Consider the following 72,089-nt stretch of genomic DNA (forward strand, 5'->3'; position numbering starts at 1 on the left):
TCCATATAATGATAAATTATGGACTTGGGAAATTGCTTACGAATTATTTCCAGTGGCTTATTAACAAAATATTGACACAATGTGGGACTATTAAGCATCCCCTGTGGGAGGACAGTCCATTGATATCTCCTAGTAGACTGAGAATTATTATAAGTAGGCACTGTGAAGGCAAATTTTTCTCTATCCTTTTTTTGCAAAGGTATAGTGAAAAAACAATCTTTCAAATCAATAACTATAAGACGCCATCCTCTTGGTAATAGAGAAGGCAAAGGAATTCCAGATTGTAGCGGACCCATAGGCTGAATTACCTTGTTGACAGCTCTTAAATCTGTCACCATTCTCCATTTACCAGATTTCTTTTTTACAACAAACACAGGAGAATTCCAAGGGCTGGTTGATTCTTCAATATGGTTAGCATCGAGTTGCTCTTGTACCAGCTGTTCCAAAGCCTGTAACTTATCTTCAGCTAGAGGCCACTGCTTGATCCATATTGGCTTCTCAGTTAGCCATTTTAAAGGTAGGGCTGTTGGTACCTCTAAAGGTTTGCTATTGGCTGTGTGTTCTTGTACAGCCTGAATGGCTGGTGACCTTTTTCCATATTACCTCATTATATCCTTCCCAGAATTGTGAGTTCCTGGAACTACAGGAATGTTAATCTGGGTATTCCATTGCTGTAGCAGGTCATGGCCCCATAAATTTATTGCAATATTTGCTATATATGGCCTTAATCTTCCTATTTGCCCTTCAGGCCCTATGCATTCCACCCATCTTGTGCTTTGTTTTACACGAGATAGGGTTCCAATTCCCAGGAACTGAACATCTACCTCTTGAAGAGGTCAATTCGGATGCCAAGATTCTGGAGTAATTATACTTACATCCGCACCTGTGTCTAATAAGCCTTCAATAAAAATGCCATTTATACAGACTCTTAGCTTTGGTCTTTGATTGTTAATATACGTTTGCCAAAATATACGATTACTCTGTCCTCCTGAATTTTTTGACTCATTCTCCACATGTAATTCATCATTTAGACCAGTATTACTTTTCACAGCAGACATTGGACTTTTAAATTTTCTTGGTGAGACACATTTTCGACTGTAACTGGGAATGACTGGGCCTCTTGCAGGCCCCTCAAGGAGTTTCCCGATGGTATCGGGTTGCCTTGTCTGTCTGTTGTTGACCTGCATTCATTGGATCAATGTCGGCCTTTACCACATCTCCTGCATATACCTGAAGGCTGAGGTCTCCTACTTTTGTCATTCCCAGAGGAGATATTATTCCTAGAATTTCTTTGCCTGCAATCCCTTTTCAGATGTCCTAATTTACCACAATTAAAACACCTGGTAGTTTGATGTCTCCTCATAGCTTTGGAAATCGCTTCTCCTACCCAGGATTCATCATTATAGCTAAACATCTCAACATTCATTGTATGCTGTATCCATTCTTCCATTGGTGCTGATCTAGATCTTAAAGGCCCAATTATCTTTTACATTCAGTATTTGCATTTTCAAAAGCTAGAGATTCAAGAAGTATTCATCTAGCTTCTGGGTCTGTCACCCCTATGTCCAGAGCCTTAATTAATCTTTGCACAAAGTCAGTAAAGGGTTCTCTCTGTCCCTGCTTAACCATGGTATATGATTCGACCCTTTTTGCTGGATCTTGTATTCTATTAAAAGCATTCAAGGCTGCTTTGTGACATAAGGACAGCACTTCTTCGTCATAAAGAACTTGGACCTGTGGATCAGCATATGCTCCTACACCAAGAATTTGATCTTGGGAAACCTCCACACCTTTTGCTCTTCCTTGCTGTTCCATATGTTTGGATTCTTCTCTGAAATAAATTCCAAACATCAAGGAAGGTCCATCATCTAAAACTGCAGACACTAGCTGAGAGAAATCATGGGGGGTAGCTCTGACATTAGAAGCCCAAGTTCTTATCATTTCCTTAACAAATGCAGAGTGCAAGCCAAAATTAACGACAGCTTGCTTAATTTCTTTTAAATCATTCATTGCTATTGGTGTCCATCTAGCTTCTTTAACTCCCTTTGAGCCTTTAGAAGTTGACCCTTTGTCAGAATAAATTACAGGATATGTTGTTAGAACCCTGGGTAAGCCAGTTCTAACAGCTGGTGGTGGCATTGTATCCTGTCCTTGTGCCTTCTTACTCTGTTCACCAGCTCCAATAATTTCTTCAATCATTTCTAATCTTTTTATCATTGTCTCCCTTAAATCCTAAATCTCCTGACCTACCCGTGTTTCTAGGAATTTCACTAAGGTATCAGTTTTTTGGTTCCCATTCTGGAGGTACATTCTATCTGTTACCTTATCAAAACTTTGTAGTAATGTCTGAATGTCAAATTCAACAGCCTGAACCCTTTCAGGTAACTTCCTAGTACCCTTGGACATGGAGTCAATTTTGTCTATTATAGTATCCACTTGTTCAGATAACCCCTGATTTTCAATAATTTTAATCCTTTCAACTAGTTGTTCAATATTAGTCCGTAAAAAATCGTATCTTTCTTAATGATAAAATATTGAAAAGAAAACTGAAACCTAGTAACAAGTAAATTAATATATCCCCATAGTCATATAAACCTTGCATGACATAATCCTTTGTATTAATAAAGAAAACAGTAAAATTGGCGTTGGAAACAAAAACTGCCATATTACCTCTTGTCTAGTTGGTGGCGCTTTTGCCAAGTTGCGACTAGAACCACTGCAAAGGTGGCAGAAACGGGTCCTGTTTCAGTGTCTGCCTTAGTATTTGTTAAAAACTACGAAATATAAGTTGCTCAAGAGAGAAAATTTAATTAAATCAATTCCATACATGGAACCAGAAACCCAGAATCCAGGGGTAGAAAAGAGCAACCCAGAAGCCGTGTATGCCTCCATGTGACCGAGTCGTTCTGATTCATGCCACTGAAGCACTGCACTTACAAGGGAAATTTAAAAACAACTCAGAAAAGAGCAAACCAGGCTTGTAGAGATTGTCCTGAGCCTGTGGAGCTTGGGAGGCGTGGGGTTTAATTGAACTGCTGGCTCCACACACAGGGCACAGGCCGCAGTTGAGGGAGGTCTCATGACTAGCCGAGCTGGCAGCAAGCAGTTGAGTGGGTGGGATGGGGGGGGGTTCTACAACCAAATGTTGGGCGCCAGATGAAGGCGTAAGTCATAGACAATCCCACACCAGTTTGGAATTATGATTAATAGAATGGTTATTTATTCAAAGGGGAAAAAACTTACAGATTACTGTCCCAGACAACAGCCCCTCCGCGCGAACAGGAAAGGAGTCTAGGAGCCGGAAGCCAAAGAGGGAGTGGAGGACAGCCGCTGCTTTTTTTAAAGAGAGAGAGACCACACCCCAATGGGCTGGTAACTCAGCGGCGATTGGCTGAAGGAGCGGAAGGAACTCCCACAGCAAGCTTGGTCTCTAAATGACAGAGATCCTCCTGCCTCTGCATCTCAAGTGCTGGGATCAAAAGTGTGTACTACTACTCACAACTCAGATGCTCATTTTCAAAAATCCACTAAGTCCACTGAGTGATGCCATTATGTGCATAAGTTTGAAACCATCTGTTGAAGTTCAGACAGCCTCTTAGGCTACATCCTCATAGAAAAGTAACTCTTCCTTCCAACCATAGCTATCAGTTGATTTGATGGCTGACTAAATCCTCAGCTAGGGGAAGGAGCACATTTATGAATACCTTCCCCATTGAGGCTGGGAATTTGCATTGCTTGAGGGTCATGTGCATGCACTCACAGCTGCTATGGGCTTAATGTGTGCAACATCTCTGTTATAGCTAGCTAGCTTCAGCTGTCAACTTGACACAAACCTAGACACCTTGGAAGAAAGGATCTCAATTAAGGAATTATATCTATCCAATGGGCTTCTGGACATGTCTATTGAGAATTTTCTTGATTTCTAGTTAATGTTGGAAATATTGGAGGAACCATATCAAGGCTTGGGCTGTACAAAAAAAAAAGTAGCCAGCTGCACAACCTGAGAGAATCAAGCAGAAAATCATATTTTTTTATGGTCTTTCTGCTTCAGTTCCTGGATCTGGGTTCCTGCATGAGTTTCAACCTTGGCTTCCCTCAATGATGAACTATAAACTGTAGACTAAAATAAATCATTTTTTTCTAAGTTGCTTTCAGTCATGATTTTTATCACAAATTAAATTAATTTTTAACCAAATTAAGACAGGCTCTATTATATCTGGAAAGAAAAATCTACCGCATGTCTCTGATGAGGGTTGAGAGACCCACTATTTTATTATAATAAATATAAGCATAATGCTGTGTTCATTTAGCAGAATATTGGTATGTGTTCTCCCTAGGGTCTACAACCTATCTATTCACAGAGTTTGACTATGTTAATGGTATCAAGTAGAAGTACTAAAACCCAATCAGAAAATTGTGAATTATTCCTATAGTATTCATACCACTGTGACACAGTAGATATAGCTTGTCAAGTCAGCAAGGAAAGATTTTTAAGTACTTTTCTCCCCTGGTATCATGCATAGAAACTTCCAGCACTCTGAAAGCTAGATAGTAGGGATGAGTCTTCCAAAGTCAATACAGATGATTTCTCCATGTCCTATGACTCAAATATGTGATATCTTCAGCAATGGAGTCTTACCATCTTATTATGGAAGCCAACTAATAGAATGATGATATCTTGTCATGTTTGGGTTTCTAAGGGACCATACTGACCAACAGATTGAAAGTATATAATATATACCTTACACTTGGCTTATTATTTGGTAACCTATGGCATCTGGTAGAATCCTTGGCAACCTGTTATAAGATACTGCATTTAAACTACATTTATATATGTATATTAATGTTTCTTTTTTTAGTTTTATGTACATGGTAAAGTGGAAGTATATTAGTAACATAAATGTGTGTGAATATCTATACACTATATGCATATGTACACTATATATATATATGTGTTTATGTATGTGTGTATGTATAATTTGCAGACAATTCCAGTTTAATCCTTACACCCAACCAGCTATAACTCCAGCTCCAGGGGATCCGGTGCCCTCTTTTGACCTCTGAGGGCATCACATGCATATGGTGCACTTAGAAGCATACAGAGACAAGCATACATATAAAAGATAAACTAATGAATAAATATATAATTTTGTAAATGTGAACTAAATGCAGAGCATAATAAAGTATATTCACAATCACAAAAATATAATAGAATACATTATGTTATTCTTAGTTGTAAATTGTCAAATTTGAAAGCAACATATCAAGGTTATAGCCCCTTAAAAGAAATATAAAGTGGATAAACTGGGTGGTGAAGGTCCAGGCCCTCCCTGCTACATCCAGGCCTAGGAAGCTGTGCATCCATATAGACTAGGGTCCCAAAAAGCCAGTACATGCCATAAAAACAAGTTCCAGTGCCTTTATCAATGGCTTCTCAGTCAGCCCCCATTGTCAGTCACAATCAGAGAGTCCTGTTTGATCACATGCTCATTCAGTCCCAGTCCAGCTGGATTTGGTGAGCTCCCATTAGAACAGGCACACTGCCTCAGTTGGTGGACCAACCCCCCTCAGGGTCCTCACTTTCTTGCTCATCTTCTCCCTCATTCTGCCCTTCAACTGGACCTTGGGAACTCAGTCCGTTGCTCTGATGAGGGTCTCTGTCTCTATATCTATCCATTGCCGGATGAAGATTCTATGGTGATATTCGAGATAATCATCAGTGTGATAGTGGGGCAAGGACAGTACAGGCACACTCTCCTCTGCTGACCAAGGACTTAGCTGGGGACATTCCTGTGGACACCTGGGATCCCCCCAAGAGCCAAGTCTCTTGCCAACCCTAAAATGGCTCTCTTAATGTAGATATCTTCTTCCCTGATCCTATATCTGCCCTTCCTCTATCTCCACCCTTCCACTCCTCCAAGCTCTCTCCAGTCTTTCCCTTCTCCCTTCCCTCCCCCCTCTCCCTCTTATCAGCTGTAGGAGCTTTTTGGTGGAGTTTTTGGGGTCACTGATGTCCACCATCATATCATCTGCAAATAACAAAAGTTTGAATTCTTCCTTTCTGATTCGAATCCCCTTGATCTCCTTATGCTGTCTTATTGCTATTGCTAGAACTTCAAGCACTATGTTGAAGAGATATGGTGAGAGTGGACAGCTTTATCTTGTTCCTGATTTTAGTGAAATGGCTTTGAGTTTCTCTCCATTTAATTTGATATTACCTGTTGGCTTGCTGTATATTGCTTTTATTATATTTATGTATGTTCCTTGTATCCCTAACCTCTCCAAGACCTTTGTCATAAAGGGGTGTTGAATTTTGTCAAATGCTTTTTCAGCATCTAATGAAATGATCATATGTTTTTTTTTCAGTTTATTTATATGATGGATTACATTGATAGATTTTTGTATGTTGAACCAGCCCTGCATCTCTGGGATGAAGCCTACTTGATTGTAATGGATAATTTTTTTGATGTGTTCTTGGATTAGGTTTGCCAGTATTTTATTGAGAAATTTTGCATCGATGTTCATGAATGAGATTAGTTTGCAATTCTCTTCCTTGGTTGAGTCTTTGTGTGGTTTTGGAATCAGGGTAACTGTAGCTTCATAAAAAGCGTTTGGCAATGACTCTTCTGTTTCTATTATGTGAAACATGTTAAGGAGTATAGGTATCAGCTCTTCTTGGAAATTCTGATAAAATTCTGCATTAAAACCATCTGGTCCTAGGCTGTTTTTGGTTGGGAGGTTTTTTTTTTATGACAGCTTCTATTTCCTCATGACTTATAGGTGTATTTAAATTGTTCACTTGGTCTTGATTTAATTTTGGGATATGGTATTTATCTAAAAACAAGTCAATTTCTTTTACATTTTCCAACTTTGTGGCATATAGGCTTTTGTAGTAAGACCTAATGAATTTCCTCAGTGTCTGTTGTTATGTCACCCTTTTCATTTCTGATCTTGTTTATTTGTGTGTTCTCTCTCTGCCTTTTGATTAGTTTGGATAAAGGGTTGTCAATCTTGTTGACTTTCTCAAAGAACCAGCTCTTTGTTTCATTGATTCTTTGGATTGTTTTCTGTGTTTCTATTTTGTTGATTTCACCCCTCAGTTTGATTATTTCCAGTCTTCTACTTCTCCTGGGTGAGTCTGCTTTTTTTTTTTCTAGAGCTTTCAGCTGTGCTGTTGAGTTTCTAAGGTGAACTTTCTCCATTTTTTTTAAATATGAGCACTTAGAGCTATAAACTTTCCTCTTTGCACTGCCTTCATAGTGTCCCATAGGTTTGGGTATGTTGTATCTTTATTTTTGTTGAATTCAAGGAAGACTTTAATTTCTTTCTTTATCTCTTCTCTGACTCAGCAAACATACAACAGGAAGACTTGAACACCCTATTCCAGAAGAAGTAGAAGAAACTGACTTTAGACATAACATTATGAAAATGTTAAAGACTATTAAACAGGATGTGAAAAACTCCTTTAAAGAAATGGAAGAGAAGACTAACAAAAAGTTAGTAGAAATGAATAAATCTCTCAAAGATACCCAAGAAAACCAAGAAAAAGCAATCAAACAGCTATGGGAAACAGTCCAAGACTTGAAAATTGAAATGGAGACAATAGAAAAAAACACAAACTGAGAGATGACAGGATATGGAAAATCTGTATAAACAAACAGAAACTACAGAAACAAGTATAACCAACAATGCAAGAGATAGAAGAATCTCAGATACTGAAGACTCTATAGAGGAAATAAATTCACTGATCAAAGGAAACAGCAAACCAACACATGTTTTTAATCCCAGGACTCAGTAGGAAGAAGCAGGTGAATCTCTATGAGTTCAAACTGGGTCTACAGAGCTAGTGACAGGACATCCAGGGTTACACAGAGAAACTTTGCCTTGAAAAAAATTATCTGGACAAAATCTAATGGCATGGTAATCATTAAAGGTGCATTTGTCATGTCATGTCTTCCAATTTATTACACAGAAAGAATAATATCATTCAAGACTACATAGCCTCAAATTGAAAATTAGATATTAAAGACTGAAAATGAATATGGAAAGGAAGATAAGACATGGAACAATAAAGTGATTTATGAATGAAACTTAACTGTGGACTCAAAAAGGACTCACAAGAATCAATTTGTCAACAGAATTAATTAGGTCATGCCCTCAGGGAGTACGATCTAATATTCAAGAAAGTAGTGACTTGACCACTTTTTTTTCATTTCTTGAGAATAAGACTTTCAAGATGAAGGGACGAGTACTTTCATTTTCTGGTAACCATGGAGACTATACAAACTTTTAACTACATATATGGCATAAACTAAGGAGAATCCTTGTGGGCTTTCACAGTGTCAAAACTCTCATTCATAAAGGGATTCCCCATTCACTAACTGGTAAACAAGTTCCAAAAATCTCATGTTCTCCAACCAGCAAATTAGAGGGATTTCCTTCAGCATCAGTATTTTTGAGGAAATATAATATAGTATATATTATTCAGTGTATCTGATTTGAAAGTTATCAGGCAGGGATCTACATTTTTGTTTAAGATTTACTGTTTTTGTTTTATATACATGGTGTTTTACCTGCATGTGCTCTGTGTCAGAGATCAGAAGAAAGAGCAGATTCCTTGAGATTATCCTTAAGCTGCTAGAAACTAAATTCAGGCCGTCTGCAAGAAAAGCAAGGGCTCTTGACCACTGAATCTTCTCTCTAGCCTCTAAAGACATATCTTTAATTATCCCCTCTGTCTTCCTTTTAGACTTGTAGCCAAAAATACTAATTGGTTCTGTCATTAGCATTTGCCATTGAGATCAGTAGGAATCACATATTTTTGCCCAGTGCATCCCTGGAAATTGACTTTGATAAAAACTCCTGTCATTGTATGAGTTTTGTATTGTCATGTCGTTGTATGAGCACTTATCTAGCATGTAAAAGGCCCAGAGTTCAATCCCTAACTCAGAAAAATAACTAAATTATTATAGAATAATTTGGGTTGCAAAATGTGGTGTAGGAGGGTCTTCTTTCTATGTGTTGCTTTCATTGGTTGAATAAAGAAAACTGCCTTGGCCTTTTGATAGAGCAAAACTTAGGTAGGAAAAACAGAGCTGGATGCTGGGAGGAAGAAAGAATCAGAGAACTGCCCACCATGAAACTGCCAGGTCAGACACGCTGAATTTTTCCCAGTAAGCCACGAGCTTGTGGTGACATACAGATTATTAGAATTAGGTTGAATCAAGATATGAGAGTTAGCCAATAAGAGGCTAGAACTAATGGGCCAGGCAGTGTTTAAATGAATACAATTTCCATGTGATTATTTTGGGGTTAAGCTAGCTGGGCAGTGGGAATGCAGCCCACCCTCTTTCACAACTGACATATTTGGGACATTCCTCCAGGTCTTCTAATATCCACAGGTGAAGTTGTGTGGGATGGGAGAATTGAAAAAATGTTTTCAGTAGTGTCATGTAGAGTTAACTCAATTTGGGAAATAACCAGGCTAGCCAAAAGATAAGATAATTGTATTTATATTTATTATAAGGGGAAAATTCACAAAACAGGAATGAGAAGTCCAAGCTCAGCTGTGAGGGAACTACAGAGAAAGAGCACCTGGGCCATGTGCCCATTTTTCTGCAGGTCCCAGTAAGCCACACCCTAACTTGGTCCTACCTCTTGAAGATAATTGGTTAACAAAGTTTCCCCATCACCACCCACTTTCATCTAAACAAGAGTGATCCAAATCCAAAAGCAAAACTATATACAATAGGAACAGATATCAAGTATATTAGAATCATCATAAACAATATTAAGCTAGGAACACAGCACAAATGTTTTGATAAACATTCTATTCCAAAAATCTAAGTCTTGATAAGCTTGACTAAATCATAAAGGGAAGGTAACTACGACTATCTAATCTTCAACACCATTGAAGGCCTGAGAAGGAAGATAATATTACTTGAGTCAATCAGGATATGATGGGGATAATTTGCTACCTGAGCAATCACCCAAAGTCTCATTTGCAATATTGAGCAACCATTTTTGGCTAAGGCCTAGTGTAACTGACAGACCATTTTCAGAGGCAGAGAATTTTTCAGAACCGTCTTATCCTGTCTTAGCAAGGTTTGGCAGTCCTTTTCCTTGTGTTCTGCTTATCCAGTCTAGATACCATGTACTTTGTCAGTGATTAAGGCATGGATATTTCCTTGCCCAAAGTCCAATTATGCCAAGAAAAAAAAAACTCCAAGTGGAGTGTCTTCAGTGCTTCCTGGAATACAGATTTTTTAAATAATATCCTAGTAATTTCCTGAATTCCCACTGTTGTCAGCTGTAAAAACTTCTTTTTCATTTTTAATTCTATTAATTTGAATTTTTCCCTCAATGTCCCTTGGTTAATTTGGGTAGGATGATGGACCAGCCTGACTGCATATTAAGATTAGCAGCCATCTTGTTATAAGATATCTTAGTTAAAGTTTCTATTGCTGTGAAAAGGCACCATAACCACAGCAACTCTTTAAGGGAAACATTTAATTGGAGTTGGCTTACATTTCAGAGGGTTGGTCCATTATCATCACGGCCAGAAGTATGACAGCCTGCAGGCAGACATGGTGCTGGAGAAGTAACGGAGAGCTCCACAAAATGAAGGCTCGCCTAATATAGTAGGTAACTATGATTTTGAAAAAAATGAACACGTATTTGTTCTTAAGGTATTGACTAAGAAATAAGTCTGCTACCTGCAAGGACTTAGTTCCTCCTGGAGTGACCCTCATTCTTTATCCTCCCACAAAAATCAGAATACTGACACTAAATAATAATAATATACTCCATAACATACTAAATAGAGTATGGCTACCTAACTATAAAAATACATTTATTAAATGGCCTGGTTCTAAACCATGATAGTATTGGAGATAGTTAAGGTTTTACTTATAAATACATATCTTCTTTTCTTCATTTTCCCCATTTTGTGTGTAGTGTTTCTTGCAGTCCTGATTTCAGGATATCTTTTCAAGTGGGAAAGGCTGTCTGCTGTTTTGATTGCATTCCATGCCCAGACAGTAAAATTTCCAGTGAAACAGGGAAGCGTATGTCTCAGGGATAAATTCCTCATGTTGATTCTCTACTCCAGTTCACAGTAGAATCTTCAAGGAGCAGTAAAATTTCTTCTTATCCTAATCATCTGACTCATGTGATCAGTAATTAGATCTCTTGATAGAGGTTACCTAAATTGTTAATCTCAGTTTTTTACCCATCTGACAATCAAAGTGTACAGTATTTTCTCACAGAGACCTAAACAGTACTGTATGTTTTCTTATTCTCAGGGAATTTTACACACAGCTACTGTCTTAGTTACTTTTCTGTCACTGTGTTAAGGCAACATGACCAAGACAACTTACAAAATAATTCATTTGATTTTGGGCTCACAGTTCCAGAGGGTTAGAGTCCATAACTCTTATGGTCTGGAGCATGGCAGTAGGCAAGCAGGCACTGTTCTAGAGCAGTAGCTGTTATCTTACATCTTTATCCACGAGCCTAAGGTAGAGAGAGCTAACCAGGAATGGCATGGACTTTTAAAACCTCAAAGCCCATTTCTGGTGGCACACCTCCTTCTCTAAAAAGGCGACATTTCGGTTTCTCAGGAAACTGGGAGTCAACCTACCTCAGGACCCAGCAATTCCACTCTTGGGACTATACCCAAGATATGCCCTATCATACTACAAAAGTATTTGTTCAACTATGTTCATAGCAGCACTATTTGTAATAGTCAGAACCTGGAAACAATCTAGGTGCCCCTCAATAGAAGAATGGTTAAAGAAAGTATGGAACATATATACATTGGAGTTTTACTCAGCGGTAAAAAACAATGACGTCTTGAATTTTGCATGCAAATGGATGGAAATAGAAAACGCTTTACTGAGTGAGGTAACCCAGACCCAAAAAGAGGAATATAGTATTGCTCACTCATAAGTGGATTCTAGCCATAATTAAAGGACATTGAGCCTATAATTAGTGATCCTAGAGAAGCTAAATAAGAAGGTGAACCTAAAGAAAATCATATAGTTATCCTCCTGGATATTGGAAGTAGACAAGATTACCAGGAAAAACTTGGGTTCACGGGGGTTTGGGGGGTGGATGTAAGGGGAGATGAGTAGAGAGAAGGGAGAAGGGGAGAATTCAGGAGAGCTTGGGGGAATGGGATGGGTGGGATGGAGGTAGGGTGGATATGGGAGCAGGGAAGTATATATCTTAATTAAGGGAGCCATTTTAGTGTTTGCAAGAGACTTGACTCTAGAGGGGTTCCCAGGTCCAAGGAGAGGTCCCCAGATTGTTCCTTGGGCAGTAGAGGAAAGGGTGCCTGAACTGGCCTTGTCCCATAGCCACACTGATAAATATTTTGCGTATCACCATAGAACCTTCATCTGGCAATGTATGGAGATAGAGACAGAGACCCACATTGGAGCACTGGACTTAGCTCCCAAGGTCCAAATGAGGAGCAGAAGAAGGTAGAACATGAGCAAGGAAGTCAGGACCACGAGGGGTGCGCCCACCCACTGAGACGGTGGGACTGATCTAATGGGAGCTCACCAAGGCCAGCTGGAATGGCAGTGATGGAGCATGTGATCAAACTGGACATTCTGAAAGTGGTTGGCAATGAAGGCTGACTGAGAAATCAAGGACAATGGCACTGGGTTTTGATTCTACTGCATGGACTGGCTTTGTGGAAGCTTGATTTGTTTGGATGCTCACCTTTATAGACCTGGATGGAGGGGGGAGGACCTTGGACTTCCCATGGGACAGGGAACCCTGACTGCTCTTAGGACTAGAGAGGGAGGGGGAGGTGGGGAGGGGGAAGGAAAAGGGAGGCAGGGAGGAGGTAGAAATTTTTAATAAATAAATAAATTTAAAAAAAGAAAAATATACTCTAAATGGTTTTACATTTTAAAGATTGGTGAATAAGTATTTTACACATCTAAACTAAATAGATCTAAAATTTTCCCATAAAAAAATTAAAAAAATAAAAAGGTCATACTTCCTAATCCTTCCCAAACAGTTTCACCAACTGGTAACCAAGCATCCAAATTCACAAACCTAGAGGGACCATTCTCCCTCAAACCATTCCATTCATTAGCTCTTTTCCCTGGTAAGTGGGAAAAGTACCTTGATTATGCTGTTTTCTCAAGAATTATTGACCATTGAGTTCAATAGCCTAAATCATGGCATTTGCACATGGAATTTAGTGAAATTGATATGTGGTGTATCTGCTTAAATTAACATGTTAACCCCTTCCGCTGAGACAAGCAATTCCTCCCTCCTTTTTAGCCTGCTGTCTCTCTTCCTGTCCCTCTTCTGAGAGGTGGGATGGCTGAGGACATGTGGGGACTCTGATCTCAGACCACTTTCCAGCATCCTGTGCCTGCTCCATCGCTACAAATGACCAAAGAAGCAATAAGTCTCATATTGTAAATTGGAGACAGAAGACAGATGGACACAGAACAGCATCCATCTGCAATTCACTTCATCAACTGCCAAGTGCTGACCACTGGGAAAAACTGCCTCTCATCTAAACTGAAGATCTCCAGACAGTGGAAAGAATCACTGGAATCAACAGCCTAGCTGCTCAGGTCAAGGTCTAAGAGACACTGAACAGTTCCATACCATAAACCCTGGACAGGAGCAAAGTGGCCAGCTACCCCAGGATGTGAACAGCACCCAGCTTTCTCAAGTCTGCCCCCCAGATGGCACTCACAAATAAGCAGGAAGCAGTCTTGAGAATCTGCCGTCTCAATTCCCTTAACCTACCATGCCTAACCCCCTGTCTTTTTATTGTAAGAGAAAGATGGAGATGTTATTATTTCACTGACCTTCCCTGTCACCTGGGTACCCTGTCCCTTTAAGAGACGAGCTTCACCCACTTCCAATCCCTCCCTTCTGCTGAGGCAAGTGGATCCCCCCCATTTCCAGACTGCTGTCTCTCTTTCCATCCCTCTTCAGAGAAATACCTACTACCCCTCTCCCTTCTCCCACCTTCTTCATTTTTTCACTCTCTCCCCTTTTCCTTTCCCCTCCATAACCCACTAAATAAACTCTATACCGAAAAAGAAAAAAAATTAACATGTTAAAACATAAGCCTCCAAGTGAGACTATTAAGATATAGGGCTTTTTAGTACTGATAGTGTGTTGATCTCTCCAAATCAGTCACAGGAAGGGCGTTTTTGTCACTTTATACCATATGAGGACATAGACATATGTACTGTCCATGAAGTAGGTAGAGAGAATTCAGAAGCTTAAGAATCATCTAAAGCTGTATGGTTCAACTGGACAGTTTACAGAACTCTGAGTAGTACTTAGACTTTTATTATTTAGTCAATGTTACTTTATTACAGCATCCTTTATATTCTAAGAGACAACATATATTTGCCTTCTTCCAAGATACTAAAATGTTCATCAATATGTAAGTGCATTGTTTCCTCCACAACAAGATGATCGGCTTTATAAATTGATAATAATTGTGTCAACCAATCCAATTTATAACAAAACAAAGTGATCTATAACAACAAAGTGAGATATTTTTCACTTTCGACAAAATATTTATTTGAAATGTACTGTGAATAAGAAAAATGCTAAAACAGTATTAGTGATAATTTTCCTCTCTGCATCAGATATGGATCAATGCACACAGTGTCCAGATAATCGGTATGCCAACTAGGAGCAAAAGAACTGTCTCCATAAAAGAGTGACATTTCTGGCTTATGGGGATGGCTCCAACTTGCAAGACCCTGTTCTCTGTACTAGTGGCTCCTGTTCTTGTGGTGTTAAGGAGCACTAAGACACCCCTACTGTGAAAGGACTCTCAGCTATGTTCTATTTGTCTCCCTATTGTTTTACTTTTTCTATTTCCTGATGTACATTGAGCATCCCAGCATGGTCACCTGTATCCTTAGGACACTGTTTCTGAAGTCCTGTTTACTGTGGTTCTTTTCACTGTGTTGACCAAAACTATTACTGTAGGTGTGACTTCCCATCTCTCACGCAGAAAGGAAGATGAAGGACATGCTTATATCAAGAGCTCTGAAGTGTATCGTTTCCTTCTGTGTACTGATCCAACTTAGCACCTATGGGATATGGTTAGGAACATCTCCTTCTTTTTTGACACAAATGTACATTCAACATGGCCACATCTTTATTCTGTGCAACAATGGCTTAGTTCACTGCCTCTACAGAGTTCTCAGATACTTGGGCTCTCTGGCCCTAGGAAGTTTCTTCACTGTGGCTTTCTTTGTCAGCCTGCCTAACAACACCTTCAGTGAAACCTAGTTCCTGACCTTCATCATGCTGGTGTTCTGCAGTGCCTGGGTGACCTTCCTCCCTGTCTACCACATCACCAAGGGGAAGGTCACAGTGACTGTGGAGGATTCTCCATAATGGTGTCTGGTGCAGGGCTGCTAGCGTGCATATTTTTCCCAAATGCCACATTCTTTTGCTAACATCAGGTAAAAATTCTCTTCAAAAGTTCAAAGATTCAAATACATTTATGAATTCTGATGGTTATTTTAAAAATTAATTCATATGTGACCTTGCTACTGAAGTTGAAAACATCACTGGACTATTATTTTTTAAAAGGTTATAATTTACTATTCATTTCTGTTGGGCAAAAATAATCTCAGGGCCTGTACCTTGAGGCCTGTAGGATGGAGAAAAGCCTGGCTTGAGTTTGAAGGACAGTCTCAAAGCTACTGAGTGGAGATGAGACAGCAAAATCTAGGTAGATGCCTCCCCAGCCAGAGGAAGGGCTTAGCTGTCTCTCATTGGAGGGACCCACGTCACACAATGTCATGTGGCTGCAGATCTGATTGTCCTGAGTTGTGGAGCTACTGAACAGGTGGATAACACATTCACCTTTCCCTGGGGAATAAGGCTAAGGAGGCCTGGCACATTTCCATGGAGAGATCACTCTCAGATTTTCTCTGACGGTATTTGTGTGGTTGTCTAAAGGCTATTATCAATCTGATTGTCTGTGTTCACTCCTATTCATCTGTTGTCTGTCAGTTTATTTAACATAAACCTGCCATAAAACGCTGAGCAGGCCAAATGGACTGAAAGTTATTATTTTCTCTCTTTAATATGCAAATAATATGCTATTCAAAATAAGTCAAACTCACTTCCATTGAGTGTGGAGAGAAAGTTTGAGATGCAGTCTGCGAGAAAGGATGCTCCCTTACATTATCTCCAAATTACTTTTAGAGCTAAAGTTATAACAATTTACCCCTTGGAAGAGAATTACAGTAGACTCATAAAGGATTAATATGTGCTAGTTAGATAATAGAAAGGAGCTGATAAACAGGTAGAATGGAAACTATTTCACGGTAGTGGGTAACTTAGCAAGGCCCTCAAGTTGGGAGCACTTTTGAAGGGACCATCCAGTTACCAGAGTCTATAAATCCTACTTAGAACAAGCACAGAGTACAAGAAAAAATGATCTCAGTTAAATTGTGAAGGTCATGGAGCAGCTATGAAATTCATGTAGAAATGGGGACATGGTTGGAAAACTGACAGCAGGAAGAAAATTATTGTTAAAATAATCTCATTTAATACATTTGCATTTTAGTATATTAGAGACCAAAACTTGGTGAAGACAAGTAACCAGCTCTACCACTACTTGGCTTATGCCCAAAGGACTCTATATCCTGGTCTACAGTTGCTCAACCTTGTTCATTGTTGCCCTATTCATAATAGGTAGGAAGTAGAAACAACCAAATGCCTTTCAATTGCTGAGTAGGTAACGAAAAGGTAATACATAAGCACAACCGAAATTCTACTCAGCCATAAAGAAAACAACATCGTGAAATCTGCAGTAAAATAATTGGAAGTAGAAAACAAACTGAGTGAGAACCCAGGGGTGAAAAGGCCACATCTTTTATTTTATGCCTATGGGTGTTTTATCTTCATGTACATCTGTACACCACATGTCTGCCTGGTGTCACAGAGGCCAGAAGAGGGTGTTAGAGCCCCTGGAACTGAAGTTTATACACTCTATGGGTCCTAGGAAATGGACCCGAGTCCTCTGGAAGATAGGTCAGTTTTGTAACCTTTAAGCCATCTCTCCGGTGTTTCTATTAAAAATCTCCATTTAAACCTCAGTCTTGCTTCATTTTGACTCAGCCTGAAATTTTTTTCTACAGCAAAGTGTGTATCTGTGTGTTTCTGGCTTCACCCGAATGGAGATCGGTGGTAAAGAGCTCCCGCTTCCCCCGAAAATCCACTGGTTCACTGAAGTAAAGGGTGGTCTCTGTAGGACACTAAGTCCGTGATTTCCTGTGCCCATTCATGACTTCATCTCCAGGAATCAACAAGCAGGACGGTCCACTGAGTACTGATTGACGCCGATCTTCCTTTTTCCTTGCGTCCTGAGAGTCGCAGGATTGCAGGTCGCTGCCCCTGAGATAACAGGGGCCGCTCCGTCTCTGGAGCAGTGGGATAGCCAACCTTGGCAGCTGAGGTGGCAGCCGGGGGCTGCCCCGCGAGCTGTCGAAGCAGGCGCAGCGGCGGGCGGGGCGGAAGTCCCTCACCCGCCATCTTCCTTTCTGGTGACGCCCTCGGCGCGTATCTGCCCTGACACTGAGGGAGTCAGGGTGGCTCGACCTCCGTAGCCATGTGACACCTCCCCGCAGGAACGGTTTTGAGGCCGAGGCACGCGCGGGTGCTGACTGGGTGTCCGATGTCCTGAGTGCCGGCGAGCCGGGCGGAAGTCCCTCTCCCGCGGTCGCGGGGCCGTCCCGTCAGCTGGGGGAGCCGGGGCGCCCGAGCCTCAGCGGCGGTGCCGGGCGAGCCGCTGTGTGGCCGCTGGAGGCCCGGGCGCAGGCATGGTGAGCGCCGAGTGGCGGGCGGGCAGGACTGCCAGGAGCTCCCGGGGTGACGGGACCCCGGCTGTGGGGGAGGGGACCTGCGGGTGCCCGGCGTCCTGAGAATCCCTGAGGGTCTTAGAAGCAGCGTCTGAAATCCACGACTTTGCCCCCGCCCCATCCATTTAGGCCTCAACGTCCCTAAATGTCTCGGTATTTACTGCTTGGCAGACTCGTTCAAAGGAGTTACCCGCATACACGTAGCTGGGACCGGAGTGGAAGAGGGAAATCGAGGTCCTCCTTGACGCGGTGAACGTTTTTGCCTCAGAACTGCTTGTGGACATTGATTTAAAGTAGGATGGAGGCGAGGTGGGACATGACTTTTATTTCAAGCGAGTATTGGCAATAGCGGGGAAGCCTCAGGTATAATATGTGCAAGCATCTCGGGGTTGGGCAGAAAAGGCATTTTGGTTTTTAGGGACGGACGACAATTTTTGAGACGACGTGACTGTAGCAGCTTCAGCTCTGAAATCGTTTCCTCTGAGGTCAGACTCTTCTTTGAATGATAAGTTAAAGGTCCCGGTTCTAGTTCATGATGAGGGTGAATAAGAAAGTGACAAGATTGGGGAAAACGAGAGAAACTTGGAAACATTACATTACAGAAGTATTTTGTAATTACTGATGAGGTTGTTTTAGACAAAAGTGGGTCTCTGGGTAGTTTGTATCCTGCTGAGTAATAGGTTAAAAAATGGATAGGTATTTTAAATGTCATCAGGAGAAATGGTCCTCAAGAAAGAGAAGGCACTGTGAGATGAACGGCCTGTAGTCGGTGCTGTTTCCCCGAAAAGGAATGGGAGGAAGGAAAATAACGTGTGTGGAGATCCCCAAATGTCTTGGCCACTCAGAGTTTCTCTACTCAGTATCTGGAGTGATGAGACCAACAGGATCCCAAGCATAAAATGAAAGCTCTAGAGGACCTGAGCTCTTGCGTGTTCAATGCCTGTGGACGGGTAGGGCACAGACATCTTTGAGGTACACGCGTACAGCAGGTAAAACTTGGACCATTCATGTCAGTTGGGATCAGATGTATCATGCATGAGCTGTGCCTGTGTGGTGAGATGGTCTCACACAGAGACAGGCTTAACCTGAGTCTGGGTTCCCCTGTGAACTGTAAGTGAAACAGTAAGCTCCCTTAGCGGGACTGTTGTATGTTTTGTTTTGTTGTTTTTTGTTTTGTTTTTAATGTGTCTCATAGGTTTTGTGTTTTCACTTTGATTTAGTTCCAGTAATTTTGATTTCTTTCTTGATTTCCTCTTTAGCCTATTCACACCCTTCAATAATGAGTTGTTTAGTCTCTGACTTTGGGTACACACTAAAGATTTGCTTACTCTTGATTTTAAGTTTTATTGCATCGTGGTCTGGTAGGATACATGAGGTTATTTCAGTCGTTCAGAATTTGTTGAGATTTGTTTTGTGCCCCAGGATATAATCTATTTTGGAGAAGTTTCCATGGGCTACTGAGTAGAATATATATTCTTTGATAGTTGGGCAGAATATTCTATAGATATCTGTTACATTCATTTGACATAAACTCTAACTCCTGATTCTGATGTTTCTATTTCTTGTCCAAATGACCTGTCTATTGGAGACCGTGGAACATTAAAGCCACCTAATAGTATTGGATTAGTGTTAATCTGTCTTTAATTTCAATAGTATGCTTTTTTGGATATATTTACTATATATGTATGAGTATCTTGCTAACATGTATGCACCACATGCATGTCTGATGCCTGTGGAGGTCAGAAGAGGGCATTCCTTGAAACTGTAGGTCCCCTGCAACTAGAGTTATGGGTGATTGTGAGCCACCATGTGGGTTCTGGAACCAGCCTCTGGTATGCTTTTTATAAAATTAGGAGCGGCAGAGTCTTTGCATATGCTTAGGATTGTAATGTCATTTTGATTCATTGTTCCCTGTCAATCAACTATGTGTGCTCTTTACAAGCCTGCATCTTTCTTCTCCAGACTGTAGTTTTCTGTTTTACCTAACCCATACAAAGAGGATCCTCTCCCTCCACAAGTCACAGTGCTTTGGGTTTCTGCTTCTCCTGCTTTGTTTTTCTCCATACTCTCTTAAGCCACCACGTTTGCTTTTTCTGGGCTATCACCTACAATCACTCGCTTTCATCTGTTGCCTTGTTTTCATCCTGTACAAAATCAAACTGGGGCTAACTATCCCTGCCCTCCTATCTCAAAGCCTAACCCAAAAGCCATAGGTTTAAATGTCTCCATCCATTTCTTACAGTCTTAAACTCAAAACTGGACTATGATCTCAAAATATTGTTTTTTCCTATTTCAATGAATAGCTTGATACCTGCTTATAAAAAGGGGAAATGCAATGCATGTTTCCAAAAGTCAGTTTTTCTTTTATTCTATATTAAAGAGATTGTGGTTTATGCCATTGTTGTTAAATGCCTGCTATGTGATAAACCAACTTTTTGTTTTCATTTGGGCCAGTTAAATACTGTTACTTTTTCCGTGATCCATTTCTCTCTCTCTGTGTGTGTATGTGTGTGTGTGTGTGTGTGTGTGTGTGTGTGTGTATACATGTGTACATCAGGTGCACTCTCGCACATACAGTTGTGTTTAGAAATCAGATGACAGTCTATGTTGTTCACTACTGCATATGCCAGGTTAACTGGCCCCCAGCTTCCAGGAATTCTCCTGTCTCTACTCCGGCTTGCCATAGGAGTTCTTAGAACTTTGACACTGAACTATAAGGTTCTTTGCTTTGATTTTAGTATAACTATGCCTTGATTCTTCCTGTTTCCAGTAAGAAAATATTTAACTTAGTTTTGATTTCACAGTATTCCACAGTGAAGTTACAAATATACCTTACCATATCTGGCTTTATCTGAGTTCTGGGAGTTCAAACTCAGGCTTACACAGCAAGTGCTTTATATATTGAGCCATCGCCTAGACTTTTCCACTAACATCCTTCTCCTCCTCCTCCTCTTCCTCCTCCTCCTCCTCCTCTTCCTCCTCCTCTTCTTCCTCCTCTTCCTCCTCCTCTTTCTCCTCCTCCTCCTCCTCCTGCTCCTTCTTCTTATTATTATTTTATATAATATATCCCTATCAGTTTTTCTTCCCTCCACTTCTAGCCTCCCCCCACATCTTCTCTTCCCCAGATCCATTTCCTCCTCCATTTCCCTTCAGACAAGAGCAGGCCTTCCAGAAATATCAGCCAACACAACATAGCAAGATGCAATAAAACTAGGAACAAACTTTCATATCAAGACTGGTTGAGGCAACCCAGTAGGAGAAAAGGAGTCCCAAGAGCAAGCAAAAAAGTCAGAGACATACATGCTCCCACTGTTAGGAGTCCCACAAAAACACCAAGCTAACAACCATAACATTTGTACAGAATACCTAGCGCAGACCCATGCAGGCTCATGTGATTGTCACTTAAGTCTCTGTGAGCCCCTATGAGATCTGCTTAGTTGATTCTGTGGGTCATGTTCTCCTGGTGTCTTCAACCCCTCTGGTTCCTGAAGTCTTTCCTTCCCCACCCAATTTCTGCCTAATGTTTGGCTGTAGGTCTCTGCCTCTGTTCCCATCAGCTGCCAGAGAAAGCCTGATGACAATTGGGCTAGGAACCAATGATCTATTCTTAATCAGTTTGTTAATGTTATCTTGAATAATGGGGTATGTTAGTTATCTTTGCATTAGTATACAGTGTACCTAAGAAAAGCAATTGAAGGTTTTTGTAATGATTAGTCTTCTTGTTGACATAATTTGGAATTACCTAGGAAACACGCCCTGGGTACATCCATGAAAGTGTTTGCAGAAAGGTAACTGAGCAGGGAACACCCACTCTAAATCTAGGTAGCATCTATCTTACTTTTTTTTTGAGTTGTTATGATAAATGACAAATGCAATTTAAGACAGGAAAGGTTTAATTCACAGTTCAAAACATAATTCATCCTGATAGGGAAGCCAAGGGAGCAGGAACTTGAAGCAGCTGGTCATATTACATCTGAAGTCAGAAGAAGAAAGTAATGAATGCATGCTAGTGTTCAGCTCACCTTCTCCATTTTATACAGTCAAGGATCTCATGGCCAGCGGATGACCTCACCCACAGTTAAAATAGATTATCTCACATGAGTTAGCATAATCAAGATAAATCTCTCAGGTGTACCCAGATGCCCATCTGCCTGGTTATTCATCACTAACCATTACACATAACCAAAGTCTGAGATGCTAGACAAATAAAAGAGGGAAAAGGAATAATTTAAGTAGAAACCAACATTCCCTGCTTTGTTTCCAGTTCTCTGATGTGGAGTCCGTGCTGCATGATCCTGTCCCCATGAATTCTGCTATGTCCGCCCCCAACCCCACGATAGATTCTACACTCTCAAGACATGATTCAAAATAAATCTTTCATGCATTACTATTTAGTCACATGATGAGAAAAGTAACTTATACTTTTTAAAAGGCTTGTTTTATGGCAAGGTTCAGATAATTCAATCTTGTCACTTAGCTGCATTGCTTTAGATCTACAATGAGGCAGAACATTTATGGCAACTAGTATTGGAGGAGGCCACTCACCCTCATAATCTATTCTTAAAATATGTGATTTTAAAGCAGCTGCTTGTTAACACATGTCTGCACTAGTAGTAGTGTTGGGGAATGATAAAGGCCTGCACACCAGTAGAAAGTGTCATCTCCAGCAACATACTTGGTATTTTGTTATTGTGCTTTACCAAGAATTCAAAGCTGATGTGAGAGAGTAGAGTTATGAATGTAAAAATAAAAATATGATGGGTCAGGATATGTATTGAACATTTAGAGAACACTCACAGATTTTCAATGCTGTGTGTCTTATCTTTTCTTCTGGAAATATCTTGGCTATTTTAGGGCTCTGTGACCTTTGAAGATGTGGCTGTAAACTTCACTGTGGAGGAGTGGGCTTTACTAGATCCTTCCCAAAAGAAGCTGCACAGAGATGTGATGGAGGAAACCTTCAGGAACCTGGCTGCCATAGGTATGAATGAGGTCATACTCATTCTTTTACTTAGTCAATCAGATTATAAGTCTTGCTCAAAAATGTTGCTCCATGATTTAGAATATGGAAAGGGCAAATTTAGTGGCTATTTCAGACATGGTCATGTTATATATAGAATCTAGTATTGTTTTTCTATTATAACTAAGTAAATCAGATTTCCCTGGGTCTGTATTCTAGGAAAAACACAAGAAGACCAGCACATAGACAATGACCACAGATATTCCAGAAGAAATCAAAGGTAATTTTGCCAACTCATGATAACGTGTCTCATAATCTGGAAATGGCCAGTAGTTTTTAAAATCAAGTCAGCTTTTTTGGCTAGTTTTCCTGATAGCTTCAAGGTGATGTAATCAAAAGCATTTATCTCCAAAAGTACATATAGGATTAGAAGTATTTACAGTATTGCCATGATGATGCAAGTAAGTGGTACTTTCTAATTGTTTTGTACATACAAACTTTTGTCCAAGCAACAAAGTTAATAAAAAAATAGTGTTTGTATCTTTCTTGAGACTTTGAATATGGAGTATATATAAAACATAAAGAAATTTTATATTTACTCTGGGAATGAACAATCTTAAAGGTATATATGAAAAAAATTAGATAAAGAATAGTTTTTGCTTAAGCATTTTGCATAAAGAATAATCAAGTACATTTACCTGTGATATAGAAGCAAATATGATCATTCATGCCCTCATTCCCAGCTATTAGGAGTCTGAAGGAGTGCCGAATTTGAAGGTAGCCCATGCATCGTAGCAAGAGATTAACCTTAAAACTAAATAAGACCTAGATATTCATTGTTTCCAAACTAATTAACCTATGAGAGGTATTAAGAAGTCCCATATGATTGGGCTAGGGAAATGACTCATCAGGTAAAGGTATTCACTACCAAGCCTGATGACCCAAGTTCAATCTCTGACACCTATATAATAGAAGAAGAGAATCAACTCTTACAAGCTGTCCTCTGACTTTCTTATGCACATCATAGCATGTGCACACACAAATAGTAAATAAATGTTAACACAAAAAGAAACCCTATATAAATACAGTGTCTTGATATTACCTGTCTCTACATGCTGTAGAATCTTCAGTCATATTCAGAAATTCTCAGGAATTCTGCTGGTAGGGAATTTATAACTTTATTGGTATATTTTCCTTTTTTTTTTTGTTTTTACAGAAATGAAGTTGTAGAAAGTCTGTTGGAACATAACAAAGATAGTGAATGTGAAGAAATCTTCAGACAGATTCCCAACACCATTGTGAACAAGAAAATTTCTCATAGAACAATGATTTGTGAAAGTCATGTGTATGAAGACAACATGCTCATTGGTCATTCAGCTCTTAATGTGTCTATGCCTCTTCAGACTACACACAAACCTTATCAATACGAGCTATGTGGAGAGAGTCTCTTTAAGTTTGGGGAATGTAAGAAAGCCTTCATTTATCCAGAATGCTTTCTGAAGCATGAAGACACTGACACTAGACAGAGCTCCTATGAATTTAACCAGTGTGAGAAAATCTTCAAAAGTAATGGTTGCATTCAAATACGTGTGAATAATGAAACTAGAGAAGAAATATGTATGGATAAGCAGGATTATAATGCCTTTACTTATCCTGATTTTCTTCAGTATGTTGAAAAGATCCACACTGGAAAGAAACCCTATGTATGTAAACAATGTGGGAAAACCTTTTCTTTTTTGAGTAACATTAGAAGACATGAACGAACTCACACTGGAGAGAAACCATACAAATGTAATATATGTGATAAAACCTTCACTTGTTTAACTAACTTTCAAGAACATGAAAGAACTCACACTGGAGAGAAACCCTATTTGTGTACACAATGTGGGAAATCCTTTTCTTTTCTGAGTAACATTCGAAGACATGAACGTACTCATACTGGAGAAAAACCATACAGATGCAATATATGTGGTAAGGCTTTCAGTTATTTGACTAACTTTCAAGACCATGAAAGAACTCACACTGGAGAAAAACCTTATGTGTGTACACAATGTGGGAAGGCTTTCACTTACTACTATTCTTTTCAGACACATAAACGATGTCATACTGGAGAGAAACCCTATGTCTGTAAGCAGTGTGGGAAAGCCTTCAGTTATTACAATTCTATTCAGACACATAAACGATGTCACACTGGAGAAAAGCCCTATGTATGCAAGCTGTGTGATAAAGCCTTTACTACTCTCAGTTCTCTTCGATATCACGAGAGGATTCACAGTGGTGAGAAGCCCCATGTATGTTTGCAATGTGGAAAAGGTTTCAATTCTTCCAGTACCCTTCGAATACACGAAAGGACTCACACTGGAGAGAAGCCCTATAAATGTAAGCAGTGTGGGAAAGTCTTTAGTGTTGACAGTTCCCTTCGATACCATGAGAGGATTCATAGTGGGGAAAAACCCTATGTATGTAAGCAGTGTGGAAAAGCCTTCACTCGGCACACCTCCCTTCGATGCCATGAAAGGATTCACTGTGGGGAAAAACCCTATGTATGTAAGCAGTGTGGGAAAGGCTTTATTTCTTCCAGTAACTTCCGAAAACATGAATCAACTCATTCTGGGGAGAAACTCTGTGTATGTAAAGTATGTGGTAAAGCCTTTACTGATCATAGTTCACTTCGAAGACATGAAAGAATTCACAGTGGGGAAAAACCCTACGTATGTAAGCATTGTGGAAAAGGTTTCTCTTCTTTGAGTGGTTGTCAAAGACATGAACAAATTCATACTGGTGAGAAACCCTATGTCTGTAAGAATTGTGGGAAAGCTTTCACTAATCCCAGTGCCCTTCGAAATCATGAAAGGATTCACAGTGGTGAAAAGCCCTATGTATGTGAGCAGTGTGGGAAGGGTTTTATTTCTTTTAGTAAGTTTAGAATACATGAACGAATTCACACTGGAGAGAAACCATATAAGTGTAAACAATGTGTGAAAGCCTTTACCGGTCATAGTTCCCTTCGACGTCATGAAAGGATTCACAGTGGAGAGAAACCTTTTGTATGTAAACAGTGTGGGAAATCCTTTTATACTTTAAGTGATTGTCAAAGACATGAACAAATTCACACTGGTGAGAAACCTTACATTTGCAAGCAATGTGGGAAAGCCTTTACTCGTTCCAGCTCCCTTAAAATACATGAGAAGACTCACACTAGAAGGAATTCCTAAGTGTAGAACATGGGAAATTATTCTTAACACGGCAATGCATAGAGCAGAGAACCAGTGTCATGTTGTCTGAAGGAATGCCTTTAGTCATGTTGGCTGTATTTACAGACATGCTAGTTCATACTATAGTGAGAAATCTTAAATAGATGTGCAGATGTCTTCAGTTGGTGGACCTCTGAAAATTTACCCAGTATCCAAACTTGTATAACAAAGTTATCGGTGATGAAACAATTTTCAGGATTTTGTGAAAATTCCTTATGTATTAGAATTCATAATTTTTTTAAGATTTTTTTATTTTTATTTTTTTATTAAAAATTTTCACCTCCTCCCACTTCCCTCTCCCTTCCCTCATTTCCCCTCCCCCTCCCTCTCCAGTTCAAAGAGCAGTCAGGGTTCCCTGCCCTGTGGGAAGTCCAAGGTCCTCCCCGCTCCATCCAGGTCTAGGAAGGTGAGCATCCAAACAGACTAGGCTCCCACATAGCCAGTACATGCAGTAGAATCAAAACCCAATGCCATTGTCCTTGGCTTCTCAGTCAACCCTTCTTGTCAGCCAGGTTCAGAGAGTCCAGTTTGACCACATGCTCCATCCGTCCCAGTCCAGCTGGCCTTGGTAGCTCCCATTAGATCAGCCTCATCATCTCGGTGGGTGCACCCCTCGTGGTCCTGACTTCCTTGCTCATGTTCTCCTTCCTTCAGCTCCTCATTTGGACCTTGGGAACTCAGTCCAGTGCTCCAATGTGGGTCTCTGTCTCTATCTCCATCCATCTTTTTAAGATTCTTGTGAATAAGTTTTGAGAAAGAATATTGCATTAATTGGTCAATAATTGAGAAAATAAGTCTCTGGAATGTTTACTTCTATTTTTTATTCTGTAAATAAATTTTCAGATGACTTCATCTCTAAGGTTTCTTTAAACAGTGAGTCATGAATTTAAAAGGTAGTCTCTTTTTAGCCAAGTCATGTATATTTTCATATTGGATTCATATGTAACACAATGTGTTCCTAATATATTTTAGAGTAATATTAATGAACTGTTGAAATGAAGTTTATTTGTAGAATTTCTCTATTGAGATCAGGTAGCAGCTTCTTTGATGTTTTTTGTCTTGTTTTATTTTGTTGGGGTTTTAGGGTTTTTTTTTGTTTCTATTTTTTGGAACAAGGTTTCTCTGTGTCGCCCTGGCTGTCCTAGAACTCACTGTTTAGACCAGGCTGGCATCTAACTCAGAGACCTACCTGCCTCTGCCTCCCCAATGCTGGTATTAAAGGCATGCACCACCATGCCTGACTCTTTGATATTTATGCTGTATCTTATCTATTCTTTTCCTTATTTTGACTCATAGTCCATTATGGCAGAGAAATCATTAAGTAGAAGAGTGTCTATCATTGTGCCCACAGAAGTAAATAGTGTGCATTTTAAGGGATCAGTTGAAAATATAAGAAGGACACGCATTCTCAGTGACCTGCTTCTGCCAGTTATGCCATACCTCATCCGTTTCACCACTCCCAGTTACTCCTTTGACTAGGGGAAAGCCCTGGTGATCTAGTCGTTTCTGGAAATGACAGAGCATAGTTGTGCTATTTTACCGTAACATCTCAGTGCAGTCCAGTTGGTTACTTCTCAGGTCAGATGTAATTTTACATTTTGTGTTTTTGTATTTTAATATGTGTTTTCTTGAAAATTTGCACACTAGGGTTCTCAACTATTTTTTGGTCAGTTTTCAGATTATCAAATCAAAAGATACCTGCAAATATCCTACCATAATCATATATTAGGTAGAATATATGCCAGTATTTTCCCTTAATGTCAAATTATTATCCTGTGCTTAAAGTAATGTCACCTTTATCCATGTGTTAATTTTACTTCAGACTTGTGTTGTAACTTTTACTTTGTCCTTTGTACTTTACTCATACCAAAAGACACATGCTAGGTTAAGTGCCTTTTTACCAGAGACTACAGGGTCCTTACCTTTTGTGAACTAATATGTAATGAGTTATGCTTCTAAATTGGGTCATAAACTATAAGTGATCATGTGTTTTCTCATTAAAATCACTTTTCTTTTTAACTGTTTGTTTTTTGAGACAGTACCTTACTCTGAACTCAGGTTGACCTATAATTCACTATTGGGGTAACATAAGTTATAAGAGCTCATAAGAAGCCTGACCTAATGGGCCAGTCAGTTTATAACCTAATGTAGACTCCGTGTGATTTTCTTTGGAACTTGCCGACTGTGGGGTACTGGGCGGGACAGATACCCCAACAAGCTGACCTTCATGTTACATATGGCGCCCATGTGGATAACTGCATCCACAGAAAGCCTGAGAAAGCTTGGGAAAGAATAAAGCATGTTTTCTTGGTAGCAGCAATTTCTCGGGTCTGCTTTGCTTGCTAGAGGCAAGCAAATGCTCTCATCTAAGAGATGCTTCCTGACTCAGCTTTAGCTGCAAAACATTGTAGCTCCTTTAAGAGGTCCTGCTGCGAAACACTTAAACGGTGTTGATGAAAAGCTGAACAAATGCTTTTCAGCTGTAACAGGAAAAAAGATGCGCTGTTTTAAAGTGCTGGCTTTCTGGGCCATCCTGCCAGGGCAAACTCTGACTCTTTCAGGCAGGCAGTTTGACTGAGTGTGGTCTGTGAACAGAATGCTGCAGCTTTCTTGCTAGCAGGGACCTTGAAACACTGTGGAGTTGTGACGATAAAAATAGCTCTGGTGGCTGGAAAGCTAAGGAATGGGCTGTATCCAGCCATCAAAGCCACGGCTCTCCATATTACTTAGTAAATTAAAGGCTCATGTGGTCAGAAAAAGAGAGATATACAGTAAAGAGAGATTCAAAGAGGAAGAAAACCTCTAAATGGTTTACAGTGTGTTAAAAATATATGCAGGCTAAAAGTTAAAGTTCTTAAAGTAAAAAAAAAAAGAGAGAGTAGTTGGGTGTGGTGGTACACACCTTTAATCCCAACACTAGGAGGCAGAGGTAAATTGAACTCTGAGACTTTAAGGGGCAGGGGTAGTTGACCTCTGTGACTTCAAGGTGTGGTAGCACACACCTTTAATCCCAATGCCTGGGAGGCAGAGACAGACAGATCTCTGAGTTCAAGGTGTGGTAGCATACACCTTTGAGCACAGCACTGGGGAGGCAGAGACAGAGGGATCTCTGTGAGTTCAAGGACAGCCTGGTCTACAGAGTTATTCCAGGACAAAGATATATACAGAGAACCTGTCTCAAAAAGCCAAAGGTAAAAAAAATAATAAAAGAAATAGAGGTTAAAATAAAGCCATGTAAAGATGGAAAATAAACAGAGAATCTTGATACTGTATGCTGTTGTGCTCTCTTTAAATTGTTTAAATGCTGAGAAAGGAGCAACAGCTGCTAAAAGACTTTTGTTTATGAATGCTGCTGAATTAATCCAAGATAGATATTTTGAAAATACCTTGGCTTCAAAATTGAAGTCAAAAGGTATGTTACTTTGGAGAAGAGATTTTGCTTTTGTTTCCACAGAAAATGAGAGGCTCTGGATTTATTCAGAGTTAATAAAAATCATCTTTGACCAAGGGAGACCACCTGAGCAATCTCCGGTAAAAACAGATGGCCCAGATGTTTGAATTCTACATCCAGAACAAATTCAAGACTGCTGCCTGAGATGATAAAGACTCACAGGATACTCCAGTCACGACTTAACTATAACTCTAAATTTTCTTTAGGTCCCCATAAAATTATCAGCACCCCCAACCAGCAGGAAGTAACCTGAAATACTATGCCCACATTCCCAAGAAATGGACTATGGGCATTTTCCATTGTTTTTTTTTTTTTTTTTTTTTTAAAAAAAAGAGGAAAATGGTGCTGGAGAATTGTCTGTATTCTGTCAATCATGTATTTTAATAAAATGCTGATTGGCCAGGCAGGCAGTATAGGTGGGAAAGCTAGACAGGAAGTAGAGGTGGAGCAAAGAGACTGGGAGTATTCTGGGAAGCAGGATGCTCCCTCTGCCACTCCTGCGCAGACCACTGAAGAGGCAGCATGTAAGCTGACAGTTGAGAAAGGTACTGAGCCGTGTGGCTAATGTAGATAAGGATAATGGGGTAACATAAGTTATAGGAGCTTATAAGCCTGACCTAATGGGCCAATCAGTTTATAATCTTAAGGAATCTGTGTGATTTCTTTGGGATATGCCGGCTGTGGACTATGCGGGAACAGATATCCCAACAAGCCGGCCCTCATGTTACACACTATTTTAAGGATAATACACCTGAGTCATTACACGATGCTTAAAAGTTAGTCTTAAATTTCTGAAGGATTTGTTTGTTTTAGAGGAATCACTTGATACTAAACATAAAATGTCCCCCCATACTGCATTTCTACTAGACATGTATACACATGCCTGGCTACACTGTAGGTGTGAATACAATTATGTCTTTGATAATTAGTATTTCTTACCAGGAAGGCTGCAGTAACGGAATAAAAGGAAACCTAAGCCTTTAGAACTCAGTACAATTAATAAGGGTAGGTGCGGTTCTTTTACATGTTTTAAAAATACAGTTTCTCCAAGTTTAAAGACTTGCACAGAATTTTTTAGTTTTTGTTCATTTGAATCACTGAGGGACATCTACCTCTGAATTTGTGTGACTTTTATCATAAGATTTGGCCTTGTTGTGAGTCACCTCAATCTTCTAGATCCATGTTTTGTTTTAACTTACTGTTTATTGTTTAGGCATAGTATTTTGTACAAAACATTGTTCTTCAGTAAATACAATTGTTCTACTTTGGTGGTATGTTTCCAAAAATCCAAGCTTAAATAAGTATATTATAGGTTGAAAATACATTTGATACACGTTACTAAACTTCAAAGCTGAGTCTAGCTTCAGTATGTTCAGATCATTTTTATTAGTCTATAGTTAAACAAAATCACCTAAAACAATGGTTTTATAATATGTTGAATATATATAGTTCACCAAATACTGTAGACTATATGGAATGGCATCCATTTCTGTGCTTCTGAACTGGTGCTGACTTACTGTGCTACTTGCTACTACACACTTAGCATCATCAGAGACTATTCTTAAATAGCTCGACTTCAGACTGAGCTCATCCTTTTGAAAAGCGAAGATATTTTCTACTAGTGTATTTTATCCCCAGCATCTTCACATGAGCAAGACCATCCTGAGCCAATGATCATTCTTGCCTCAGTTCAAATGTGCAATTCACCTGTTCCCAGTACACATGTACTGCTTAACTCTCCTGGCATTTGTATTAGTTACTTTTGTATTGCTGTGATCAAACAGATGGCAGAACAACTTAGCAAAGGATATTTCCTAACTTATGTTCTCAGTCCATTAATATGAGGAAGGCATGATGACCACAGAAGTCATGAGATCTTACAGTGATATGTAACTACCTTCCATATTGTTCTACTCCCATGAAGAGGCACCATGACTAAGGCAACTCTTAGAAAAAATTTAACTGGGGGTTTGCTCAGTTTCAGAGGGTTAGTCAGTTATCATGGGGAACATGGTGGCTTGCATGGTTCAAGAACAGTGGCTAAAAGCTACATCATGATCTGCAGGTCAAGAGTGAACTGGGCTTGCTGTGAGCTTTTGAAAAATCTAAGCCCATACTTCCTAATCCTTTCACAGTTCCACTCCCTGGTGACTAAGCATTCAAAAATATGAGCCTATGTGGGCCATTCTTATTCAAACCACACAGTAACTGGCAGACAAGAAGCTACTGGCAGGAAATAAGTGGATATAATCCTCAATTGCAGGTCTGCTCCTAGTGATGTGCTTCCTCCAACCAGTCCCTACTTTCAGAAAGCTCTACATCCTCAAAGGGTAGAAGCTGAAAGTAAAAAAACAAAAAAAACCCCAATAAAACCAGACTGAGGGACTGTCCAGGTTCAAGCCACAGACTCAGTTGGGCAATATGTATAAGAAAGTTATAAGAACAACAATCCCAAGACAGAGACAGGGTGTCTTACCCTCATTTGGTTGCTGAGTATGCGTTTCCTGTCATTTTCAAGCATTCTTTACATACCATCACATAAATAGAAATATACAAAACCATGCTAGGTTTATCTAAGCATTTATGTATATATTCACATTAAAAATTAAACTGCTACAAATACTGTCATAGTTTATGAGAAAAATAGGTTGTGAACCTTGGAATGTTTACCAAATGGGAAGAAGAACTGTTAAGGACCATGAATGATTACAGGTAACAGGGAATCTGGAAAGTGTATCTCTTGTGAGGAAAGTCATTGTCTTAAAGTCACAAAGGCATCCTCATTATCACGTTTCCATACTCAGTAGCTCCTCAACCCTGTGTCAAGGGGTGAAACGTGGATGTGAACACTGAGGCACTCATTACAGGCTACTACACTACTCACTTGTAAAAGTAAACCTGCTGTCCTGGTCTGTCACCTGGATACCCTGTCCCTTTAAGAGACAAGCCTGGTCCACTCCCAATCTCCCTCCTCTCCAGCTCTCCTCTCTCTGTCTGCCCTTCTTCTGGAGAGGCAGCTTTGGCCACTCTCCCTTCCCTTTCTTTCTCTTTCTTCTCTTCTGTCTCCACTTCTCCCTCTTCCTCCACAACTCCTTACTCATACTGTTCCCAATACCCACTATGCTCAAACTCTATGCTCAAACTCTCTCTGCATGGCTTATCTGTCTGTCTTCCACCTGCCACAGCCTTGGATCACCTGCTTCTTGAATGATAACAGTGCAGCCTTGTGAGAGTGACTGCTATTGTTTTATATGTATATGCATATTATTTTTTATGTATATGGTGTAGGATTTATGCCATGCTAAAATCCTTTATTTCCTATGCTGTGTGAGTTTATGTTTCCATTTGGGATTATGGAACCTAAGGTTTCTAATTATTTCTTAGTACTGTCAGGTTTATGCTTCCTGTAATAAGGAGACTTAAAACATACAATGTATGTTATTCTGCTGCTGTATACAATGACTGGTGCTGATTTATTTTAATAGCATGCAGGATTCAGAAAATTTCTCATTACCTCTCACTAGTACCCAATTATCATTTAAAAAGAAAAGAGCTGAAAAGAGCAACATGAAAGAGAAGTGACTAGACCATCTGGAAGTCCCAATTTCTCAGAACCTCAATTTATTCACAAATTCATAAGGAAAATCCGATAACCCCCATGTCTCAAATAGAGTTATGTTTATTGCCTTGTCTTATTTGCAGAATAACTTGGAATAGAGGTCAGAGAGCTGAATCCAGAGACTCCAAGTTGGGGGCCCACACTAAGCGTGAAAGGGAGAGCAATGCCGCTCCTTTTAGAGATTTCTGGGCCTCTGTCCTCCCCTGCACGTGGCCTCCAGCTGCTCAGCACAGTCAGAAATGCTACAGAGCCCCAGAAAACAGGAGATGCATGTTTGAGTTTGATGTCTTCTCTGAGGTGGTCATCCTGGTTTCAGGCCACTATTTTCTGAAGCACCTTTAGATTGTGAAATGGGTGGAGTCACACTTTACCTTCAGTAGATTAATGGGGTCTGTGGGCTGGGTGTACAGCTCAACAATAGTGTCCCTAATTAACACGATCAGGAACCTGAATTCAATCTTAGGAAATGAGGGCAAACAAACTGAAATGATGTTTATAGAGTTCCTTAGGCATTTGGAGTTTTCAAATTTGATAGCCTGCTTAGGGAAAAACCAGGAAATGTGGTGAGGTGAAGCTTTTCTCAGGAAGGACAGAAATTTCCACATTGGGAAGCAGAAACAGTGTGCCACTGCAAGGTCCCAAGCCCCCAAAATGGCAGGGCCACTGAGAGTGTCCTAAAGGACAGGCTGGGCTCAGCTCAGGCTTATACTCGACCCTCAGCTAGGCGGCCCTCCTAGCTCTTCTTGCCCCTAAAGTTCCAGGCTATTTAGCTTGCACACCTCTCTGCCTACAGTGAGGCTTTCCCCAGCTCTTTGCTGGCCTCTCTGCTCCCAAGAGGTAGCCTGGCAGCTTTTGACTCCCCCAAATGCCTCTGGCTGTTCTCTGCCATCTGCCACCCTGCACTTTCATATTTGCAATAAACCCAACAATACCTCGGCCTGGTTCATTGTTTCACTGTGCCCTTGCTTACAGCTGTAATGGCCTCCAAATTATGGCCTTCCTTGTGATTCCAGGGCTTCCTTTTAGCTGTGTTACCTCTCAGGCTTGGGAATGTGCTCACCCTTCTAAATACTTAATTTCTCTGTGATTTTGGGTACAGCTTGTTCTCTGAGCTAAGTCATATAATTGTTTTTCTCTTTCTATTTGTGTGTGTGGGCTGGTGTGTGTGTGTGTGTGTGTGTGTGTGTGTGTGTGTGTGTGTGTGTATACAGATGCATGCACCCACACATATGTAAAAGGAACGGTGGGCCGCTTCCCAGCGCCCGCCCGGCTAGCTTTACCTAAAATAATTACATGGAAACTGTATTCATTTAAACACTGCCTGGCCCATTATCTGTAGCCTCTTATTGGCTAACTCTTACATATTGATTATCCATTTCTAATAACCTGTGTAGTACCACGAGGTGGTGGCTTACCAGGAAGATCCTAACCTATGTCCATCTGGGGCCGGAGCTTCATGACGACTGCCTGACTTTGCTTTCTTTCTCCCAGCATTCTGTTCTGTCTACTCCACCTATCTAAGCTGCTGTCCTATCAAAAGCCAAGGCAATTTCTTTATTAACCAATGAAAGTAACACATAGACAGATGACTCTCCTATATCACGCATATCTGTATAGAAGTCATTTTTCTTTGTTTGTTTTGTTTTTTCAAGCCAAGGCCTCTGTGTACCCCTGACTGTCCTAATACTTGCCCTGAAGATCAGGCTGGCCTCTAATTCACCAAGATCTGCCTGCCTTTGCCTCCCTAGTGCTGGGATTAAAGGCACATGCCACCACCCCCTGCTGGACATTTTTTTCTATCACCCTCGATCTTATTTTTTGAGTTAGATTTCTCTAACTAATTATATCAGTACTTTAAAGATGACTGACTTATTTGTATTTTCTAACAGTTGATAATAAGTTAGCAGCTTTTACAAGACTAGAACGTCACACTCTGTAATGATTTTGAATTAAAGCTAATAAAGAAACTGAATTAGTCATTCTGAGGGTAAACACAGAACAAATTTGTATCTAGCTGTTAATGCTGCCTCTTGCAAAGGCAAGAAATAGGCCCCAGGGTGAAATGAGAACAAGAGGGAGTCTAAGATCTAGCATTGCCCTAGGGCAAACTGAAACTCAAGGCTACCTTCCTGCTGATCTACAGAACCCATCTTGGCAGGTGTGTACCAAGTTGCCCTGGGAAAGCTGCCCTGGGCCCTACATTTTCCCTCTTCATGAGTTCCGATGATAGGACTCAATCATGGGTCCTGACTGTCCAGGAGCTCAAAGGGATGATACTGGAACCTCAATACCATCAGTAGAACAGTATTGACCCATTCTTGAACAAAAGCCATCAGTCTGTTGATAAGAAGAAGCCAGATCATTAGGGGCCATTAGAGTTGGAAGCAAGGTAGTTAACCAGGGAGACCAGCTGAGCAAGTTTTATCCAGTTTCCCTGAATGGTCTGTTCTCTATTATTAACAAGGCCATTGAATCTAATTACTCGAGAGTGATTGACACAGAAACAACATTCTTTCCCCAGAATAGGAGGTCCAAACCTCTTAGTATCAATATAAAAATTTATGACTCAGTTTATTCAAATAGCTTAAACCCAACCAAGTTAGCAAAGATGAAAAAGCTAAACATACATTTTTAAGCCTGAATAGACCTTGAACAAGGAAATATATATTTAAACCATTAAGTAATATTTTAATGCTTTTACCTTTTAATATAGTTTTTCATGTTACTGTGATCCTCCCATTACAGAATTTTCCCCACCGTTATTTTACAACTGCAGTTTTGCCTATGTTGTGAATCTCAATTCAAACATCTGACATGTGGGAGGTCCCAGACTACACCCGTACAACCTCCAAAAGGTTGACATTCGTAGGCTTGGACACTGTTCCAAGCCCTCTATCAAACTGCTTAGGTCATTGTCTTCTGCATCACAAGAAATGAACATTTCTGCTTCTGGTTAGCTTTTGGTGCTTATGGTTCTTGACAATATAAAACATTTTATAGCACAGATGTCTCACAGCCTTATAAGTTTATTCTAAGTTTTTTTCTAAAAAAATAAAATCTCTTAAATGTCTTCCTGCAATATCAAGAATATCAAAAATAGGTTAGTCAGGATGACTTAGCTGGTAAAGGCACCTGTTGCCAAGCCCAATGTCCTGAGTTCAATCCCTGAGATCCACATGGAGGAAGGAGAGATATGAGTGACCTATGATCACCACATGTGTACTGTGGTATGTGTGCCCCACTCCCATAAAAACAAAATAAAAATGTAAATATTAGAAAAAAGAATATCAAAAATAAAGCATTTCTTTGGTCCCACCCTCGACAGTGTATACATAGGCTGTCTTTTAGATCTCAGCATGCTCCATTTCACTGTAGTTGGTACTTCTGGTGACTACCACCTGGCACTGGCATTTCTAAAACTATTAATAAAATTACCTGGTGAGAGTGAGAAGGAAACATGAAACACACAACAAAACACCTCTTGGGAATTTATTAGAGGGGGCATGTACAGGCCTGGGGAGGTCAGTGTGCAGAGAGAGAGAGAGAGAGAGAGAGAGAGAGAGAGAGAGAGAGAGAGAACATCCAGTTTTTAAAAGCTGCCCAGCACATGCATACAAGAGGTTGATGTGACTACGACATACACAGATGGGGGCTCGCGTGCAAGGGCTTATCTGAGTCATATGTGGATGATGCGACCAAACCACACGTGGGTCACGCAGTGCCCTTTAACATCCCTGGGGCCATTAGGCACTTCTGCCTGAAGGCTTGTTGGCACATGCATGGCCCAAGAACCCAGAACTGTCAGCCTTATTATGGCTGAAATCATAACATTCCACCTTGTTGTTTATTATAAAATTCTGGGGAGTTTGGGGTCTTTAATGGGTGGTAATGGGGCATCATAAGGTCTCTCATGACTGCTTCCTGCTGAATTTTGTATGTTGAACCAGCCCTGCATCTCTGGGATGAATCTCAGAGTCTGAAGATACCATAGAGAAAATAAATGCTCTGATCAAAGAAAACAGCAAATCCAACAAATTCTCATCACAAAGCATTCAGGAAATCTGGGACATAATAAAAAAAACCAAATCTAAGAAGAATAGGGGTAGAAGAAGGAGAAGAATTGCAGACCAAGGTCCAGAAAATATATTCAACAAAATTATAGAAGAAAACTTTCCCAACCTAAAGAACGATATTCCTATGAAGGTTCAAGAAGCATACAGAACACCAAATAGACTGGATCAGAAAAAAACATCCCCTTACCATATAATAATCAAAACACAAAGCATTCAGATTAAAGAAAGGATATTAAGAACTGTAAAGGAAAAAGGTCAAGTAACTTATAAAGGTAAACCTATCAGACTTACACCGGACTTCTCTGTGGAAACCATGAAAGCCAGAAGGTCCTGGATAGAGGTACTGTAAAAACGAAGAGACCATGGATGCAAGCCCAGACTACTATACCCAGCCAAGCTATTGTTCCTATCAATGCAGAAAACAAAATATTCCAGGATAAAAACAAATTTAAACAATACGTAGCTACAAATCCAGCCTTACAGAGAATATTAGAAGGAAAATCACAACCCAAGGAATCCAACACTGCCAACACTGCCTACAATAACTCAGACATCTAGCGATCCTTCACAAGCACAACTCAAAGAAGGAAAACACATACACTCTACTACCCCCCAAAAAATGACTGGAGTCAACAACCACTGGACATTAATATCACTTAATATTAATGGACTCAATTCACCTATAAAAAGGCACAGACTTAGAGATTTGATACGAAAGCAGGATCCAACATTCTGCTGTTTACAAGAAACACACCTCAACCACAAAGACAGACACCTACTAAGAGTAAAGGGTTGGTAAAAGGTTTTCCAAGCAAGCAGACCTAAGAAACAAGCAGGTGTGGCCATTCTAATATCTAACAAGTGACATCAAACTAAAATCAATCAGAAGAGATGGAGATGGACATTGCATACTCATAACAGGAACAATTCATCAGGAGGAAGTCTCAATCCTGAATATCTATGCCCCTAATATAAAGACACCCACTTATGTAAAAGAAACACTTCTAGAACTCAATGTAGTCATCAAACCACACACACTAATAGTAGGAGACTTCAACACTCCTCTCTCACCAATGGACAGGACAATCAGACAGAAACCTAGCAGAGAAATAAGAGAATTATTGGAGGTATTGAATCAAATGGACTTAACAGACATCTATGGAACATTCCACCCAAATAGGAAAGAATATACCTTCTTCTCTGCAGCTCAAGGAACCTTCTTGAAAATTGACCACATACTCAGTAACAAAGAAAACTTCCACAGATACAAAAAAATATTAGTAACCACCTGTGTCCTGTCAAATCACCATGGATTTAAGGTAGAATTCAACAACAATGCTACCCCCAGGAAGCCAACAAACTCATGGAAGTTGAACAGTCAACTACTGAATCACCCCTGGGTCAAGGAAGAAGTAAAAAAAGAAATTAAAGTCTTCCTTGAATTTAATGAAAATAAAGACACAACATACTCAAACCTATGGGACACTATGAAAGCAGTGCTAAGAGGAAAGTTCATAGCTCTAAGTGCCCAATTAAAGAAAATGGAGAAAGCACACATTGGAGACTTAACAGCACACCTAAAAGCTCTAGAAAAAAAAAGAAGCAGATTCACCCAGGAGGAGTAGAAGACTGGAAATAATCAAACTGAGGGCTGAAATGAACAATATAGAAACACAGAAAACAATACAAAGAATCAATGAAACAAAAAGCTGGTTCTTGGAGAAAATCAACAAGATCAACAAACCCCTATCCAAACTAATCAAACGGCAGAGAGAGAACACGAAAATGAACAAGATCAGAAATGAAACGGGGGACATAACCACAGGCACTGAGGAAATTCAGAGAATCATTTGGTCTTACTACAAAAGCCTGTATGCCACAAAATAGGAAAATGTAAAAGAAATGGACATATTTTTAGATAAGTACCATATACCAAAGTTGAACCAAGACCAGGTGAACAATCTAAATAGACCTGTTAGTCGCGAAGAATTAGAGGCTGTTATCAAAAATCTCCCTACCAAAAAAAGCCCAGGACCAGATGGTTTCAATGCAGAATTCTACCAGAACTTCCAGGAAGAGCTAATACCTATACTACTTAATGTATTTCACAAAACAGAAATAGAAGAGTCATTGCCAAACTCTTTTTATGAAGCCACAGTTACCCTGATTCCAAAACCACACAAAGACTCAACCAAGGAAGAGAATTGCAAACCAATCTTACTCATGAACATCAATGCAAAATTTCTCAATAAAATACTGGCAAACCGAATCCAAGAACACATCAAAAAAATTATCCGTTACAATCAAGTAGGCTTTATCCCAGAGATGCAGGGCTGGTTCAACATACAAAAATCTATCAATGTAATCCATCATATAAATAAACTGAAAGAAAAAAACATGATCATTTCATTAGATGCTGAAAAAGCATTTGACAAAATTCAACACCCCTTTATGACAAAGGTCTTGGAGAGGTTAGGGATACAAGGAACATACATAAATATAATAAAAGCAATATACAGCAAGCCAACAGGTAATATCAAATTAAATGGAGAGAAACTCAAAGCCATTTCACTAAAATCAGGAACAAGACATCCAGTTGTGCCAGCACCAATTGCTAAAGATGCTTTCCTTCTTCCACTGTATACCTTTAGCTCCCTTGTCGAAAATTAGGTGTTCATAGGTTTGTGTGTTAATATCCGGGTCTTCTATTCGATTCCATAGGTCGACTTCTCTGTTTTTATGCCAATACCAAGCTGTTTTCAACACTGTTGCTCTGTAATAGAGTTTGAAGTCAGGGATGGTAATGCCTCCAGTAGTTCCTTTATTGTATAAGATTGTTTTGGTTATCCTGGGTTTTTTGTTTTGCCATATAAAGTTGATTATTGTTCTCTCAAGGTCTGTGAAGAAGTTTGGTGGGATTTTGATGGGAATTGCATTGAATGTATAGATTGCTTTTGGTAGAATTGCGATTTTTACTATCTTGATTCTCCCAATCCAAGAGCAGGGGAGGTCTTTCCATTTTCTGGTATCCTCCTCAATTTCTTTCTTCAAGAACTTAAAGTTCTTGTCAAATAGGTCTTTCACTTCCTTGGTTAGAGTAACCCCAAGATATTTTATACTATTTGTGGCTATCGTGAAAGGTGATGTTTCTCTGATTTCCCCCTCTGCTTCTTTATCCTTTGTGTATAGGAGGGCAACCGATTTTTTGGACTTGATCTTGTATCGTGCCACATTACTAAAGGTGTTTATCAACTGTAGGAGTTCTTTGGTAGAGTTTTTGGGGTCGCTTATGTACACTATCATATCATCTGCAAATAACGGAAGTTTAACTTCATCCTTTCCAATTCGAATCCCCTTGATCCTCTTATGTTGTCTTATTGCTATTGCTAGAACTTCAAGCACTATATTGAAGAGGTATGGAGAGAGTGGACAGCCTTGTCGTGTTCCTGATTTTAGTGGAATGGCTTTGAGTTTCTCTCCATTCAATTTGATGTTAGCTGTCGGCTTGCTATATATTGCTTTTATTATATTTAGGTATGATCCTCATAAACCGAATCTCTCCAACACCCTTATCATAAAGGGGTGCTGAATTTTGTCAAATGCTTTTTCAGCATCCAATGAAATGATCATATGGTTTTTTTCTTTCAGTTTATTTATATGATGGATTACATTGATAGATTTTTGTATGTTGAACCAACCCTGCATCTCTGGGATGAAGCCCACTTGATCATAATGGATTATTTTTCTAATGTATTCTTGGATTCGGTTTGCCAGTATTTTATTGAGTATTTTTTTTGCAAAAATATTCTTATGTATTTATTGAAAGAAAAGGAGAAACATCAGCATTAAACCTTGTTTTTAGTTTCCAGAGTTTAGTATCTTAAATGTGAATACTCAAAGACTTTTTCAGTTTTATGCAATTACAAACCTTCAAGTACACCATATGTCTGCACTTATATCACGATATAAATAGGTGATATGATGGAATTTGGACTATAATGTCAGTTTCTAGATACTGGAGGTAAAGCAGCAGAAGTGGTTCTAAGAGCTAACTATCATTTATGTTTTTGGGAAAGAAAGTGACTGAATATAAAAATTAATATATAATATATTTCAAAAAGCTAAATGAAAAGATTAAATTGTTTAGGCAATAAGTAAGTGCTAAATGTTTAATGGAACTGTTATGTTTAACTTGATTTAAACATCATACAACTAAATATTTATTGAAATATTACGCATCATTCAATTAATATGTGTATTTTTTTTGTTTTGTTTTTTTTTTAATTTTATTAAATTATAAAAAGTTTCCATTTACGCCCCTCCTCCTAACGCCCTCCCACTCCCCCCTCCCTCTCCTCCTCCCTCTTTGTCCCCTAGGGAAGTCAGGGTCTCCTGCCCTGTGGGAAGTCCAAGTTCCTCCCCCCTCACTCCAGGTCCAGGAAGGTGAGCATCCAAACAGACTGGATCCCAAAAATCCAGTATATGCAGAGGAAACCAGTCCCAGTGTCATTGTCAATGGCTTCTCGGAAAGACTGCAGGCCAGCCACATTCAGAAAATCCGGCCACATTCAGAGAATCTGGTTGGATCACATGCTCGTTCAGTCACGGTCCATGTGGCCTTGGCAAACTCTCATTAGATCCGACCCCTTGTATCAGTGGGTGATAGTATCCCTCGCAGTCCTTCGTCATTTTCTTCCTCCTTTTGCTCCTCGTTTGGATCTTAGGGGGCTCAGTTCGGTGCTCCAACGCGGGCCTCCATCTGTATCGTCATCCAACGCCAGATGAGGGATCTATGGTGATAAGCAAAATATTCATCAGTATGGTCACGGGCCAAGGCCGGTTCAGGCACCCCCTCCTCTGTCCAGAGAACAATCTGGGGATCTCTCCTTGGATCTGGGATCCCATATATAATCAAGTTTCGTGTAAACTCTAATATGACTCCCTTAGTTGAAATATATTCTTCCCTGATCCCACATTCATCCTTCCTCCCTTCCCCCCATCCCGGTCAACCGAGCTTTCTCCATTCCTCCCCTACTCCCTTCTCTCTAACCCTCTCCCCTTCCATCAACCCTCCCACCCCCCCCCATGCACCCAAGGTTACCTGGGACTCTTGACTATTTCCTACCTCCTGGCGGATAGGTAAATAATCTTCATCAGGTTCGTCTTCTTATTTAGCTTCTCTAGGATCACGAATAATAGGCTCAAAGACCTTTAATTATGGTTAGAATCCACTTATGAGTGAATACATACCGTGTTCCTCTTTTTGGGTCTGGCTTACCTCACTCAGTAAAGCGTTTTCTATGTCCATCCATTTGCATGCAAAATTCAAGATGTCATTATTTTTTACCGCTGAGTAAAAATCTAATGTGTATATGTTCCACACCTTTTTAAACCATTCTTCTATTGAGGGGCACCTAGGCTGTTTCCAGGTTCTGGCTATTACAAATAGTGCTGCTATGAACATAGTTGAACAAACGCTTTTGTAGTATGTTTGGGCATCTCTAGGGTATATTCCCAAGAGAGGAATTGCTGGGTCCTGAGGGAGGTTGACTCCCAGTTTCCTGAGAAACCTCCACACTGATTTCCAAAGTGGCTGCACAAGTTTGCATTCCCACCAACAATGGATGAGTGTTCCCCTCATTCCACATCCCCTCCAGCATAGGTTATCATTGGTGTTTTTAACTTTAGCTATTCTGACAGGTGTAAGATGGTATCTCAAAGTGGTTTTGATTTGCATTTCCCTGATCGCTAAGGAGGTTGAGCATGACCTTAAGTGTCTTCTGGCCATTCGAAGTTCATCTATTGTGAATTCTCTGTTCAGATCAGTACCCCATTTTTTAATTGGGTTAATTAGAGTTTAAGTGTCTAGTTTCTTGAGTTCTTTGTATATTCTGGAGATCAGACCTTTGTCTGTTGAGGGGTTGGTGAAGATCTTCTCCCAGTCAGAAGGCAGCCTTTTTGTCTTACTGACAGTGTCCTTTGCTTTACAGAAGCTTCTCAGTTTCAGCAGGTCCCATTTATTCATTGTTTCTCTTATTGTCTGTGCTGCTGGGGTCCTACTTAGGAAGTGGCCTCCTGTGCCTATATCTTGTAGACTACTTCCCACTTTCTCTTCTATCAGGTTCAAAGTGGACAGATTGATGTTGATGTCTTTAATCCATTTGGACTTGAGTTTTGTGCAAGGTGATAGATATGGATCTATTTTCATTCTTCTACAGGTTGACATCCAGTTATGCCAGCACCATTTGTTAAAGACGCTTTCCTTCTTCCATTGTATACCTTTAGCTCCCTTGTCAAAAATTAGGTGTTCGTAGGTTTGAGGGTTAGTATCTGGGTCTTCTATTCGATTCCATAGGTCGACTTCTCTGTTCTTATGCCAATACCAAGCTGTTTTCAATACTGTAGCTCTGTAATAGAGTTTGAAGTCAGGGATAGTAATGCCTCCAGAAGTTCCTTTATTGTATAAGATTGTTTTGGCTATCCTGGGTTTTTTGTTTTTCCATATAAACTTAATTATTGTTCTCTCAAGGTCTGTGAAGAAGTTTGATGGGATTTTGATGGGGATTGCATTGAATCTATAGATTGCTTTTGGTAGAATTGCCATTTTTACTATGTTGATTCTCCCAATCCAAGAGCAGGGGAGGTCTTTCCATTTTCTGGTATCCTCCTCAATTTCTCTTTTCAAAGGCTTAAAGTTCTTGTCAAATAGGTCTTTCACATCCTTGGTTAGAGTAACCCCAAGATATTTTATGGTGTTTGTGGCTATCGTGAAAGGTGATGTTTCTCTGATTTCCCTCTCCGTTTCTTTATCCTTTGTGTATAGGAGTGCCACTGATTTTTTGGAGTTGATCTTGTATCCTGCCACGTTACTAAAGGTGTTTATCAGCTGTAGGAGTTCTTTGGTAGAGTTTTTGGGGTCGCTTATGTACACTATCATATCGTCTGCAAATAACGAAAGTTTCACTTCATCCTTTCCAATTCGAATCCCCTTGATCCCCTTATGTTGTCTTATTGCTATTGCTAGAACTTCAAGCACTATATTGAAGAGGTATGGAGAGAGTGGACAGTCTTGTCGTGTTCCTGATTTTAGTGGAAAGGCTTTGAGTTTCTCTCCATTCAATTTGATGTTAGCTGTCGGCTTGCTGTATATTGCTTTTATTATATTTAGGTATGATCCTTGTATCCCCAGTCTCTCCAACACCTTTATCATAAAAGGGTGTTGAATTTTGTCAAACGCTTTTTCAGCATCCAATGAAATGATCATATGATTTTTTTCTTTCCGTTTATTTATATGATGGATTACATTGATAGATTTGCGTATGTTGAACCATCCCTGCATCTCTGGGATGAAGCCTACTTGATCATAATGGATGATTTTTCTAATGTGTTCTTGGATTCGGTTTGCCAGTATTTTATTGAGAATTTTCGCATCGATGTTCATGAGTGAGATTGGCCTGTAATTATCTTTCTTGGTTGTGTCTTTGTGTGGTTTTGGTATTAGGGTGACTGTAGCTTCATAAAAGGAGTTTGGCAGTGACTTTTCTTTTTCTATATTGTGGAATACATTAAGGAGTATAGGTATTAGCTCTTCCTGGAAGTTCTGGTAGAATTCTGCATTGAAACCATCTGGTCCTGGGCTTTTTTTGGTAGGGAGATTTTTGATAACAGCTTCTAATTCTTCGCGACTAACAGGTCTATTTAGATTGTTCACCTGGTCTTGGTTCAACTTTGGTATATGGTACTTATCTAAAAAAATGTCCATTTCTTTTACATTTTCCAACTTTGTGGCATATAAACTTTCGTAGTAAGATCTAATGATTCTCTGTATTTCCTCTGTGTCTGTGGTTATGTCCCCCTTTTCATTTCTGATCCTATTAATTTGCAAGTTCTCTCTCTGCCGTTTGATTAGTTTGGATAGGGGTTTGTCAATCTTGTTAATTTTCTCCAAGAACCAGCTTTTTGCTTCATTGATTCTTTGAATTGTTTTCTGTGTTTCTATTTTGTTGATTTCAGCCCTCAGTTTGATTATTTCCAGTCTTCTACTCCTCCTGGGTAAATCAGCTTCTTTTTTTTCTAGAGCTTTCAAGTGTGTTGTTAAGTCTCCAATGTGTGCTTTCTCTGTTTTCTTTAGGTGGGCACTTAGTGCTATGAACTTTCCTCTTAGCACTGTTTTCATTGTGTCCCATAGGTTTGAATACGTTGTGTCTTTGTTTTCATTATATTCAAGGAAGACTTTAATTTCTTTCTTTATTTCTTCCTTGACCCAGGGGTGATTTAGTAGTTGACTGTTCAACTTCCATGAGTTTGTTGGCTTCATGGGGGTACCATTGTTGTTGAATTCTAATTTTAATCCATGGTGATCTGACAAGACACAGGTGGTCACTAATATTTTTTTGTATCTGTGGAAGTTTGCTTTGTTACCAAGTATGTGGTCAATTTTCGAGAAGGTTCCATGAGCTGCAGAGAAGAAGGTATACTCTTTCCTATTTGGGTGGAGTGTTCTATAGATGTCTGTTAAGTCCATTTGATTCAGTACCTCCAGTAAATCTCTTATTTCTCTGTTAGGTTTCTGTCTGATTGACCTGTCCATTGGTGAGAGAGGAGTGTTGAAGTCTCCTACTATTAGTGTGTGTGGTTTGATGACTGCCTTGAGTTCTAGAAGAGTTTCTTTTACATATGTGGGTGCCTTTATATTAGGGGCATAGATATTCAAGATTGAGACTTCTTCCTGATGAATTGTTCCTGTTATGAGTATGAAATGTCCATCTCCATCTCTTCTGATTGATTTTAGTTTGAAGTCGATTTTGTTAGATATTAGAATGGCCACACCCGCTTGTTTCTTAGGTCCATTTGCTTGGAAAACCTTTTCCCAACCCTTTACTCTGAGTAGGTGTCTGTCTTTGTGGTTGAGGTGTGTTTCTTGTAAACAGCAGAATGTTGGATCCTGTTTTCGTATCCAATCTCTAAGTCTGTGCCTCTTTATAGGTGAGTTGAGACCATTGATATTAAGTGATATTAATGACCAGTGATCGATGACTCCGGTCATTTTTTTGGGTAGTAGCGTGTATGTGTTTTCCTTCTTTGAGTTGTGCTTGTGGAGGGTCGCTAAATGTCTGAGTTAATGTAGGCAGTGTTGGGAATGTTGGATTCCTTGGGTTGTGATTTTCCTTCTAGTATTCTCTGTAAGGCTGGATTAGTAGCTACGTATTGTTTAAATTTGTTTTTATCCTGGAATATTTTGTTTTCTCCGTTGATAGTGAACAATAGCTTGGCTGGGTAAAGTAGTCTGGGTTTGCATCCATTGTCTCTTAGTTTCTGCAGTACCTCTACCCAGGACCTTCTGGCTTTCATGGTTTCCATAGAGAAGTCTGGTGTAAGTCTGATAGGTTTACCTTTATAAGTTACTTGACCTTTTTCCTTTGCAGCTTTCAATATCCTTTCTTTAGTCTGAATGCTTTGTGTTTTGATTACTATATGACGAGGGGATGTTTTTTTCTGATCCAGTCTATTCGGTGTTCTGTATGCTTCTTGAACCTTCATAGGAATATCGTTCTTTAGGATGGGAAAGTTTTCTTCTATAATTTTGTTGAGTATATTTTCTGGACCTTTGAAATGCAATTCTTCTCCTTCTTCTACTCCTATTATTCTTAGATTTGGTTTTTTTATTGTGTCCCACAGTTCCTGAATGTTTTGTGATGAGAATTTGTTGGATTTGCTGTTTTCTTTGGACAGAGTGTTTAATTTCTCTATGGTGTCCTCAGAGTCTGAGATTCTTTCTTCTATCTCTTGTATTCTATTGGTTAAGCTTGTTTCTGAAGTCTCTGTTCGTTTACCCAGATTTTCCATAGCCAGCCGGCCCTCGGTTTGTGATTTCTTCATTGACTCCATTTCAGTTTTCAAATCTTGAACTGTTTCTATTACCTGTTTGATTGTTTTTTCTTGGTTTCCCAGAATTTCATTTATGGATTTACTCATTTCTTCAAACTTTTTGGTATATTTCTCATCCATTTCTTTACTCATTTCCTCAATTTTTTTGTTATACTTATCTTCCATTTCTTTACGGCAGATTTTCACCTCCTGTTTAATTTCCTCTATTATTTTCATAAAGAAGCGCTTAGAGTCAATTTCTTCTATTTCTTCTGGCGTAGGGTGTTCAATTCTTCTAGTTTCGAGCTCCCTGGATTCTGGCGGTGTCATGTTGCCTTTCAGGTTGTTGGAGGAATTCTTGCATTGGCGCCTGCCCATTTCTTCCACTCTGGATGAAACTCCTCAGCACTTTTTGGATAGAACTCCTCAGCACTCTCTGGGTAGGACTTCACAGCACTCTCTGGATAGAGCTCCTCAGCCCTCTCTGGGAAGAACTGCTCAGCAGGGCAACAGGGCTAGCTGGTCTTCCCAGGACTCAGGAGACAAAGGGCCCGCAGCAGTGGGGGGAGGGGAGGGGTCCCTTGGAACACCAAAGACCCTGCTGCAGATGCTGGGGGGGGGCTGTGCTCTCTTCCTGGGCAGTGGTGAGCACCCACTCACCTCTCTGGGAAGAACTGCTCAGCAGGGTAACAGGGCTAGCTGGTCTTCCCAGGACTCAGGAGACAAAGGGTTATTGAGTATTTTTGCGTCCATGTTCATGAGTGAGATTGGTCTGTAATTCTCTTTCTTGGTTGTGTCTTTGTGTGGTTTTGGTATCAGAGTAACTGTAGCTTCATAAAAAGAGTTTGGCAATGATTCTTCTGTTTCTATATTGTGAAATACATTAAGGAGTATAGGTATTAGCTCTTCCTGGAAGTTCTGGTAGAATTCTGCATTGAAACCATCTGGTCCTGGACTTTTTTTTGGTAGGGAGATTTTTGTTAACAGCTTCTAATTCTTCGCGACTGACAGGTCTATTTAGATTGCTCACCTGGTCTTGGTTCAACTTTGGTATATGGTACTTATCTAAAAAAATGTCTATTTCTTTTACATTTTCCAACTTTGTGGCATATAAATTTTCGTAGTAAGATCTAATGATTCTCTGAATTTCCTCTGTGTCTGTGGTTATGTCCCCCTTTTCATTTCTGATCTTATTAATTTGCATGTTCTCTCTCTGTCGTTTGATTAATTTGGATAGGGGTTTGTCGATCTTGTTGATTTTCTCCAAGAACCAGCTTTTTGATTCATTGATTCTTTGGATTGTTTTCTGTGTTTCTATTTTGTTGATTTCAGCCCTCAATTTGATTATTTCCAGTCTTCTAGACCTCCTGGGTGAATCAGCTTCTTTTTTTTCTAGAGCTTTCAAGTGTGCTGTTAAGTCTCCAATGTGTGTTTTTTTTTCTTTAATTGGGCACTTAGTGCTATGAACTTTCCTCTTAGCACTGCTTTCATAGTGTCCCATAGGTTTGAGTATGTTGTGTCTTTATTTTCATTAAATTCAAGGAAGACTTTAATTTCTTTCTTTATTTCTTCCTTGACCCAGGGGTGATTCAGTAGTTGACTGTTCAACTTCCATGAATTTGTTGGCTTCCTGTGGGTAGCACTGTTGTTGAATTCTAACTTTAATCCATGGTGGTCTGACAGGACACAGGTGGTTACTAATATTTTTTTGTATCTGTTGAAGTTTTCTTTGTTACCCAGCATGTGTTCAATTTTTGAGAAGGTTCCTTGAGCAGCAGAGAAGAAGGTATATTCTTTCCTATTTGGGTGGAATGTTCTATAGATGTCTGTTAAGTCCATTTGATTCAATACCTCCAATAATTCTCTTATTTCTCTGCTAGGTTTCTGTCTGATTGACCTGTCCCTTGGTGAGAGAGGAGTGTTGAAGTCTCCTACTATTAGTGTCTGTGGATTGATGACTGCCTTGAGTTCTAGAAGTGTTTCTTTTACATAAGTAGGAGGCTTTATATTAGGGGCATAGATATTCAAGATTGAGACTTCCTCCTGATGAATTGTTCCTTTTATGAGTATGCAATGTCCGTCTCCATCTCTTCTGATTGATTTTAGTTTGAAGTCAATTTTGTTAGATATTAGAATGGCCACACCAGCTTGTTTCTTAGGTCCATTTGCTTGGAAAACCTTTTCCCAGCCCTTTACTCTGAGTAGATGTCTGTCTTTGTGGTTGAGGTGTGTTTCTTGTAAACAGCAGAATGTTGGATCCTGTTTTTGTGTCCAATCTCTTAGTCTGTGCCTTTTTATAGGTGAATTGAGTCCATTAATATTAAGTGATATTAATGTCCAGTGGTTGTTGACTCCGGTTATTATTATTTTTTGTTTGTTTGTTTAATAGAGTTTGTATGTGTCCCTTCTTTGAGTTAAGCTCGTGAAGGGTCGCTAGATGTCTGAGTTATTGTAAGCAGTGTTGGCAATGTTGGATTCCTTGGGTTGTGATTTTCCTTATATTACTTTCTGTAAGGCTGGGTTTGTGGCTACGAATTGTTTAAATTTGTTCTTATCCTGGAATATTTTGTTTTCTCCTTTGATAGTGAATGATAGCTTGGCTGGGTATAGTAGTCTGGGTTTGCATCCATGGTCTCTTAGTTTCTGCAGTACCTCTCTCCAGGACCTTCTGGCTTTCATGGTTTCCACAGAGAAGTCCGGTGTAAGTCTGATAGGTTTACCTTTATAAGTTACTTGACCTTTTTCCTTTGCAGCTCTTAATATTCTTTCTTTAATCTGAATGTTTTGTGTTTTGATTAGTATATGGCGAGGGGATGTTTCTTTTTGATCCAGTCTATTTGGTGTTCTGTATGCTTCTTGAACCTTCATAGGAATATCATTCTTTAGGTTGGGAAAGTTTTCTTCTATAATTTTGTTGAATATATTTTCTGGGCCTTTGATATGCAGTTCTTCTCCTTCTTCAATCCCTATTATTCTTAGGTTTGGTTTTTTTATTGTGTCCCAGATTTCTTGAATGTTTTGTGATGAGAATTTGTTGGATTTGCTGTTTTCTTTGATCAGAGCATTTATTTTCTCTATGGTATCTTCAGACTCTGAGATTCGTTCTTCCATCTCTTGTATCCTATTGGTTATGCTTGATTCTGAAGTCTCTGTTCATTTACCTAGATTTTCCATATCCAGCCGGCCCTCGTTTTGTGTTTTCTTCATTGCCTCCATTCCAGTTTTCAATTCTTGAACTGTTTCCATTACTTTTTTGATTCTTTTTTCTTGGTTTCCCAGCGTATCATTCATGGATTTACTCATTTCTTTGAACTTTTTGTTATACTTCTCATCCAGTTCTTTAAGGGAATTATTCATATCATGTTTAAGGGACTCTATTGCTTTCATAATGGCACTTTTTTCCACTTCTTCTGAATTAAGAGGCTCAAGTCCTCCTATTGTAGTGTTGTTGTGATCTGGTGATTTCATGTTGCTTTTTAGATTGTTGGAGGAGTTCTTGCCTTTGCGTCTGCCCATCTCTTCCTTCAACTGCTCTATATTGGATCTTCTGGTACCAGGTCAGGTTCCCTTGTTGGGCAGGGACTTCACTGACAGAAGTTCTACCTTTCCTCAGGCAGTCTATTGAAACACAGGCTCTCCCTCCTGCCGGGTTGCATTCACAGTCCCGGCCCAACGCGCAAGGAAGCTGCTCTGGGGAGATCTTGTGTCTCCAGGGGGAAGGGGGGAAGAGAGGAAGGTGTGCCTGGATGAAGGCTGGGATGGGATTCGGGAGAGCTCCGCAGGGTGGAGCCACCACTGCAGGGTGACCAGAAAGTCGAGGGGGGCGGGGAAAGTCTGAATTCCTCCTAGCCGAAGCCCTCGGGCTTCTCACCCGTCCTCCAATGGATGTCTGCTAGAAGTTCACTGTCTCTTGCTGGCCAGGAATGTGACTGAGCTGATTCAGGGCCTGCCTGTCCTCAGACAGGCCCTCAAAGCACAGGAACTGCCCCTGCCCGGCTGAGCCCACAGCCCAGGCTCAGTGTGCAAGGGAGCAGCTCTGGGGAAATCTTGACACAAGAACATTTTTTAAAAGAATGGTTAGTTTGTTCTACCTTTCCTGAAGACTGAGGATGGTAGGGGATATGAAAACACCAGGGAATGTTAAGAGCCTTAGATAAAGTTTGAGAGATCTGGAAGGTAAACTCTGGGCTATTATCTAGATGAAGAGAGGTTGAGATTCTATACTGGGAGATAATTTCTCAGAGAAGAACATCAGAAACTGTCTGGACCTTCTTGTTAGTGATATTTAACAACAGAGGGGTTTTGGGTGCCCCAGAATTGGCGGTCCACCTGAGAGGTTGGTAAAGGAAAAGACACACTGGGGCTGGGAGGCTGGGAGGCTAGAAGGAGGAGGAGGGGAGCTATTGGTAAGTCTGAGGTAAGGTGATTGGAAGGAGCAAACAAAATGGAAGCTCCTACTTTTGTTAAAAAAAATCTCTTCCCATAGGAGGTACTGGGCAGATCCGTATGACTAAAAATGAATGATTAAGATAAATACCCCTAAAACACAGTTAAGTGGTAGGGTCTGCTGAGGTAGATAAGGCTGTCCCCCTACCCTGACAATAACGAAACTAGGAGAGGTATGCCCCCAGAATTCCCTCAGTACCAAGTATGTGGCTCTGATGTCCAAGATAAAGAAGATGGGTCATCCTAATACCGTGATGCTTACACATGGCTCCCTGTTACAGATGATGGTTGTGGTCAGGTCAAAGGAGCCCGGTAAGCCTCACTCATCCATGACCAGACCTTGAAGTTCTATTGGACCCTGGAGTCCAATCACGTAGGAGGAGTCACCATCTCTCACACCACAGTTGAAAAAGCACAAGGATTTTATTAATTCTGTCGCGACAGGGTCTTTTGGCATTTGAGAAGCCAGAAAGACCCCAAATAGCTGGTACAGGCTACTTTTAAAGCAAAAAGCCACAGAAAGAAGGGGGAGTCTGGGGATTGTTCTTTAACTATTATGATTGGCTTATTCAAAGGGCTATTACCAATAATTGGCTGTTGAGCAGTTGCCAGATCAGGTGAGGTAAGAGGGGACATCTGAGGGTCACTTTACCCCCTTCCCAGGGACTGAGTCAAAACATCAGGAACTGAGCCAACACCTAAGGATTATCTTCCCTTCCTGAAACATACAATTGTAACCCCCAAGTCTTGCCTGTTAACCAGTTAACCAGCTCTTTTCTCTTTCTTTTTCCTCAGTGATGGTGATTGGGATTTTAGACTCTCCTGGTATGGTACGAGTGGGACTCATGTCTCTGGATGCACACCAAATCGCCAACCTGGAATGGGTGTGAGACTTTTGAGTGTCCAGGCCAGAAGGTAGCGACCAGGGGCTTCCACACCTGAGCTTGGAGATCTGGAGAGCCTTCAGATGGACAGATAACAATCTAGGAAGAACAGCATCGGGATTATGTATCTTACCTGCCTTAGTAAGTAGTGGCGGTTTTTACATAGGAAATCGCCCAGGGGTGTTTCAAACCTGGAACAGGACAAAGGGAGGGAGGGCTGTTTAGTCATTCCTGCCAATCTCTAGGGATAATTTTGTCAGGGTCTCTTTTTTAGAGTTCTATTTATCCTTTCTGTCTGACATGAGCTCTGGGGTCAGTAAGCACAATGTAATTTTTAATTGATCCCCAGTGTCTTGGCCATGCCCTGACTTAGCTGGGCAACAAGGCAGTTCCACCATCAAACCCACTTACCTTGGGCATCTCAAACCTTGGGAAGATTTCTTCTTTGATCTTTTTAGCCACCACATTGGCCGTCTCAGTCCTGGTAGGAAAAGCTCCTCTGCCATCCATAGAGCTTGTATCAAAAGGGTCGATATTCCTTTAAGGAGGCTATTAGCTCAGATCACCTGCTTCACTTCCCGTCCACCACTGCTGCCTCCACCTTCCGCTTATCTTACTTGCGTGGTGTTCTCTGTGAAACTTGCAAGTAACTCGGACGGCTGTTTGGCTGCGAGTGCGAGTGTAATCATCAGGCTCCAGCACCTCCCCAGGATGGCTGCACCATTCCCTGCCCCTCCTTGCTCTTCAGCTTCAGTTGGTTGTTGCCACCGCATTGGCAGCAGCGGCAGGGGTGGGGTGCCCCCAGGCTTGTGAGGCTGTGGTTTGAGCTGGTGCTCACCCAGGCTTTAGGGCAAGCAAGGTGACCAAGGCGGCTGCCGGGAGATGAGGATTCCCCCAGAAGTGGCAGAAAGGGATGTGAAAGTAGCTTTCCCAATGGTTGTTTTAATATAGTGTGCTCAGCCCTTGTGTCCACTAAAAAATTCAAAGGGGTCCTTCACAGTCAAATGCTCTAGATGTGAGGAGGAGGCTCAAGCCCTGACCTTTCCCCCCATCTGTGGCCCCAGCACAGCTTGCCTCTGCCCCTTACTTCTACTCAGTGGAAGTGTCCATGCTGTGCCCCGAGCCTGAAGCCCTGTCAGTGGCTGCAGGGCCAGCTCCTCCTCACTGCCTTTCTTCTTTTGTCATATTCGGCAAGGTCAGGGGCTGCTCTGTCTGAGGCATGCTATCTGTGCAGCCACCGTCTTCTGTTGCCCAGGCTTCCTATCTGTCTGAATTCTGTACTTCTTTTTCTCTCCTACCACTGTGGTCAAAATCCTAGTCAAATTTATTTCTTGTCTAAATCCCTCTGATGTTCTCTTTCTTCTGCTTCCTGCCTCTCTCCTTTTGCATCATTTGTTTTCCCATTTTTTGCTTAAACATTTTCTCTGTCTCCCACTTACTAAACACTTTTTTTCAACCTATCTAACCACTGTAACTTTTTTCTTATATCTGATGCTGACTCTCCTATGAAGGCCATAGCTACCATTGCCTGCTGACCTTCAGAGGTTGGGTCAAAGGGAGTAAAATGCCTGTTTATCCTTTATTAAACATTTAAGAAACACAGATGGTGGTTCAACTGGCCCCTGGAGAACCTCTCTTACCTTGGCCAAATTAGTGGGGTATCTTGCAACCCCTCTGAGACCTGCCACAAGAGAGCTCGGCAATTTGACTGTCAGCTGCCCCCTACCTGCTGCCATATTGAGGTTCCAAGTGGGCTGGTGAGTAGTCAGAACAGAGTCCGGTCAGAGCGTGAGGGTCTGAGTGAAGGGGAAGTGCTTGGGAGGTCCCTCCCCAGTCCCTTGTGGATGTCCCTCCCCTGTCTCAGCATATGCCCGAGGGCTGAGTGCTAAAGTTTTCAGGGCTAGGAGCCCGACCAGTGGGCTCCTTGGAAATGGGTGTGGGAAATGCTTCCTCCAGGGGGAGGAGGAGGGAGAAGGCCATTCTGGGTATCAGGAAGAACCAGAGGTGCCTCCTGGGTTCTGGGTTTTGTTCATTCATTCCTGTACAGAAAAGAAAGAAGATAAAAGGCTCAGAGGAGGGGCAGCCACTTTCAGAATCAGGGGAGCTGATAATGGCCATGGGGCCAATACCGGGTTCTGTATGGAGCCGTCAGGATATCGCCATTATGGCGCTGGCGGTCCTGTAGCTTGGAGGTAAACAAATCCTTTTGAAGTTGCCGCATGGGGCTGAGTACCCTTTGCTTGCATTTGCATAACTGAGCCTTGTCCCTAGCCAATCCCGAAGCCCCGGGCTTCAGCGGAATGGTATTCACCAATCAGGACAGTATCCGAGTACCTCCACCCTAGAAAAGCAGCTGCCGCTTGGCTTTTCCCCCTTCTCTCGCTCCCCGCTTTCCCTTCAACCGAGAGGCTCCAATAAAGTGTGATTTGGGAAGAATCCTCAACTCGTGGTCATTCTTGCTTGCTGGTCAAGCAGCGCGCCACATCTGGTGCCGTGAAACCCGGGACGCCGGACAAGGACAACATATCGGTCACCCAGCGAAAGGGCAACAGGATTCAGAACCGGACACACAGAGCGGCGACGTCGGAAAAATCCTCCAGGTGTATGCTGATTGCTGAGGCTGGTCCAGAGTGGTAATGTTTGTATTCGTTCTTCTCTGCTGCTTTTGGCTGCACTGCTATTAACCAGGTTGTGAGTGTCTTTGCTGTTGCAACTGCGTCTAATCAAAAGTGAAAGTAAGTCCGCAGTAGATCAAGCGGCGTTTCTCTGAAAAGAACGTAACTCCCTTATAAGTAAAAAGGGAGTTCTTTAGCCCAGGAGATCATGGGCAATTCTTGTGGAACCATCTCGAACCCCACCGAAATCTATGGCTCGATCCAGGCACTTTTACGACAGTGCAGTTTAAAGGTCTCTTCCAGACGGTTGCTACAATTGTTAAGGACATTGATAAGATCTCACCCTGATTTGCAGCTTCAGGTGATTTAACCTTGCTATCATGAGACAAATTAGGCAGGGATTTGGAACAAGCTGAGAGAGAAGGAAAAATTGGAAGGGGCACACTTCCTTTTTGGAGGATGGTGCAGAGTTGTTTAGAGGATGAACGTAATACTGATATATTAAAGCAGGGTCACAAGGCATTACAGAAACATCAAGACAGCTTTTCAGAGTCAGATCATAAGGAGGAGGGAAAAGATAGGCCTAAAAGGAAAAAGGAAAAGTCAAAAGAACAGGATCCGGAAATAGTAACAAGAGAAAAGAGGAAGAGAAGCCCCATAAGTTTAGTGTTGAAGGAGTTTATAAATCTAGATTTATCAGAGGAGGAGGAGCAGCATGAGGAGGCAGCCGCTAGGTCTGAGAGAGAGAGAGGTAGCTGGAGGCAGGGCAATGATGACGTGTTTATGAAGGGGAACAGAAGACTCGAGGCGCCTGTAGTTTCTGCTTCTCCCCCGTCAGCCCCTCCACCCATGTACTCGCTGGTGGCAACAGAGGGCTACAGTTTTATAGGGAGGCAGACTTGGTTGTGTCTTCCCTGTTTTTGAAGAGACAAAGAATCATAGTAGGTGGTATGAACCAGTACCTTATAAACAGCTTAAGGATTTGGTTGAGGCTGCTAAAAATTATGGAGTAACTGCCAATTATACCATTACCCTATTGAGAAGGATTGCTGCAGTAGCGCTGACTCCCACAGACTGGCAGGAGATTGCAAGGGCAGCTCTTCCGCTGGGGCAGTTCCTGGATTTTAAATCTATTATCCAAGACAGAGCTCAAGTCCAAGCATGCATAAACATGCAAGGCGGCCACCCAGAGTGGACAGCCGACATGCTTCTTGGACAAGGACCATTTGCTGGAAATCAGGTTAATTATCCTTTTGAGGTTTATCAGCAGGTTAATGATATTCATTATAGAGCATGGAAATCCCTAACTAATAAGGGTGAAATGGCTGGTAACTTAACCAAGATTATTCAAGGTGCTGCAGAGCCATTCTCTGATTATGTGGCTAGAATGACAGAGGCAGCTGAAAGAATGTTTGGGAATTTGGACACGTCCATGCCTTTTGTACAACAGATAATTTTTGAACAAAGTACCAAGGAATGTCAAAGAGCAACAGTTTCTGTAAAGGGAAAAGGATTAGAAGCCTGGATCAGAGCCTGCTGTGAAGTTGGGAGGCATCTAACCAATGCAGGGTTGGCGACTGCTGTACTTGCTGCCGCTAGAGGTGCCAGGGGAGATAGGGGAAAGGCATGCTTTAAATGCGGACAGTTGGGACATTTTAAAAAACAATGTCCCAATAATAATAATGCCTCAGATTCTTCAGGGCCCTCAGCAGTAACATCGCAGAGGCAGCCAGGCACTTGCCCCAGGTGCAAAAAAGGGAAGCACCAGGCTAATGGGTGCAGATCAGTTAAGAATATAAATGGACAACTTACTCCTTAGGCTGTTCAGTCATTGTCAAAAAATGGATTGAGGGGCCCATGCACCAAGGGCCCAAAAATATTTGGGGCAATTCAGAGCTTGATGGCAGTCCCCGATATGACTCCATCATCACAACAAGAAGGGCAGCCAAAGGCACCGCAGGGCTGGACCTCCATGCCACCTCCGGACTGGTATTAACTCAGGATATGGGAGTTCAGGTCATAGAGACAGACATGTCTGGACCATTAGAACAAGGCACTGTTGGCATAGTCCTGGGACATTCATCCTCAATTATGAAGGGCCTGATAGTCCATCCTGGAGTCATAGACCCTGCTTATGAAGGCTGCATTAAGATTCTTTGCCATTCTCCATATGGGGTAGTTTACATCACCCTGGGAGACAGAGTGGCTCAACTCTTGGTTCTGCCTTCAGGGCATAATAAACTTCCAGCGGAAGGGCTTGTCCAAAAGGACAAAAGCCTTAGTTCCGCAGGAGTGGATTTGGCTTGTTTATCCTTGGAGCTTGATCAGCGGCCAATTTTAAATTTGGAAATAGAAGGAAAGGTTTTTTCAGGCCTGGTGGATACTGGAGCAGATCGTAGTATTATCAGATCCCAGGCATGGCCAAAACGCTGGCCCTTGCAACAAGTCTCTCAGTCCCTTCAAGGTCTGGGATATGCACAAACGCCGCACATAAGTGCTAAGGAGTTAGTCTGGAGAACAGAGGATCAGAAGGGGACTATTCAGCCCTTTGTGGTTGATTTACCTAATAACTTATGGGGCCGGGATGTGCAGTCCCAAATGAGACTGAGACTTACAAATGATTACTCTGATGCCAGTAAACAAATGATGGTACGTCAGGGCTATGTTCCCAATAAGGGACTTGGGAAATGTCTTCAAGATAGACAAGATCCCGTGGAGCCCATCTCCAAATTGGATAGGAAAGGCTTGGGTTTTTCATAGGGGCCACTGAAGTCGTAGCTTCCAGACAGAAGACAATGCCCATCCCTTGGCTAATAGATAAGCTGTTGTGGGTCCCTCAGTGGCCCCTTTCCTTGAAAAAGCTGGAAGCTGCCAAACAATTAGTGCAAGAACAGTTAGAATTAGGACATTTAGAACATTCTGTATCACGTTGGAATACGCCTATTTTTGTAATCAAAAAGGCTTCTGGAGGTTGGAGGTTGTTGCATGACCTTAGGGCAGTCAATGCTCAGATGCAAGTCATGGGCCCAGCCCAACAGGGCCTCCCATTGCTTTCGGCAATACCAAAGAATTGGCCGGTAATGTCCTTGGACATTAAGGACTGTTTCTTTTCAATTCCCCTGTGCCCTCAGGACCGGAGAGGTTTGCATTTACTCTTCCTTCTGTAAATAATGAACAGCCCAATGCTCACTTTCAATGGAAAACCCTCCCTCAGGGGATGGCCAATAGTGCCCTCATGTGTCAGCTGTATGTAGATGCAGCATTGAGTCCTGTTAGGAAACAATTTCCTACCGTCAAGATCGTCTATTACATGGACGACATATTGTTAACTGCCCCCATCAGGGAACCCTGCAGGAAGTTTTCCGAAAGGTTACATCCCTTTTGGAGGATCAAGGACTCTACATAGCCTCAAGTAAAGTACAAATATCTTCAATGGTGAAGTTTCTGGGGACTATCATCACTCCTGAAAGCGTCAGGCCTCAGAAAGTGCTTATTCGCACTCACTCTTAATGATTTCCAGCAGTTGCTGGGGGATATAAATTAGATTAGAGGATATTTAAATGTACCTCGGTCCAAGCTTTTGCCTCTATTTTCCATCTTAGAAGGCAATCCTGATATCTGTTCACCTAGAGCCAAGACCCCGGCTGCATTGCAGGTGCTTAAAAGGGTAGAGTCTGCTATTACTACAGCCCAATTACAGCGGGTGAATCCATCCTTACCAATCCTGCTGTGCATTCTCAAAACAAGGAATTATCCCACTGGAGTGTTGTGGCAAGATGGACCCCTCTGGTGGATGCATGGAAATTCCATGGGAGCAAGATCTGTCCAATATTATCCAGAATTGGTGGCTGGCCAAGCATTAATGGGAATAAAGCTTTGCTTAGCCTACTTTGCGAGAATGCCTGACAAGTTGGTTGTTCCCTATACAAGGGAACAGGTAGAGGTTTTGACAGCCACGATGGATGGCTGGGCTATCCTGCTTTGTGCATTCCTAAATGTTATTGACAATCATGTGCCAAGACACCCCTTGATAAATTTTGTGGAGAAAAATTTGGTGTATTTCCCCAGGATTACCTTGCCTCGCCCATTAGAAGGAGCCTTAATCTATACAGATGGCTCCAAGATGGGGAAGGGGGCTTTGGTGGTGGGAAATGCTAAACCTGTGGTTTTTCAATTTCGGCCTGATTCCCCCCAAGTCACTGAGTGCTTGGTGGTTTTGGAGGTGTTTCAGAGATTTCTTGAGCCATTTAATTTAATTTCAGATTCACAATATGTGGTCAATGCTGTAGTGTCTCTTGAGGTTGCAGCCTCAATTCGCAGCTCAAGTACAGTGTCCAATATTCTTTTACAAATACAAAAACATATTTTAAACAGAGAAAGTCCCTTTTATGTTGCTCATATTCGAGCCCATTCTCTTTTGCCAGGACCTATGGCAGAGGCCAATGCTCAAGCTGATCATGCTACTCGAGTTATAGCCCTTGTGGCTGCAAATTCACTCCAGCTAGCTAGAGATTTCCATCAGCTCTATCATGTCCCGGCGAATAACTTTGCTTAAGGTTTAAGATCTCTAGGGAGAATGCCAGGAGAATAGTAAAAGCCTGTCCCTCCTGCGTGACCATGCTACATCCCCCACATGTTGGGGTAAATCCCAGGGGGTTGAAGCCAAACTCACTCTTGGCAAATGGATGTGACTCACATCTCAGAATTTGGCAGGCAAAAATATGTTCATGTGTCAGTGGACACATGCTCTGGGATAATTCATGCCACCCCACTAGCAGGGGAAAAGGTAACTCATGTAAAAATGCATTGCTTAGAGGCCTGGGCAGCTTGGGGAAAGCCAACCCGTCTTAAAACTGACAATGGCCCGGCATATGCCTCAGAGGGCTTTAAAGCCTTTTGCAAGCAATTACAAGTTGAACACACCACTGGCCTACCATACAATCTGCAAAGTCAAGGGATTGTAGAGAGGGCAAATAGAAATTTAAAGGAAATTCTCCAAACACAAAAAGGGGGAATAACTGAAGCAGCGTCCCCCAGAGAAAGAATCTCCCTTGCACTCTTTACACTTAATTTTTTAATTCAAAACATTGCTGGAAAAACAGCAGCAGACAGGCATGCCCTGTATGAAAGCTCTTCGGAGCAAGATTTGGTCACGTGGAAAGATGTATTGGTTAACAAATGGTACGGACCAGATCCGGTGATTTCCAGATCCAGGGGAGCTATTTGTGTTTTCCCTCAGAATCGAGAGGATCCAATCTGGGTGCCAGCAAGACTGACCAGAGAAGTGAAGGATGCTGCAAACGATGAAGATTCGTGTGGAGGCAGCAGGGATGACTCTCTGGGCGGTGACCTTGAACAGCACCCGTGTGCAGCCTTTTACCTTTGAGCAATTTTCTGACTGGCTTTATTCTGCCTTTTCCTTTCTAAAGGAATGGGTGGGAGTAGGGATATTTTTGGCATGCTGCCTAGGTGGATGTGCGGTATGTCTGTGGTTGGTGTGCCGTCTGCAAGCCCAAATGTGGAGGGACAAGGTCACTGTAGCACAGGCCTTGGCTGTCTTGGAATGTGGATCCTCACCCCAGATTTGGCTTCCAGCCTTAACGAGCTCGTAGACAATATGCCATGCATAGCCTTTGCACCCTCTAGGGACCCGATAGTCCCATTGCACAGAGGAAGGTATGCATAGGCGAGAGTGTGTAGATACAGCCCTTGCACTCCCAGGGAAAAATTTGTCCCATTGCACGGGAAGGGTGTATATTGCTTTTTCCTTTCCCTCGATCGATCTACACATCATGAGGTGGGGACCTGATTGGGAAATAGGTTTTGCCTTACTGCTCTACAAAAACAAAAAGGGGGAGCTGTAAGGAGCCGTCAGGACATTGCCATTATGGCGCTGGCGGTCCTGCAGCTTGGAGGTAAACAAATCCTTTTGAAGTTGCCGCATGGGGCTGAGTGCCCTTTGATTGCATTTGCATAACTGAGCCTTGTCCCTAGCCAATCCCGAAGCCCCAGGCTTCAGCGGAATGGTATTCACCAATCAGGACAGTATCCGAGTACCTCCACCCTAGAAAAGCAGCTGCCGCTTGGCTTTTCCCCCTTCTCTCACTCCCCGCTTTCCCTTCAACCGAGAGGCTCCAATAAAGTGTGATTTGGGAAGAATCCTCAACTCGTGGTCGTTCTTGCTTGCTGGTCAAGCAGCGCGCCACAGGGTTCTGAGTTTCTGCAGGTAGTTATGTGTTGTTCCATTTTATCAAAGACAAACCAACACACAAGATGAAAATACAAAAAGACAGACACAGACTCAAAACCAGAAGCCTCACAGCAAAACCGAAAATGAAGATGAAGGCAGATCACACCTCCTGGGGATTAGGGCTACCGGGTTGCCCCTCCATCAAAAATGCCCATGAAGCGTCCTTCAGGGAGCTAGGACAAGGGGTCTCAGAGCATGTCTGCCTCCACCCTTTGGTCCCGTTTCAATACTAGCCCTGTGCAGGTACAATTTTCAAATTACTGACTCACAATTACATAAAAACATAAACATAATAAACAAACAGACAGACATAAAAGTGAGCTCATTTTCTCTTATCTTCAACTGGATGGGTCTAGAGACGACTATTTCCCAGCACATGCACCAAATGTTGGACCCTGGAGTTCAATCACCTAGGAGGAGTCACCCCAAGAGACCATCTCTCACACCACAGTTGATGTAAAAGCATGAGGATTTTATTAATTCTGTCACAATAGGGTCTTTCAGCATTTGAGAAGCCTGAAAGACCCGAATAGCTGGTGCGGGCTACTTTTAAAGCAAAAAGCCACAAAAAGAAGGGGGAGTCTGGGGGTTGTTCTTTAACTATTATGATCAGCTTATTCAAAGGGTGATTAATATTCTTTAAAATAAAATGCTGGCGTACCCCCAAGCACCCTGCCTGAGATACCCAGGTGGTTCCTGCATCCTCGGAGAGACAGCAGCCAGTCCCAGGAGAGACGCCAGGCAGCGCAGGCTCTGGGAGCAGCCAGTGTGGTGGCAAGCAGACACATAACAGGCGGGCAGGAGACAGAGACATAGTCATGTAGAGTGAGATTGAAATATTTGTTCGGGGGTTATGGAGGAGAAAGGGAGGGGGTAGAGGGAGAAAGGGAGAGGGAGAAGGAGAGGGAGAGAAAGAAAGACAGAGACAGAAACAGAAAGAGAGGGGGGATGCACTCAGCCCCCAGAAGAAAGCAGTAAGAATGAATCCAAGATGGTGGGGCAGGGGTCGGGGGTCGCAGGGTGTTGGCATGGCTTGTCCCTTAAAGAGACCAGAGACCAAAAGAATAACAGTGATTACAAGTAATGGGCTGGAGAGTGGTTGCCAGATCAGGTGAGGTAAGAGGGAACATCTGAGGGTCACTCTGCCCCTTTCCCAGGGACTGAGTCAAAACATCAGGAACTGAGTCAACAACTGAGGGTTATCTTGCCCCTATTCTAATAACTGAGTTCTATTTGGAAAACATTCACAAGGACTCAGGGAGATGGAAACTTCCCAACATTTCAGTCCATGTGTGAGTAAATGTTAGATTCCTGGTTCCTGGGGAAGGGGGGAAAGCACTGAGGCTGAGAGGCCTCAGAGTTGTCTTAAAGTTCTACAGGTCAACTTGGGAATTTTCTGGGTTTGATGTCTCCATGCCACGATGTGCACAAGAACAATTGACTGCCCAATGTCCTTCCCTATGGCATCTTGGACAAGGTCTCGTGGGACCAAGATGAGGATTAGGGCATGCTCTGACCCAGTAACCACATTCAAAACATGGGCCTGGCAGTTCTCGAGCCCCGGGGGGCAAAGGAGCACCATGGACAGCACGGATCAGGTGGTCTGTTGCTTCATTGGTTGGAGGGCTGTTGCTAGCACATGACAGTGATAATTGTGGGTTTTGTCATTCCTTGCATGGTGCACCTTAAAAGCCAACTCTAAGACTTCTGTCTGTGGGGTTAAGTGGCCTTTCTCCAAATGTCTAAGTTTGGCCTTAATGTCAGGGAAGTATTGAGGAAAAAAAATGAGTCATGAATAACTGTCTGCCTTCCATAGTTACTGGATCTAAGTTAGTATATTGTAACAGAGCTTTAGTGAGGCATTCCAAAAATGCGGAAGGATTTTCCTTTATATCTTGAATGACCTCTGAGAGCTTATTATAACTTACTGGTTTGAGGGCAACCTTATGGAGATCTGCCAGAAGGCAAGTCCAAAACTGGTCCTTCGTTAAAATTCTACCTGGGGTATTATAATCCCAGTGTGGTTCCTGCTCGGGGGCCTCCTCTGTCCCCAGGGGGTGTGTTGCATGTGTTTGGTGAACCTAGACTGCTATAGTCTGGTCTGCTCCCAAACTCGCCAGCACTGTCCAGGAAGTAGGTTATTAGATAGGATCATATAGATATCCTGAAAGGTGAGATTATTAGAGTGGGTAATATATTGGAATTGCTTTATGAAAGAGGTAGAATTAGACATATAGGACCCCAGTTTTTGTTCTATATGGGAGAGTTCTGAGAGGGAGAAAAGAACATGTGCTATAATCAATCAATCAATGCCAGACACCTCTTGCAATGGGAAAACTACAACGGACTAAGCTTGATCATGGTTGGGTTCCATAAAATCACATGAGCATGTGAGAGGAGGGGTAAAGGTGGGTGCCAGAGCAGAGTGACTGCTGCAGCCAGGCACTGGAGAGGAAGAGTGATCCAGCAGGGCTGATGGAGTGGTTACTGGGAAGAGAGAGAGAGCAAGTTGAAGAGTGAGCAGAAGGAGGTGGTGAGGCAGTGGGAAATAAAGAAGCAGAAGTATCTGTCTACTGAGGTTGGGAAGGTATGGTTCCTTAGCAGAGACCAGAGCAGTAGCTGAAGGAATGGGGGTAGGAGCTGAAAGGACAACAGTAGGAGCTAAAGGAACAGGAGAATGGGCTGAAGCTGAAAAATCCTACACTAGTGAAATAACAGAACATTTGAAAACTTTAGAACAAAAAGAAGCAAACTCACCTAAGAGAAATAGAAGGAAATAATCAAATTGAGAGCCAAAATCAACAAAATATAAACAAAGAAAACAATACAAAGGATCAATGAGACAAAGAGTTGGTTCTTCAAGAATATCAACAAAATAGACAAACCTTTATCCAAACAAACCAAAAGGCAGAGAAAGAATATTCAAATTAGACTGAGGCTCCGGGAATAAAGTGGTGAGTGCAACTGGGCAGGAGTTCCTTTGTTTCACTGAGACTGCACACAGCAAGCCCGTGCTTTTGTCTGCTAGATCCCTGACCAGCAAGTGGTCCCAATACCATACCAGAAGATCCATCAGACAGGTGAGCGTGTTCCTGACTGGCCAGCAGACGCCCCGGAAAGGAAGCACAGACACTCCTCAACCGAGCAAGTGGCCTTATCCTGTACCAGACAATTCATTGGAGAGCATTTGAAGGAAGATATGGGCAGGCGCCAATGCAAGAATTCCTCCAACAATTTGAAAAACAGCATGATAACATCAGAACCCAGTGAACATACAACAGGAAGACTTGAACACCCTAATACAGAAGAAGAAGAGAAAATAGACATTATGAAAGTGGTAGAGTCCCTTAAACAGGATGTGAAAAACTCCCTTAAAGAAATGGATGAGAAGAAAAACAAAAAGTTTGGCGAAATGAATAAATCCCTAAAAGATACCCTAGGAAACCAAGAAAAAAACAATCAAGCAGATAATGGAAACAGTTCAAGACTTAAAAACTAAAATGGAGGCAATGAAGAAAACACAAACCAAGGGATGGCTGGATATGAAAAATCTGGGTAAACAAACAGGGACTACAGAGACAAGCATGACCAACAGAATACAAGAGATAGAAGAAAGAATCTCAGATGCTGAAGACACCATAGAGAAAATAAGCGCACTGATCAAGGAAAACAGCAAATCCAACAAATTCTCATCACAAAACATTCAGGAAATCTGGGACACCATAAAAAATCAAACTTAAGAATAATAGGGGGAGAAGAAGGAGAAGAAGTACAGCTCAAAGGCTCAGAAAATATATTCAACAAAATTATAGAAGAAAACTTTCCCAACCTAAAGAAGGATATTCTTATGAAAGTACAAAAAGCATACAGAACACTGAATAGACTGGATAAAAAAAAATCTCTCCGCCATATAATAATCAAAACACAAAACATGCAGAATAAAGAAAGAATATTAAGAGCTGCAAAGGAAAAAGGTCAACTAACTTATAAAGGTAAATCTATCAGAAGTATACCTGATTTCTCTATGGAAACCATGAAAGCCAGAAGGTCTTGGATAGATGTGCTGCAGAAACTAAGAGACAATAGATGCCAGCCCAGCTTTTGTTCACCATCAATGGAGAAAACAAAATATTCCAGGAAAAAAACAAATTTAAACAATATGTAACCACAAATCCAGCCTTACAAAAAGTAATAGAAGGAAAATCACAAGCCAAGGAACTCAACAATTCCCACAATAACTCAGACATCTAACAACACTCCACCAACACAACTCAAAGAAGGGAAACACACAAACTCTACCACCAAAATACTAATACGAATAATAATAATGGGAGTTAACAACCACTGCTCATTAGAATCACTTAATATCAATGAACTCAATTCACCTATAAAAAGGCAAGGCTAAGAGATTGGATGCAAAAACAGGATCCAACATTCTGCTGTTTACAAGAAACACACCTCAGCCACAAAGACAGACATCTACTCAGAACAAAGGGTTGGGAAAAGGTTTTTCAATCAAAGGGACCAAAGAAAAAGTAGGTGTGGCTATACTAATATCTACAAAATTGACTTCAAACTAAAATCAATCAGAAGAGATGGAGATGGACACTTTATTTTCATAACAGGAACAATTAATCAGGAAGAAGTCTCAATCCTGAATATCTATTCCCCAAATATAAAAGCACCCACTTATGTAAAATAAACATTACTATAACTCAAGGCACACATCAAATCCCACACACTAATAGTAGGAGACTTCAACACACCTCTCTCACCAATGGACAAGTCAATCAGACAGAAACCTAACATACAAATAAGAGAATTAATGGAAGTAATAAATCAAATGGACTTAACAGACATCTATAGAACATTCCACCCAAATAGGAAGAAATATACCTTCTTCTCAACATCTCATGGAACCTTCTCAAAAATTGATCACATACTCGACAACAAAGCAAACTTCCACAGATACAAAAAAAATATTAATAACCACCTGTGTCTTATCAGATCACCATGGAAGAAGTTAGAATTTAACAATAATTCTACCCCCAAAATGCCTACAAACTCATGGAAACTGAACAGTCAACTACTGAACCACCCCTGGGTCAGGGAAGAAATAAAGAAAGCAATTAAAGTCTTTGTTGAAGTCAACTAAAATAAAGACACAACATACCCAAACCTATGGGACACTATGAAAGCAGTGCTAAGAGGAAAGTTCATAGCTCTAAGTGCCCACATTAAAAAAAATTTGAGAAAACTCACATTAGAGACTTAACAGCACAGCTGAAAACTCTAGAAAAAAAGAAGCAGACTCAACAAGGAAGAGTAGAAGACTGGAAATAATCAAACTGAGGACTGAAATCAACAAAATAGAAACACAGAAAACAATCCAAAGAATCATTGAAACAAAGAGCTGGTTCTATAGGGTCCTGTCTTCCCTTGCTCCCTGGGATGCAAATCAAGGACTGTTTTGGCTAAGCAGCTAAGCTTCCTGCTAAATTCTGTGCTCTGCTCTGCTAGCCTGTAAATTAGCCATAGGGCCTTGTATTACTTTAAAATGGTAATTTCCCAACCTGCCCTGGAGAGCTCATGGCACCAACGTCCCTCTACCCTGTCTGCCACTGCCCCGCACCTCTCGCCCACCTGCCTGCGGAGGAGTCATCACATGGTGCCAGTTCCCCCAACCCCCTCTGGCTGGGAGGTATTTCCGTTACTGGGGGAAAAGGTATATTAACTCTGGATAAATCTGAATAAATTGGCATTCACCTCTTGGCAAATGACCCGGACTCTGTGTGTGTGTGTGTGTGTGTGTGTGTGTGTGTGTGTGTGTGTGTGTATGTCTCTGTGTTTAATCCCCAGACCCTTGCCCAAGCTCGTGGCTTGGTACGGAGAGCACTATCTGTACCAGGAAGGAGGCACAGATTTGGGTGTTGCCCACATGGTTCTTTGAGAAAGTCAACAAGATTGACAAACCTTCATTCAAACAAATCGAAAGCCAGAGAGAGAACATGCAAATCAACAAGATCAGAAATGAAAAGGGGGACATAACCGCAAATACTGAGGAAATTCAGAGAATCGCTAGGTCTTACTACAGAAGCCTATATGCCAGAAAGTTGGAAAATGTAAAAGAAATGGACGTGTTTCTAGATAAATACCATTTACCAAAACTAAATCAAGACCAGGTAAAAAATTTAAATGGACCTATAAGTCGTGAGGAAATAGAAGCTGTCATAAAAAACCTCCCAACCAAAGAAATCCCAGGACCAGATGGTTTTAATGCAGAATTTTATCAGAATTTCCAAGAAGAGCTGATACCTATATTCCTTAATGTGTTTCACATAATAGAAACAGAAGAGTCATTGCCAAACTCTTTTTATGAAGCTACAGTCACCCTGATTCCAAAAACCACACAAAGACCCAACCAAGAAAGAGAATTACAGACCAATCTCACTCATGAACATCGATGTAAAAATTCTCAATAAAATATTGGCAAACAGAATCCAAGAACAAGTCAAAAAAAGTATCCATTATTATCAAGTAGGCTTCATCCCAGAGATGCAGGGCTGGTTCAACATACAAAAATCTATCAATGTAATCCATCATATAAATAAACTGAAAGAAAAAAAATAGGATCATTTCATTAGATGCTGAAAAAGCATTTGACAAAATTCAACACCCCGTTATGATACAGGTATTGGAGAGGTTAGGGATACAAGGAACATACATAAATATAATGAAAGCAATATACAGCAAGCCAACAGATGATATCAAATTAAATGGAGAGAAACTCAAAGCCATTTCACTAAAATCAGGAACAATACAAAGCTGTCCACTCTCACCATATCTTCAACATAGTGCTTGAAGTTCTAGCAATAGCAATAAGACAACATAAGGAGATCAAGAACATTTGAATCGGAAAGGAAGAAGGTAAACTTTCGTTATTTGCAGATGCTATGATAGTGTACATTAGTAACCCCAAAAACTCTACCAAAGAACTTCTACAGCTGATAAATACCTTCAGTGATGTGGCAGGCTACAAGATCAACTCAAAAAAAAAAAAAAAAAACAAACTCAGTAGCCCTCCTATACGCAAAGAATGGAGAAGCAGAGAGGGAAATCAGAGAATCTTCACCTTTTATGATAGCCACAAATAGCATAAAGTATCTTGGGGTAACTCTAACCAAGGAAATGAAAGATCTATTTGACAAGAACTTTAAGGCACTGAAGAAAGAAATTGAAGAGGATACCAGAAAATGGAAGGATCTCCCATGCTCTTGCATGGGTAGGATCAACATAGTAAAAATGACAATTCTACCGAAGGCAATCTATAAATTCAATGCAATCCCCATCAAAATCCCAACAAAATTCTTCACAGACCTTGAGGGAACAACAATCAACTTTATATGGAAAAACAAAAACCCAAATCTTATATAATAAAGGAACTTCCGGAGGCATTACAATCCCTGACTTCAAACTCTGTTACAGAGCTACAGTAATGAAAACTGCTTGGTATTGGGGAAAAAAAAACAGAGAAGTTGACCAATGGAATCAAATAGAAGACCCAGATAATAATCCACAAACCTATGAACACCTGATTTTTGACAAAGGAGCTAAAATTATACAATGGAAGAAAGAAAGCATCTTCAACAAATGGTGCTGACATAACTGGATTCAAGCAGTAGAAGAATGAAAATAGATCCATATATATCACCATGAACAAAACTCAGTTCCAAATGGATTAAAGACCTCAATATAAATATGACCACATTGAACCTGATAGAAGAGAAAGTAGGAAGTAGACTGCAACACATGGGCACAGAAGACCACTTCCTACATATAATCCCAGTAGCACAGATAATAAGGACAACATTAAATAAATGGGACCTCCTAAAACTGAGAAGCTTCTGTAAAGCAAAGGACACTGTAATTAAGACAAAACGGGATCCTACTGAATGGGAGAAAATCTTCACCAACCCTGCATCAGACAAAGGTTTGATCTCCAAAATATATAAAGAATTCAAGAAACTAGACTTTAAAATTCTGATCAACCCAATTAAAAAATGAGGCACTGAACCGAACAGAGAATTCTCAACAGACATTCAAATGGCCAAGAGACACTTAAAGTCATGTTCAACTTCCTTAGCGATCAGGGAAATGAAAATAAAAACAATTTTGAGATACCATCTTACACCTGTCAGAATGGCTAAAATCAAAAACACCAACCATAGCTTTTGCTGGAGAGGATGTGGAGTAAGGGGAACACTCATCCATTGCTTGTGGGAATGCAAACTGTAGGAAGCCACCTGGAGGCACAGGTGGTCCTGCAGGTTGGAGGTATACAAGTCCATACCTGGCTTAGCCACGTGAGGCCTGCACCCTTGCTTGCACATGCTCAGACCAGCAGAATGGCATTAACCAATCAGGACAGCGTTCAAGCCTCTCCACCGTTTAAAAGCAGCTGCCTCTGGGCTCAACTTCCTTTCTCTAAGCTTTCTCTCGTCCCTGCTCTATCTTCCCTTCCCCCAATTTTCCTCAATCGAATGCTCCGAATAAAGACGTGACCAGGGAAGGAATTCTCGTTTTTAGTGGCGTTCATTCCTGCTGGTCAGGATGCGCGTCGCAGCAAACTTGTGCAATCACTTTGGAAATCAGTGTGGCAGTTTCTGAGGAAATTGAGAATCAAGTTACCTCAGGATCGAGCAATACCACTCTTGGGATTATACCCAAGAGATGCCCAATCACACTACAAAAATATTTGTTCAACTATGTTCATAGCAACATTATTTGTAATAGCCAGAACCCGAAAACAACCTAGATGCCCCTCAATGGAAGAATGGATAAAGAAAGTGTGGAATATATGCACACGAGAATACTACTCAGTGATAAAAAACAATGACATCTTGAAATTTGCATGCAAATGGATGAAAATAGAAAACACTATCCTCTGTGAGGTAACCCAGACCCAAAACGATGAATATGGTATGTCCTCACTCATTTGTGGACTTTAGCCGTAAATCAAGGTCATTAAGCCTATAGTTCACAAGCCCAGAGAAGCCAAATAACAAGGTGAACCCAAAGAAAAACACATATAGATCCTTCTGGATATTGGAAGCAAACAAGATTGCTGGGCAAAAGTTGTGAGCATGGATGGGCAGGGTTGGGGGTGAGGTTGGGGGAAAGGGAAGAGGGGGAGAGGGAAGGGAGAAGGGAAGGACTGGCAACAGTTTGGGGGAGTGGGAGGGTGGAAATGGAGGAAGGGCAGATATAGGAGCAGGGAAGAAGATACCTACATTAAGGATTCCATTTTAGAGTTGGCAAGAGGCTTGGCTCTAGAGGGGATCCCAGGTTTCCTCGGGGATGTCCCCAGCTAGGTCCTTGGACAGCAGAGGAGAGGATGCCTGTACTGTCCTTGCCCCACTATCACGCTGATGATTATCTCTAATATCACTATAGAATCTTCGTCCAGCGATGGATGGAGATAGGGACAGAGAGCCTCATCAGAGCAACGGACTGAGCTCCCAAGGTCCAGTTGAAGAGCAGAGGGAGGGAGAAGATGAGCAAGGAAGTCTGAACCACGAGGGATTGTTCCACCAACTGAGGCAGTGTGCCTGTTCTAAAGGGAGCTCACCAAATCCAGCTGCACCGGGTCTGAATGAGCATGTGATCTAACCGGACTCTCTTATTGTGGCTGACAATGAGGGCTGACTGAGAAGCCATTGATAAAGGCACTGGAACTTGTTTTTACGGCATGTACTGGCTTTTTGGGACCCTAGTCTATATGGATGCACAGCTCCCTAGACCTGGATGTAGGGGGGAGGGCCTTGGACTTCTCACAGAGCAGGGTTCCCTGCCCTCTCTCAAGCAGGGTGGGAGAGGAAGGAGGGGGTATGGGGGAGCGGGAAGGGATTGGGAGAAGGGAAGGAAGTGTAAATAACTGAATGGAAAAATAAAATTAAAAAAAAGAAAATTAAAAAAATATCCAAATTAACAAAATCGGAAATGTAAAGGGGGACATAACAATAGACACAGATGAAATATAGAGAATCATCAAGTCATATTTTGAAAACCTGTTCTTCAGAAAATTGGAAAACTTAAAGGAAATGAACAACTTTCTGGATAAATATCACTTAACAAAATTAAATCAAGACCAGGTAAGCAAATTAAACAGACCTATAACTGCTGAAGGTATAGAAATTGTCATCAAAAGTCTCCCAACCAAAAAAATGCCCAAGACCAAATGGTTTCAGCTCATAATTCTACAAGACTTTCAAAGAAGAACTAATACCAAAACTCCTCAAATTATTCCACACAATAGAAACAGAGGGAACATTGCCAAACTCTTTTTAAGAGGCTACAATTATCCTGATTCCCAAACCACAGAAAGAACTAAGAAAGAGAATTACAGACCAATCTCACTCAGGAACATTGATGAAAAAAATACTCAACAAAATACTAGCAAATTGAATCCAAGAACACATCAGAACCATCATCCACCATGACCAAGTTGGTTTCATCCCACAGATGCAGGGATGGTTCAACGTACAAAAATCTGTCAACGTAATCCACCAGATAAATAAGCTGAAAAATAAAAACCACATGATCATCTCATTAGGTGCCATAAAAACATTTGACAAAATACTACATCCCTTCATGATAAAGGTCTTAGAGAGAGCAGGGATACAAAGAACATACCTAAACATAATTAGGCAATATACAGCAAGCCAACAGCCAACATCAAACTAAATGGAGAGAAACTCCCAGCGATTCCACTGAAATCAGGAACAAGAC

General features: G+C 41.1%; 1 protein-coding gene across 1 annotated transcript; it reads left to right on the forward strand.

The window, feature by feature from the left end:
* The first annotated feature begins 18,027 nt into the window (after positions 1-18,027).
* On the forward strand, positions 18,028-28,115 carry LOC125395599 (uncharacterized). Its single transcript, XM_085680554.2, has 5 exons — positions 18,028-18,035; positions 18,232-18,367; positions 22,737-22,863; positions 23,062-23,122; positions 24,059-28,115. Exons 1-5 carry the CDS (start codon positions 18,028-18,030, stop codon positions 26,055-26,057), a joined length of 2,331 nt encoding a protein of 776 aa, XP_085536680.2. The 3' UTR covers positions 26,058-28,115.
* Positions 28,116-72,089: the final 43,974 nt, after the last annotated feature.

This window comes from Myodes glareolus, chromosome 23 (assembly GCF_982192425.1).
Source record: "Myodes glareolus chromosome 23, mMyoGla1.1, whole genome shotgun sequence".
NCBI classification, from domain to species: domain Eukaryota; kingdom Metazoa; phylum Chordata; class Mammalia; order Rodentia; family Cricetidae; genus Myodes; species Myodes glareolus.

Bases quoted from the DNA above. Each gene is read 5' to 3' on its own strand.
- LOC125395599 (XM_085680554.2), top strand. The intron at 22,864-23,061 runs GTATGAATGAGG...TCTGTATTCTAG, and splicing joins CAGGAACCTGGCTGCCATAG to GAAAAACACAAGAAGACCAG. The intron at 23,123-24,058 runs GTAATTTTGCCA...TTGTTTTTACAG, and splicing joins TATTCCAGAAGAAATCAAAG to AAATGAAGTTGTAGAAAGTC.